This window comes from Tasmannia lanceolata, unplaced genomic scaffold, assembly GCF_043159265.1.
Source record: "Tasmannia lanceolata isolate RefF3 unplaced genomic scaffold, GAP_Taslan_0.1 ptg000015l, whole genome shotgun sequence".
In the NCBI taxonomy this organism is placed as follows: Eukaryota; Viridiplantae; Streptophyta; class Magnoliopsida; order Canellales; family Winteraceae; genus Tasmannia; species Tasmannia lanceolata.
Genome location: NW_027518692.1, coordinates 60,454,782 through 60,511,107, shown reverse-complemented (window position 1 = coordinate 60,511,107; position 56,326 = coordinate 60,454,782). Strand labels below are relative to the sequence as shown.

Below are 56,326 nucleotides of genomic sequence, written 5' to 3'. Positions count from 1 at the left end.
ATGAGAGTCCCCATCTTCATGACCGTCTATTCTCATGCATCGATTACGTGAAAAATATAGTAGAGAAATGACCGCACACCCTCTTTCTGATAATGGCACCCCTCACTTTTGTTAACAAATGTCTGATCCACATGGTTCAGGGAATAAGTTAGGGGTGCAAACCCTAGCCCAATCCGAGATAGCTCTCCCTCAACCCTGAACTGAACCAATCCTAGCCCTCTGGTCGAGACAGGTAAAACCTATCACAACCTTAACCCGACATGTCTAACCAGATTTTTCAAATCCAGTTTGAGTTCTGTTAAGCTTAGGGCATATGTTGAAAAAAATAAATATACAAGAAACATAATCGTAATATTTTGAAAATTACAATAAAATTTGAGGAGAGGGGTTGGGTTTTGATCGCGTAGCTTTGTCTAAGGACCCAGTGAAACAACCAAATATTCCAAAAGCTTAAGCTGTTAGTGTTGATGCTATTTAATCATTTATACTTCAAAACCTCCCCTAAGGTGTGGTCGCCTCTTTTGAGTTGGACATAAACGTGGATTTTTAATATGAAGGAGTTATTGGGTTTTTGAACTCAAGACTTGTTATGAGACAATAGCTCTGATACCATGTGAAGAAACCAATTACACCAAAATCTTAAGCTAAGTTGTTAGAGTTGCTGTTATTTTATCATTTATACCTCAACAGCCTCAACCCTAACCCAGCACAAAATTAAAAATGTCAACCCAACCCAAACCGAAATCGGTCACCCAATTTGCCCTCATTGAATAATTCACTAGGATAGGATCTCATTGTAATACAATGTGACCCACCATCTACAGCGTTGTGGATCCCGCCTTTGATCCATCCAATTGTAACATCAAATAATGTTTGTTTTCATGACAAAATAGGTTTCTCAAGTGGTGAGAGAGGAGGTAGGGCGAGTGGCCGGAGGGGAGATTTGAGAGGGTAAAATGACCGAGTAGAGGCCCTACCCATCCTTCACCACTTGAGAAACAAAATTTAGAATTAGATGGTTGGCATAGATTTTAGGTCATAGGAGATCCAAAGCAAGGCTTACCAAGTGACTGTGGGGTAGTCCCAGTGTATTGTATGAGACTATGAGTGCATCACATTATATTACAATAAGGTCACGCCCTAGTGAAGCATTCCTCTGGCAAGGTTTGTCTTGGTACCTAACCATATGCCAAAAGCCCAAGGATTGATGGAACTCGTTAGCTCATGCCCTTGAACCGCTTAGGATCGTAAGAGTTTGCTTGTTGGGAGTTAAAGGGCTATTTTTGGATCCTACATGAGTCTATGGTGGGTATCTATGTGAAATCAAGACCGTTGATTTTGTACCAATCATCTCACATGCTCTTGGTCTCATCACGAACCATCATTCCATGTATAGGATGAACGTTTGGCAAAATCATCGGTTTTTACTTTCCTTGGCAGAACCCTAAATCATCGGTTCCACTCTCTGTCCTTAACTTGGTTACCAATTTATCTTATCATTATTCTATTAATTCATATACACGCTCGTTTGCTTTCATAACATTAGAAGGGCGGCAAACGGAGAGGCGGATCATTTAGCTCGTGAAGGAGTGTCTAGAGAGTCATTAGAGATTTTTTATTTTAACTTCCATGAGGGTTTGTTCTCGTATTCTTCTCCTTTTTTGCTATGTTGCTCTTGATTCCATGACTGTCTTGGTCATGGTTTTTGTAAATAAATCAGCACCATTTTTTTTTTTAAAATTATTTGAATGCGGGAGTAATCCACGGGGTAAATTTTCGCGAAAGTTGTTGAATTATTAATGAAATCTGCATTTACTTCCATAAATTCAACAAGTTTTGATTTATTTGGAATATTTCAAGTATATGATTTTTTTTGGAATTTTGTAATTGTTAAGCCAGTTTTTTGGATAAAATCCCATTATCAGCCCTTAAGTAATGAATCTCTTCTATGTTCAATTTTGTAAACATAATTCGTAAAATACGGACTTTAACAATTTTCTTTTAATTATACAAAGAATTTTGTAACTACTGTTAAAATCAGATCATCATCACTTTAATGAGTTTTTATATGATGTCCGACCGTCAAAGTAACAAGGGCTAGGTGGTTTGCCACCTAGCCCTTGCAGATTTGACGGTCGGCCACCATATAATTTCTCCACTTTAATATTGAGTATCTGTACATAAGTGCAAGCACCTGGGAAATTGAAATTGAAGAATAACTTGTGAAATTCATGTTTAATTAAAAAAAATTGCCCATAATTTTGAGAAGCTTTGATTTATTTTGAGAGTTTTAATGTATAAACACGGCACAGAAAATTGGTATTTTTCAAGAAATTTCCAATTGCTTAGGCCATGTTTGGAAACCTATAAAAAATTTCATGATAAATTAGTATATCAAGTGGTGAGAGACGTAAGACGGGTGGGAGAAGGAGAGACTTGAGAGGGTATGAATGAGTTAAGGTTGAGAATTGAAGTGGGTAAAAAACAAGGAAAAACTTGTCATATTTCGAGTGGAGTTTTTTGTTTACTTAATTTTCAGGCTTTTCTTACCTCTCCTCGCTCAGTCCCTATCGTGCCTATCACTCTGCCCCACTCCCTCACCATTGGGTAAACATGCCCTTAAGAGAATTTTGTAAATGAAGTTCAAATACTAGTTTTGAGTCTCTTTATATAGTTTTTATGTGAAGTCAGTGCGCAAATCAGTATTAAAAAAAAGAGTATAGCAGGTCCCACCTTTTTCGAAGATGCAAACCATTTGTTTGGATTGGCACAATGTGAATAGGTTGGCCCCAAAATTCATTTCCAAAGCATGATCCTTACCCTTTGATCTCTAAAAGGGACGGCGCTGCCGCTATAGGATCATCCTTTGGAGATGATTTTTGGGGCCCAACCTATCTACATTGGGACAATCCAAATGAATGTTTTGGATATGGTAAGTGATATATCCACCCCTTTTTTTTACTTGTAGGAAGGATTCAACAAGCCTGATTGTTACGTACACTAAAGCTGGCTCTCATGTTAAAGTAAATGGGCGAATTTATCATTTCCCTTGAACAAGATGAACCTACTGTATAGTTCTCGAAGACATCATATAAAAGAGAAATTATATGATGCCTGACCGTCAAAATATAGGGCAGAGAGAGAGACAAAATCTCTCTCCCTTGATTTTTAATCCAAGGGAAAGCACCGTTGTTTACTTTTCCTTGGTTCAAAAATCAAGGCAGCAGTTTTTGTCTCCTTCCGCCCTTTGCATTTTGACGGTGAGGCATCATATAATTTCTCCATGTAAAATATCTGAAGTTCCGATTTCACTAAAAGAACATATTTTTTTATTTTTCTCTTCACGAAACATCATAATCACGAGTTCACGACTGAGGTGAACCAATCAAGAATTTGTATCTTTCGTGAGTTTTTATATGGTGCTTGTCTGCTTGAGACCCTACATTGATTGTATAGCATAGGGGGCTCTGCATAGGATACCATATGCTCTTGTTAGGCATATATATATATCTACGAGGGGCATTTGGTTAGCAACCAATGGCAATTAATTTTGTCTTTCTAGCCTTGCATCCTATTGATAAACTTTTTTATCAGCTGATACAACGATGGTTTATTTTCAATGATGTTCCCTCTGTTTCCACGTGTGTTGAAAATCTGATAAACGTGTTTAAAACCTTCGTAAAGTAGTATTCAAGATGACCTGCACGAGATAAATATTGTGGTTTTGGGGCGTTTTTAGTACTAGCTGCTGACATTTGGTGCAAGTTTTAGTGGTGGACTTTTGTGGCGGCCCCTTTGAATTTTGTGTTGGCCTGAGGTTTGTGGCTTTGGGAGGAAAACTTTGATGTGCATGCTTTGGGGTGGAATCAGCACCTCTTGGGGTTGGAAACAGATTCTACCGTAAATGTAAGCTAGAGGAGACAAAGAAGTTGGAGCCCACCTTCTGAAGATGATCCAAATCGTTCATTTGTTGGGCCATAACATAAATAGGATGTCCCCCGTAGATCATTTCCATAGGATGATCCTAACGCTCCGATATGTAGAGTAGTCTATTTAGGGGGTGGCCTAATAAATGAACGGTTTGGATCATCCTGTGAGGTGGGCCCTACTGTACCCTCAGAAAGAAATACTGGACTTCACGCCCACTCACCATATAAAATCTCCACATATTAGTTATGAGTTCTTATTGCATGCAATGATTGGAAATTTTATGGGAATCTTATTCTTGACTGCATTTGTCACTATCTAGTGTTTTTCTAACACTCAGCGAGTGAGAGACGGTTTAGACAACAAGAGAAACGACGATTTGCCGATAGTTTCTAGACAGAAAGAGAGAGACAAAGAGGGAGACAAAGAGAGTAAAATGGCGGAGTGGACAAGGTACCTCGAGAGTGGTGTGTTTTTCCATTCCCATCTCTCTCTCTCTCTCTCTCTCTCAACCAAAATCTTTCGATCAGTACGAAAGAGGTTTTTGGTGTTTTTTACAACCTCTTCCTCCTCCTAAAAACAGATGGCGGAAAACCACCACCAGGTTTGTTCCGATTTTCGTGCTCTCTGTATTAAGTGGTTTTGTCTAGCATGCGCCAGGGTGAGGAGCATAACTCCTCCCTCTGATTCTGTGCATCATGTTAGAGTTTGGTCGATATAATTAATTAGATATTTCCACCTTGCTTTGAGCCTGTTGGGGCCTCATGTTGCAGTAGTTCAAATTGTGACTCGGATGCAACTTCTCTCAATCTTTATTTTCCAAATCCTGTGTGTCAGGTTTTTCTTGCTGCTCTCCCTTTAAAATGCTACGTACCTTTCCAATACGCTAAAAGCTCCAAAGCTGATGGAGCAAATTAGGCTAGACCCTTTAAACCTGTGTAGGCCCCCACTCAAGACCGTAACATAATTGTTACGTACCTAGATCGGTTTGCAATGGATTTGATATTCTTAGAGGGAAGATCCTCTTGACCCACTTCGAGGGAAGGGTCGGCTCTCCTTTGTGCTCAAAACACAATTTTTGGGATAAAATTCTTCATTAATTTGAAAAAGATTATTTACATGTTATTTATAGAAAACCCACTTGACTACTTCATCTAAAACTCCTGTCAATCTAGAAACCCTAATCTTTATCTCTGAGACTACTACATATACCAAACAACTACAAAGCAAATCCTACAAATTGCTAAAATCTAAACTAATTTATTCCACCCCAAGTGGGACACATCTAGGCACGCAACAGAAACTTATTTGGAGATCTTTAAGAAGTCTGCCAGCTATATACTATCTTCTCACCCCTATGATCAAGTTCCGTCATAGATGACAATTGTGAATGCGCATAAAAAAACAGACGAAGTCAGTTTGAACCATAGTTTTTTTTTTTTTTTTTTTGGTATGGTAAGAGGATTATATTAAAAGCAGCATGTACAAGAAAAACAGCCCCTCAAACTTGAGGATCGGGAAAATGAAAGACCTCCAAGCGGGGCCTAGCCACCCCTGCCCAAGCAAACCTATCCGCCTCACTATTGGCCACCCTTCTAACATGCCGGAAAGAGACAGGAAATGCCCCCACGTGATCTTGAATCTCGTCCACTAGGTACGTAAATCTCCAAGGATAAGGGTGACTTCCCAACATCCATCTGATTGCATTGAAGGAATCTCTTTCTACTACCAAGGCTGATAGAACCCTATCATCAGCTAGCCTGAAGCCCCGAAGTACTGCTCTTAACTCCACTTCATTAGATTCTGCTATTCCAATTGGACAGACGAAAGCCCACTTTATGCCACCCCTATCATCCATAAGGAGACATCCAACTCTGGCCGACCCCGGATTACCCAAGCTACACCATCAAAGTTTAGCTTATGCATCCCTGGGTAAGGGGGGATCCATCTAGGGCGAGGAGTATCCCTCGGCTCCCCATTGAAACATATCTCTTTCCAATGACGCCAAAGATCTCATCTGGAAATGAATCTGAAGGAAGGGACAGACTTAGCCCAAAATATACAAGGAGATGTGATCTTTATGAACACGAACAATGGGCTTAGGAATCATAGTTACCATAATTACCAGGTTGGGAAATGAATTCGTGAAGTGAAACGAGAAACACAGAGAAAACAATAGAGGGGAAACGAAAAACGGAAAAACGATGGAAAATTATATGAGAAACACATTGACAAAAGTCTTAGGAAACGCATTAGAAACGTTTCAGAAATGACAGAGAAACGTCACTGGAAATGCATATGAAACACAAGGAAAGTATATGTTTTTGTAGATTTAAAATTTATTAATTTCAAATTTCTGCAAGATTCTATGCATAAATACATACATTTAGAATTTTTTTTCATAGTTTTTATTTAAGTTAGAGGCAGACATAGATGATTTGTGTATGTTCTTTATTATTTTATTTTTAGCATACATTTCTACATATTTTTATTTTTTATTACCATATATGCTATCATTTCCCTTTTTAATATCTATTCTACAATTTTTTAGTGTGTTTTTAACAAAAAAAATTTTGTAAGTTTCACACATGTTTCACGTAAGTTTTGCACACATTTCCCATACGCCTCTCACATGTTTCACGTAAGTTTTGCAGATGTTTCCCACTTGGTTGCTATATGTTTCCCATGCATTTCGGAAACGTTTCCCCCTTTTTTTTATCACGCTTTGGAAATGTTTACAAAATGTGTTTCCCCCGCCGTAGGATTTTCCGGATACTATGGTTTGAACTAGCAAGTCACTAAATAATAGTATTACAGTAAACAACAATCCACAATTGTAAACATGTAAGTTTTCTTTAAAATGACAGGATGAATTGACAAGAAAGTATTGTGAAAACCCCTTACTTGAAGCATAGAATAGATGAATTGACTCTTTCCAATAATGTTTGACATGATGACATGAATTATCTTTAGCTTACTATTAATCTTGTACTCTAGTAACATTGAGGTGCAATATCATCTTGACCAGGAGAAAGAGCTTGAGATGTTTATATAGACTTTTCATAGGCGTGTACGTCGAGGATGTTCGCTATCTGGTTTCATTAGGGAGTTTTGATTATGTCGAATAAGCAGTTAGGCAATCACAAGAATGGTTTCCATGAGACTGTTTTGGAAGTTGTTCCCAACTCACACCCATGCCTTTTTTAGGATCTATAGCTTATACCCACATAGCTTATTAGAGACATTGGTGTTTCTCAATCCACAGCCCTTGTTTTGCAGTTGGCTAGCTGAGGTTTTGTTGTGAACTCATCAATCTGCAGTTCGATGGAAACGAAAGCAAATAGAGAAATTAGGCAGAGAATGCAAGAGGTTTGTATGGTTCGCCACGTTGTGTGACTAAATCCAATGGTGGAGGCGCTCCAAGAGCTTCCACTATGGGTGAAGATTACAAAATACAAGATGCCCAAAAGGTTTACAACAAGTCTGAACCTTTACCTCACTACAACGGTTTTGTTGGGGGTTCTACGAGAAAGCAAACGTTCCCACATCGAAAAAGTGAATAGATGTGGAAGGGCTTATGTTGAGTTGGATGTATTGAATTCAAACCCGATTGGGGTCCGAAATATTGTGTGAGACCCGGATAAGGCATGTTTATCCGGCCCGTTTTATGTGTTTTTCGGCCCGATAAGACTAACTTATGGCCTGCTTTATATAAAGGGGCTTTTAGGGCTTATTTCGAAGGTAAGTCTTGTAAGGAGGGTGGAGAGCTCAAAAGAACGGGGAAAGGATGTGCTAGGGATTCTCGTGATTTTGGTGAGAGACATTGATCTTCTCTTGTAATCTCTTGATCTTCTAGTGGATTTTTCTCATCGCCTCTGCCGTGGAGTAGGCTTTGCCGAACCATGTAAATCTTTGTGTCTTTTGTGCTTTTGCCTGTGTTTGTTGTTTCGTTTTGCTTTGCCATTGAAATCACAAATCGTATAAGAAGAGGGGTTTTCACAACAGCTTATAAGGACTTGGACACCCTCCCCCTTAACGGCTAGATTTCAAGGGTGAGTTATACCTGGGTCCCAACAGGTTTCTCCCATTCACAGAACCTATGCATTTTTCACATGATGTAACTACCCTTATGTTATGCTTAGAGCCACATTGTAACCACAGGGAGGCATATGAATATACATGGACCGAATTTGAGACAAAAACCATAACCAATTTTTAAAACATTGGACATAACTTTGTATGGTCTACTTTGGCAGTTAAGCCAACTAACATAGTATGTTGGTTTGCAGGAGTCATCTGTTCATAAGCAAGAAAATCCTAACTTACATGGAGTGAGAAGTGATGATCCTACTTTGTTAGCTCGAAATCCAATATTCGACTTCTTGGGAAGTGTCAGCAGTGGGGACGTATCCCGTTCCACGTCTCGTTCTATGAAGAAAGAATCAGAAAACATCATTTCAGATGTTGCCGAAAAATTCTTACCAAAGTCTACAAAGAAATCAGCTTCAGATCTTGTTCTTCAAACTTATGGCTCTTTATCAGGGAGAAAGTCAGAGAATGGGTCAAGAGATTCATTTGAGTTCCCCTCAACACAGATGGATCTTGATTCAAGTCTTTTGCCTGATTCAGCCAATAAGTTGGGCAAATCAAGTGAAATAATTAATGAATCCATCTTGGCGGTCCGTGAAGTAAATGGAGGGTCTCAAGATGTTGTGGGTCCAACTGAACCTACAGTTAAAAATCCAACCCATCAAACAAAATTCAGAAAAACATATAGTGTGAGTAAAAAGAGCTCAGATCTTTCAAAAATTTCACTCCCGCAATCCGCGGCAACGTTCTACTGTGGAAGTTTGCTTCAAATGGAAGTTGTGGAAACATGTGAAAGCATCATTTGGCTAAATCAGTATTTGAGTTCCAGAAGGGCTGATCTCAGAGCTGGTGTCCCAGGAAAATTCTTGCATGCTGTAATTGGGCAAGAGGTTTCTGGTATTTCCCTATTATACTCCTTTTGTATGAGATTAATTTAAAAAATAATAATAATAAAACTTCAATCAATGTCTTTGGGTTCTTTGTGATGATGGAGGTATGCCCCATTATCCATCACATTTGAACTGTAAATTTTCTTTATAATTGCATGACAATATCTACTGTTGTACCTTTCATTTTTTTTTCTTTGTTTCTTTAGTTTTAAATCTTAGACTATCATAATGATTCAGCACTATTTAAAACCCCAAAAGGTACTTATTTCCATAAAAATATTTATTTCCCATTGTTATCTTTTTTCATTTGTCTTAAAAAATACTTACGTGGTGCGCCCACACATTCCTATCTTCTACTAATTTGATTTATCATTCTACTCATCTTTAAGGTTTCATGGTTTTTTTATTTTTTAAACCCAGAATTTATCTATGAACCCGGGGCGGCACCTTAAATGTTATTGATAGAAATAAAAATTACGAGAAGACATAGAACCTTGCCTTTGGTGTTGTACCTTGCTTTCTTGTGTATTGACCATCTCGGTCCCCCTACTTTTTTAATAAAATTGGCTGCCATTTTCGGAAAAAAGAAAAAGAAAAGAAAAGAGAACATAGAACCTTGCCTCTAACCCGTCATAATACAATAAAAATATAATAATTAAACCTCCTTTCCCAAAAATAAACATAAATATGTTAGAAACCATTCAAAAAAAAAAGATATGTTGGAAACTATTTTATTGATTCTAGTGGATTGGCAAGTCCACAGCTTGTACCATCTCATAATTCTAATGAATTACATTCTGATCATTTGGTATCTAAATCTTTATAGAAGTGGGATCCGTTGCTTCAGCTATTATGTATGCTTTCTACTTGGATGAAACACAGAAGAGCACTCAACTATGCACTATACCTATCATCAACATGAAAAGATCAGATTTGAACATGCATGCTGAGATAAAATGGTTGCTTGATTCTTGTCACATTGACCAATCATCCTTGGTTTTCATTGATGAGGTATGCACTATACCCAATTTCAGTTTCAACTGTAATCTTTGTTTGAATGGGACCCCAGTCTTTGTTGTCTGATCAAGTGACAATGTCTGGAAATGGCAGAGCAGATTGACCTTTCCTACTATGATCTATTTGGGAGTCTTAAACTAGTTCTTTTAGATGGACACAAGCTCCCAACAAAGCAAGAGGTAAGGTACCATCAAAGTTGTAGGACTGGTTATTTCTAAATATTGTCTGACCATTGTAAAATTATAGATGAGTTTTAAGAATCTCTCTGATACAGGCATTAAAGGAGGCATTGGTTGAAATCTTCAATTGCAAACAGGTCTTTTTATTTGACTCGATGTGGTTTACCTATTTATCTTATGATATGACAACTTTATGACATGAAGATTAATCTCACTGCCCCTTTTTGCATTGGTATATAGGTCAATTCTCTATATCCTTGGGTTGAAACTGTCACAGTGGGAGAGGTATGATATTTTTTGGTAGGAATTTAACATGACCACATGGCTAATTACTGGTTTCTTTTGTGAGTTTGACTAAATATTCTGGGATCTAAAGCAGCAATTTTTTATCCTGAATTGTTAGTGCTGATTTATCATGATCTATCAATATAATGGATTTTGAAGTTATAATGGCTATCAAGTCCAACTACACAAATCTGATTGTTTCTTTGTAAACCTTGAGCCATTTTGAGCCCTTTCCACATCCTAGGAGACACTCATTCTATGAAGCCCTCTTCCTCATTTGGCAAGGTTCCAGACCTAGGTTGCCTTTGTTTTTTTTTTTTTTTTGGTTTCAAATTCATGAGATTGAGAGCAGCAATAACAATGTATCATGATAAGCAGAGTACATACACCTCAGCTCCAACTCCATTTATTCTGAGTATACAGTGGACATAGAAGTTAATTGTCACTAGGTTTAAGAACAAATGGAAATGAGGAATATCAGTAAAGGGAGGGACTTAAGTTGTCTCTTTTTTTTTGAATGGCAAGAACTTAAGTTGTCTTTATGCAACGGAATGATTTTGCAAATTCTAGCTTGCGGAGAAGTGTTATAATGGATGAATATATTCTCTATAAGTCATACTTACACATGTATCCTATGATACTTGGATCCTTCGAAAACCTTGAATGTTTGAGTATCAGATAAAGCCATAAGGTTAAAGGATATGCCTTGATACTCCTGATTCGTATCCTATTTTCCTTCCCTTTTCCTTAACACTTGAGTAAGGCCATAAGATCGATTTGCACTTATGTCATTAGAATTCCAAACACCGTTAATCTATAATCAACATATCAACGTATAATTCAATAAATAAAAAAAATTTGAAGAGAAGAAAATTTTGGACCTGATGATTATCTCTTCAATTATCTTCATGGTTTTCAATCTGAAAGCATAGCAAACTATACAAAATGGTGAACAAACTGGTAATGAAGGCCTAAATTCATCTTTGAGAAAATTAGCTTATAAAATATTCAATATCTTGAAAAGCTATATTCCTAACGAAATCTGAGAATCCTCATTTCATTCATCATAGGTGTATGATATCCATTTAAATATATTTTTCTGCTAAACAGGATTGCTCATGCTGTACACTTATTGCTGAGAAATTTGCACTGACTTCACCAGAGATATTGGCTGGGCAAGGCTTCAGTCGACTCCTGGTATGTCATTTCTTCCACGCCGGTGACGCCCGTGCGATATTTTGATTTTGGTGACCCTTTCTAGTATTTTGCTGTTTTTCTACAACTGCCACCACAACCCTGGAAAACTAATCAAGGGTTTTGTCAAGAAATCAATGAATGTTTTGTTGGTTTCACTTGTTGTGGATACTGAACCTATCCTTCAGACTAAGATATGATTCCTTCTGATAATTCTTAAAATTGTGCAGCTATCAGGTATACTTTTAGATACTGAAAACCTAACAAATCCGCAATGTACTTCCAAAGATAAGTACATGGCAACATTACTGATTAATGGAGCTGGTCGATTTGGATGCAATGGCATTTACCAGATACGTATGTTCTTGAATTTTTTTTCCTGATCCACTGTTTTGAAGAGTTAATTTTATATGGTTTTTTTATGCTTCAAAATGGCAACCTCTAGCTCTAGACAAGAGCATATTGCTTCTAGTATGCACTTCTGTCATTTTTTTCCAAATAAGTTGCATAGATAACTTCAATAACATAAATATCACAGATGTATTTCTCGAATAGCACCTAAAGTGTACGCTTTAAAAGAAAAAATACATACTAATGTCTTGTCTGATCTTTATATTTGAAAGAATTATATTCGTTTGCTAGATTTCTTTCTTCATCATACACTTCAAATCGATCTAAACTCTTCTGACTGGGGTTGGTAAAAACTGAAAAATTAAAATATCTAACATTCGAACTTAAGAATAGGAAGTATTCATCCATTGTCTTCATTAAAATGTAAACACACAGAATTGGTTAGGCAGTGAATGTTACCAATGGGGTAATTTGTCTTTTTAAGTCTTTTTCTTTATTGTTAATAAATCCGTGTTACCTACCAAAATAAATAAATCTTCTAACCGAGGTGTGCAATTTTTTAAATTTGTCCTTTGCTGGTGTTTGTCAAGACTTTGGAAGGTAAGCCACTAAGCAGTGAATTGGATCGAACCTGCGACCTCAATCTTGTGAGACAGAGCACCACAGATTGAGAACTGGCACAACAACAATAACTTTCCAGATACTTTTCTTTGGTCGTATTTTCCTGAGACACTTGATGGAAAAACTAAAGAACCACGTAATTAAGTCTCATGCAAAGATAATAAGGAATTTTACTTAATTTTTACATAGATTATCTAATAGGATATTTCTTATTTCTGATTATTTAAGTGTATGAAATTTTCTGGTACTAATATTTTTCACAGTTACTTTTTATTTTATTGGCTGTCATGGGATGCATAACCAACATAATATCTACTGTTGCAGTGAAATATAAAAAATTCGACATATCAGAGCTCAAAGTAAGGGAAATTCTGCGTAAGGATTTCAAAAAGTGGACAAGAGTAGCAGGTTTATATCTCCAATACTTTTGATCCTATTGTCACATAAAAAATGTAGATAGATGAATTTCTTGGTTTTGCCAATAACAAGTTTTTGGACGAAACTGCCATTCAAAAAAAAAAAGTTTTTGGATGAAACTGTGTATGTATTGGATAGCTTATGCATTTTTCTCTTACCATCTTAATTAAGAACCAATACATATTGGATGATATTTAATTCCTTTCTTCAGAGTAAGGTGAACTGCACTTTCTCTTGTTGAATTGTTTTCTAGTTTAAGCCTATATTATCATTTGCATCATAATGTATATCTTTTATTCCATTGACACACTGTTTAACTATTGAAACTTGAGACCAGGTAATCCTGAGAGTTCTGGTTCTAGACTGACCGTCTCAAATATTGGGATGAGTTCCATTGGAATTTCAGTTGGGCAGCTTCTCACTCATGAGGCTTCTTCTGCAGAAGAGGTTGTTCTTTTCCAGCGTGAGTATTAAATAAGCTTTATGATTAATGTTATTTTTTCTTTTCTTTTTCTTTTTTTTTTTGAAATATTGTACTGTTATCTTCTTGTACCCATTTGTCAAAAAACGCCTTTATAAGTTATTCTCATGATTTCATGATGCCTAGTAATTTATTCCTCACTTCTCCAATCTATGTCACAAATATCTCCGATATATTCAAAATATAATGATTTATCGCGACATTTTGGTAAAACGACAAAATCCCGAAATAATCCTGAGAATTTAAAAAATGTATATAGCGATATTTTCATTTATCACGATAATATCACGAAATAATTTTTTGTGGTGTTTTTACGATATTTTTTAATTTTTCTTAATTTATAAGTTTTTAAATAATTTTATTTTTATCGTTTTTTCCTTATATGAACCTGAAAAAATCAAACAAATTTAATATATCCAGAGATATTCCCTTGCCGAGAAATTCTAGAGAACAATATTTGTGACATAGGCTTCAATAACTCCAAATCATTAAATGGACAATTTCTATCAAAGGGCTGCATGATTTGTCATGTAGCTTTCAGAGATGTTTTAATTACCTCATATGAGAAGATGTGAAAGTTCGGGGAATTTTTATTAACATCTGAATCACTTACTTTTTTTTTGTCATGAAATATCAGAATCGGAGAAACTTCGGCTACTCATGATTGTTTCGGGGTATTATGATGATGAGAAGAACTTCAAGGTGCACAGACAACTCTTCTCATCTTTCGTTAAAGTGTTGCAATTTAGTCATGTTTAGTTCTAACTGATTGTTGTGTTTCAGAGGGAGATCCTAGCCTCCGCCGATACTACAGATCTCATGAGGAATCTACTGCGTTTTTTCAATGCCAAAGCCTCCCAACTCCCACTCAAAGTGATCATTCAACCAGGTTAGCTATACGGCCCTTTGTAGCTCACACATTCAAGAACGTCAACACTAAATTAGCAGAATGGATTGAAATGGCAGTTTCCATAATACTGAATTTGCTTTGTGAACGTATCTAATTAAATATTTAGAGAATGTTTAAAACTCCCCAAGTCAATCATTAACTAGCCTGAGTTGAATCAGTTTTGGCCTACCCATACTAACTCATTTGGCTCACCAAATTTGACACAGTTTACCAGGGTAAGTTCTCGTTCGAGTAATGATTTAAACTCAATTGCATACTAAAACAACATGCTGAATAAACCCAAATATATCAAGACATGAGTTAATGCATCAACAGGGTAATCTGTTTCTTTAAAATGTAAAAGAAAATGAAAGATAACTACAGGAATTCAGAAAATCAGACTACATTTTTTGTTAATTAGCTGAACTCAGTTGAGTGTTCAAATGAGTTGCAATAGATCATTCCATGAGTGTGTAGAGTTTGGTTTAAGAACAATTAGGTAGTATTTGGGAAAGGCTTTGGAAAACTAATTCTGATTCTTAGAACTGCTAGAATCATATCTCTGAAAAATTAATGTTGGTTACTACTACTAAACTGGCATTTTGTAAGCTTGGTTAACTGCCTTTTTTGTAAATAGCAAATACAATTTCAAAATTAATTTTTTACCCAACAGAAATGCATTTGGATTGGAATTTTTTTTTTTTGAAAGGTTTGGTTTGCAAATTTGTGCTAATTAATTTTAGAGCATGTTTGGCTTCCTCGTTTGTTATGCAGCCCCAAAAAATGATACCTGCAAAGTTTGGGGACCCCTTGGCAAGTTTCACCAAGAAAAAGGCATTACCAGACCTTGGAAAAATGTTTTCCAAAAACTTTTCATGGTTTACAAACATGCCCTTGCATTATGAAAAAAACATGTACACAAGAACTCAACAAATGATTAAAAAAAATACAAAATAGGAGTAGTGAGTGGACATATCATTTTACGTCCTCGCGTAAAGATAATTTCCTTGATCATTCACTCTTGTCATGCAGGTCTTAGGGAAGAATTGAGAGCATTCGAGATTGATAACAAGATAACATCAAGGAAGACGATCGAACGCCTCCTCGAAGAATTTGGCGGAATGTCGAGACGTGGGGCCCAGCAGACAACCACACAATGAAGAAGAAAAACACAAGAATATTGTCAAGCAATTATTTCATCCCATGTATCCATACATAACCTTTGAATGTTGTGGAAATTCATTTCTCTTTGCTTGCAGAATTTGTAATCAAAATACTGTTTTCCCTGCTTTATCTACCGTTTATGAGAAAAGACAAATAAAACTGGGCAAAAATATCATTTCCTCATCTGTAAATATAGAATTGTCATGATGCCGAGAAGTTATGAGAAGAACTGACCTGAATTCAGTTGATGATCGAGTTCATGGGGGTAAATCAGATGGTTTAGAAAAGCTGAAAATCAGTAAAATGTCCGAGCAGCAAGCCTGTTCCCCATTTTCCGCCTTTTCTACCACTAAAATATGAGATTTTTTAGAGTCAGCTTCAAAAGATTCTTGTCAATCCATTTATGCCTGTTTGGTTGGGCAAGAATGAGAAGCCTCATGAACCTAATTGGAAAACATTTCTAAAAGGTCCCTATATTATAAATGTTTAACATACGAACACATAATATTTCAAAAAAAAAATGTATACATAATAGCATTTTTTTTACTTAAAACCCTTTGAGAACATGTTTTTTGCCCAAAAACGTTTTTATTTTAATATTCATATGAAAGATCACTTTAAGGGATTTGCCTGCCAATTTTGTGGAAAGCCAGTTTGCAGCTGACTTTTGCATGGAAAATTTATTAAAAAGTAACGAAATATAGGGAAATTTTATTAAAACTAAAATCAAAGTACATAAAAACTTTAGTAAAACTATCAAAATGCATGAAGAATTTAGTAAAAAACAATCAAAATAAATGTACAATTTACTTCTTTAAAGAAAACACATGAAAATTTAGTAAAAACTAAGAAAATAAGAAAAAAAAAAACTGATAAAATCATAAAATACATAGAAAATCTAGTAAACACTAATAACATATAAGGAAATTGAGGAATGATAGAATGAAGGGCGCCCTTGCAAGAATCAGCTCCAAGGGCGGAGCGCCGGCGCCCCTATTGGTGGATTTTTGCAAAGTCAACAAGTTTTCCACTTTTTTCGGCGCTTCACTTAGCAAAACTTCACCAATAGACCCTTGGAGCTGATTTATGCAAGCGCGCCCATCATGCTACCATTTCTCATGGAAATTTTAATACGAACTAAGAAAATATAGAAGAAATTAACTAAAAAGTACCAGAAAATATAAAAACTTTAGTAAAAAGTAATGAAATATTGGAAAATTTTAGCAAAACTAACATCAAAGTATGTAAAAACTTTACTTAAACTATAAAAATACATGAAGAAATTAGTAAAAAAACAATCAAAATACATGTAATATTTAGTTAAATCAAAGAAAATACATGGAAATTTAGTAAAAACTAACAAAATACGAAAAAATTGATAAAATACGTGCAAAATCTAGTAAAACTAATACCATATATGGAAATTGAAGAATGATAGAATGAAGGGCGCCCTTGCAAAAATCAGCTCCAAGGGCGCCCCCCTGGTGGAATTTTGAAAAGTCAACATGTTTTCCACTTTTTTAGGTGCATTTTCACTTTTTTAGGCACATCACTTTGAACAAACCCACCAATAGACCCTTGGAGCTGATTTTTGCAAGTGCACGGCGCAACCATCATATATCATTCCTCATGGAAATTTTAGTACCAACTAAGAAAATACAGAGGGAATTAACTAAAAAGTAATTGAAAACATCAAAACTTAAGTAAAAACTAACAAAATATTGGGAAATTCCAGCAAAACCTAACATACAAGGAAAATTTAATAAAAAGTAACAAAATATGGGGAAATGTTAGTAAAACTAACATCAAAGTACATAAAAACTTTAGTAAAACTATCGAAGTGCGTGAATTTAGTAAAAAAAATCAAAATACATGTAAAATTTACTTTTTTTAAAAAAATATATGGAAATTTAGTAAAAACTAAGAAAATAGGAAAAAAAACTGATAAAATGCATAGAAAATCTAGTAAAAACTAATAACATATGGAAATTGAGGAATGATAGAATGAATGGCGCCCTTGCAAAAATCAGGTCCAAGGGCGGTGCCCCTATTGGTGAATTTTTTGCAAAGTCAACACGTTTTCCACTTTTTAAGCGTCTTTCCACTTCTTTAGGCGCATTTCACTTTTTTCGGCGGTTCACTTTGCAAAAATCCACCAATAGACCCTTGGAGCTGATTTTCGCAAGCGCGCCCAGCATTCTACCATTTCTCATGGAAATTTTAGTACAAATGAAGAAAATACAAAAGAAATTAACTAAAAAGTAACCGAAAACATAAAAACTTTAGTAAAAAGTAACGAAATATTGGAAAATTTTAGGAAAACTAACATCAAAGTACGTAAAAACTTTAGTAAAACTATAAAAATACATGAAGAATTTAGTAAAAAACAATCAAAATACATGTAAAATTTTGTTAAATCAAAGAAAATACATGAAAAATTAGTAAAAACTAACAAAATACGAAAAAAACTGATAAAATACATGGAAAATCTAGTAAAACTAATACCATATATGAAAATAGAGGAATGATAGAATGAAGGGCGTCCTTGAAAAAATCAGCTCCAAGGACGCCCCCCCCCCCCCCCTCTCCCCCCCAATTGGTGGAATTTTGCAAAATCAACATGTTTTCCACCTTTTTGGGGCATTTTCACTTTTCAGGCAATCCACCAATAGGCACTTGGGGCTGATTTTTCCAAGCGCACCCTTCATTCTGTCATTCCTCATGGAAATTTTAGTACGAACTAAGAAAATACAGAGGGAATTAACTAAAAAGTAACCGAAAACATAGAAACTTTAGAAAAAACTAACAAAATATTGGAAAATTTTAGCAAACCTACCATACATCGAAAATTTAGTAAAAACTAACAAAATATGGGGAAATTTTTAGTAAAACTAACATCAAAGTACATAAAAAATTTAGTAAAACTATCGAAATACATAAAGAATTTAGTAAAAACCACTCAAAATACATGTAAATGTTACTTTTTAAAAATACATGGAAATTTAGTAAAAACTATGAAAATACAAAAAATAATAATAAAATAAATAAAAATTTAGTAAAAACTAATAACATGTATGGAAATTGAGGAATGATAGAATGAAGGGCGCCCTTGCAAAAATCAGCTCTAAGGACGCACCTATTGGTGAACTTTTGCAAAGTCAACACGTTTTCCACTTTTTTGGGCGCATTTCCACTTTTTTAGGCACATCACTTTCCAAAAATCCACCAATAGGCCCTTGGAGTTGATTTTTGCAAGTGTGCCCATCATTATATCATTCGTCATAGAAATTTTAGAACCAACTAAGAAAATACATAGGGAATTAACTAAAAAGTAACCGAAAACATAAAAACTTTAGTACAAACTAACGAAATACTGGGAAATTTTAGCAAAACCTAACATACATGGAAAATTTAGTAAAAAGAACGAAATATGGGGAAATTTTAGTAAAACTAACATCAAAGTACATAAAAACTTTAGTAAAACTATCAAAATGGATGAAGAATTTAGTAAAAAACAATCAAAACACATGTAAAATTTACTTTTTTAAAAGAAAACATATGGAAATTTAGTAAAAACTAAGAAAATAAGAAAAAAAAACTAATAAAATACATAGAAAATCTAGTAAAAACTAATAACATATATGGAAATTTAGGAATGATAGAATGAAGGGTGCCCTTGCAAGAACCAGGTCTAAGGACGCACCTACTGGTGGATTTTTGCAAAGTCAACACGTTTTCCACTTTTTTAGGCGCACTTCCTCTTTTATAGGCACATCACTTTGCAAAAATCCACCAATAGGCCCTTGGAGCTGTTTTTGCAAGTGCGCCCATCATTATATCATTCCTCATGAAAATTTTAGTACCAACTAAGAAAATACAAAGGGAATTAACTAAAACGTAACCGAAAACATAAAAACTTTAGTAAAAACTAACAAAATACTGGGAAATTTTAGTAAAACCTAACATACATGGAAATTTTAGTAAAACTAACATCAAAGTACATAAAAACTTTAGTAAAACTATCAAAATGCATGAAGAATTTAATAAAAAACAATCAAAATACATGTAAAATTTACTTTTTTTTTAAAGAAAATACATGGAAATTTAGTAAAAACCAATAAAATAAGAAAAAAACTGATAAAATACATAGAAAATCTAGTAAAAACTAATAACATATATGGAAATTGAGGAATGATAGAATGAAGGGCGCCCTTGCAAAAATCAGCTCCAAGGGCGGCGCCCCTATTGGTGGATTTTTGCAAAGTCAACACGTTTTCCACTTTTTAGGCGCATTCCACTTTTTTCAGCGCTTCACTTTGCAAAAATCCACCAATAGACCCTTAGACCTGATTTTTGCAAGCGTGCCCATCATTCTACTATTTCTCATGGAAATTTTAGTACAAACTAAGAAAATACCGAAGAAATTAACTAAAAAGTAACCGAAAACATAAAAACTTTACTAAAAAGTAACGAAATATTGAAATTTTTTAGCAAACTTAACATCAAAGTACGTAAAAACTTTAGTAAAACAATAAAAATACTTGAAGAATTTAGTAAAAAACAATCAAAATACATGTAAAATTTATACATGAAAATTTAGTAAAAACTAACAAAATACGGAAAAAATTGATAAATACATGCAAAATCGGGTAAAACTAATACATATATGAAAATTGAGGAATGATAGAATGAAGGACGCCCATGCAAAAACAGCCCAAAGGGCGCTCCTATTGGTGGATTTTTGCAAAATCAACATTTTTTCCACCTTTTTGGGCGCATTCCACTTTTTTCGGCGCTTCACTTTGACAAAATCCACCAATAGGCCCTTGGAGCTGATTTTTACAAGCACACCCTTCATTCTATCATTCCGCATGGAAATTTTAGTACGAACTAAGAAAATACAGAGGGAATTAACTAAAAAGTAAACGAAAACATAAAAACTTTAGAAAAAATATTGGAAAATTTTAGCAAAACCTAACATACAAGGAAATTCTAGTAAAAACTAACAAAATATGGGGAAATTTTAGTAAAACTAACATCAAAGTACATAAAAAATTTAGTAAAAAACAATCAAAATACATGTAAATTTTACATTTTAAAAAATAAATGGAAATTTTGTAAAAACCAAGAAAATACGAAAAAATTTTATAAAATACATGGAAAATCTAGTAAAAACTAATAACATATATGAAAATTGAGGAATGATAGAATGAAGGACGCTCTTGCAAAAATCAGCTTCAAGGACGCACCTATTGGTGGATTTTTGAAAAGTCAACACGTTTTCCACTTTTTTAGGCACATTTCCACTTTTTTAGGCACATCAACTTTGCAAAAATCCACCAATAGGCTCTTGGAGCTGATTTTTACAAGTGCGCCCATCATTGTATCATTCCTCATGGAAATTTTAGTACCAACTAAGAAAATACAGAGGAAGTTAACTAAAAAGTAATCGAAAACAAAAACTTTAGTAAAAACTAAGAAATATTGGGAAATTTTAGCAAAACCTAACATACATGGAAATTTTGGTAAAAGGTAACGAAATATGGGGAAATTTTAGCAAAACTAACATCAAAGTACATAAAAAGTTTAGTAAAACTATCAAAATACATGAAGAATTTAGTAAAAAAAACAATCAAAATACATGTAAATTTAGTAAAATCAAAGAAAATACATGGAAATTTAGTAAAAACTAACAAAATACGAAAAAAACTGATAAAATACATGAAAAATCTAGTAAAAATTATTAACCTATATGGAAATCGAGTAATGGTAGAATGAAGGGGACCCTTTCAAAAATCAGCTCCAAGGGCGCCCCCACATTACTATATTGGTGGATTTTTGCGAAGTCAACACTTTTTCCACTTTTTTCGGCTTCACTTTGCAGAAATCCACCAATAGGCCCTTGGAGCTGATTTTTGCAAGGGTGCCCTACATTACTATTATTCCTCGTGGAAATTTTAGTACCAACTAAGAAAATACAGAGGAAATTAACTAAAAAGTAACCGAACACATAAAAACTTTAGTAAAAACTAATGAAATATTGGGAAATTTTAGCAAAACCTAACATACATGGAAGATTTAGTAAAAAGTAACAAAATATGGGAAAATTTTAGCAAAACTAACATCAAAGTACAAGATACATGGAAAATTTAGTAAAAACTAAGGAAATAAAGAGAAAAATTAGTAAAAAGTAGCAAAAAACATAGCATATTTAGTAAAAACTAATGATATATAGGGAAATTCGAGTAAAAACTAAAATACAAGGAATGTTTTTTTTAAAAAGTAACAAAAACGTAGAAATTTATTAAAACTAACATAAAAGTACAAAAAAATTTAGTAAAAACCATCAAAATACATGGAAAATACAGTAAATGGTATCATCAAAATACATGAAAAATTAAGTAAAATCAAACAAAAATACATGAAAATTTTAGTAAATAGTATAACAAAAATGGAAATTTTAGTAAAATCAAACAAAATACATTGAAACTTAGTAAAAAGGGAAGTGATAAATCTGCCCCTTTTGATTACTTGGAACAACCAGCAGCAGTGTACGTTGCAATCAGCCCCATTGAATCCTTCTGACATGAAGTTTATTAGCCCCTCTGCAGCGGGTGTCCCAAGTAATCAAAGGGGGCAAATTATCACTTAGCTAGTAAAAATTGGCCAAATACATGGAAATTTAGTAAAAACTGACAAATACATGTAAAATTTGGTAAAAACTAACAATACATCTGGAAAAGTTAGTACAAACAAAGAAAATGCATGAAAAAATATAGTAAAAACTAAGTGGATACATGAAAATTTTCATAAAGACTAAGAAAATACGAAGAAAAATTACTAAAAATGTAACAAAAAACATTGAAAATTTAGTAAAAAGTAACGAAATATAGAGAAATTTTAGTAAAATTTAATATACGTGGAAAATTTAGTAAAAAATAAGAAAATATGTAGAAAAATTAGTAAAACTAACTTAAGTACATAAAAAGTTTAGTAAAACTATCAAAATACATGTAAAAATTAGTTAAAACTAACAAAATACAGGAAAAATGTAGTTAAATACAACAAAATACATGGAAAAATAGTAAAAACTAGCAAAATATGAAAAAACAGACAAAAGACATAAAAAAATTTAGTAAAAACTAAAAACTAACCACATATATGGAAAAGTTAGTACAAGCTAAGAAAAATGCATGTAAATTTTTAGTAAAAACTACACCATTCAGAAAAAAAGTAAAAAACTAAGATGGTAAATGAAAATTTTAGTAAAAACTAACAAAATACGTAGAAATTTTAGTAAAACTAATATAAAAGTACATAAAAACTTTAGTAAAAATATCAAAATACATGTAAAAATTAGTTAAAACTAACAAAATACAAGAAAAATGTAGTAAAATAAGGAAGGTGGAGTCAGATCAATTAATGGAGTAAAGGGAGTGATAAATTCGCCCTCTTTTCTTACTTGGGACAGCCCTCACTAGTGTATTTCAAGAGACGGGGTTGTCCCAAGGGGCAAATATTTTTCACAATTTCCTGAGGGTGGGAAAAGATAGGAACGCTATAAATTTCTACTTCCATTTTTTATATGCACACTCCTTCTTAATCTCTATACAACCTTACTCTGGAATCATCGGTTACGGTTAAGGAGAGGAGGTGTGTTTTATTGGTTCAGATTTCTTGTGCATGGTTTGAGTTGAGAAACAAAAATGGCTCTTCTGATAGGAGTCAGAGTTGTCATTCTCGGAACCGCCCCGTCACTCCTCTGTGTCTCTCCGCCTTCTTCAAATCCCATTTCTTCATCTTTCAGAGCTCGCCAATTTGAATCAGCAGCCCCTTTCGTTCCCTGTCTCTGCTCGAACCAACCAACCCATTTTTCCTCTTCTCTCTCCTTTTTTTCATTTTTGATGTTATTAGTGTTGTTGTTCTAGTTTGTTATTTTTCTACTATTTGGTTTCGTTGTTTCTATAACTGCTTTGTTTGTACAATTTCAAAAAAAAAAAAACTGCTTTGTTTGTGATTACAATTTCTCGAATTATATCAACAAAAAGGCAAACAAATGAGAGGAATGACATATCCATTTTGGATTTGGCTTTCATGTACTAGAAGGTGAGTACCAACTGCTCCAACGTTGTTATTCTAAAGAATTCCTATTATTCCTTGTGATTTTAATGAAGACATGGGCCAACTGGTCCATAAAGTAATAAGTAATACCTTCTCTATCAATTGGGTATCAACCCACCCCCACATTGTTACTTCATTGGAATTTTTATAATAGTCAGAAAGAATTGTATGTGTCCTTTCCTTGTCTGTAATTTAATTGAACAGGGATTTCTATCGTAGAAGGTTTGCGGGGCTCAGGATCGTAATTTGTCAAAGATTTCTTCTATGCGTCCTTCATTCGTCTTTAATTTGATAGAACAAGGATTTCTATTGAGGAAGGCTTGTGATGGGGAGTCTGGGATTGTAATTTGTTAGGCCCTGTGGAATCCAATATACCTTGTTGAAGGGAGCGCTTGTTGGTTCCATGGATGTTGTTTTCTGTCTTCAATATTTTGGAAATGGATTCAGGCCTCTTTGTATCCTCAAGCTCCACCCACTGAGTGACTTGCGTTTCCACACTAAACTGAAAGTTCTGGTTGAGTATGGCCTGGTTTCAATTACCTTGAGGATTGGATCGACATGGCATGGATAAATCGAGTCATTCTCTTCATTGGAGAAGGGATTGTTTGTTGTTTAGATTTCTAAAGAGGGGGTTGTTCTTGCTATTATAGTTCTTCTGGGCATTAGATAGGAGATGTCTTTTCCTTTCGGTGTGGGTGAAAAACTTTTAGGCCCTGTTTGGTTGCCAAAAACGTGGAAGAGGGCTGGGCATTTCCGGGAATATGGAACGCCAGATGTTGTTTGTTTGCCAAATTTGGTAATGACACTCCTACATTTTCCACATGGTTTGACGCCCAACCAAACACACTACTACTCTTCCCCTATTCTCCTCTAGACAATTGTACACATCTCCCATCCTTGTCACCTCCATGTTGACTACTACTTCCACTACTCTCCCAGCGAACCAAACAGGGGCCTTAGAAATGGGACCTGGACTCTTGTCAAGTTTTTTACATTAATGGGTTTTAAGGTGGGTATAGATCAATTGCTACCCTATTTGTGTTCTTTATTTGTTTGGATCAGTTACTACCCTATTAGTGAATCTCAATAATGAGTAAAAATAAACCTAATTTTTCAAACACCATGGATATTATGTCAGTGATGTATAACTTACATGTAATAAATTGAATGGACCCAATTATCTCATATAGGCTCAAGGCATGTAAGTTGAATAGACCCAACTTACATCTTGGTGCAAAGGAAAATAAGAAATAAAAACAGAGAAAAGGTCTACCCCTATCTTGTACTGAGTATTGCAAATCCTTGACCAATGCAAACACTAGGGGCTTTTTTGGATCTAGGTTGTTTCCTTTCCTGGAAAAAACTTTCTCTGGAAAATAATAAATCCAAGGTTTGGTAAAGTATTTTAATGGGGATTGTAAAATTCTCCTATTCTTTCCACTAAAAACAAGGAAAGAAGAAAACCCCCTTGTACCTGTTATTTCTTTTTCCATGAAAAGAAAGTTCTAATTTCTCGGGTATGAGATGACAGCCCCCAAATCCATTTTGTTTTTAAGGCTGCTCTTTTCTATCTGCAACTATAAACCCTAAACCCAACCTCTAAGAAAAAACATCAATGGAGCTAATGGCAGTGATGATCGAATCTGCAATGCCGATTCATCTTCTTTAGTGACCTAATCCTGGGTTGCCGGCGGCCGTGGGAACTGCTGCTTGATGGCTGGTTTTCAAGGTGATCTACTAGTCTTACAAGTGCTTGCGCAGAGTATGAATAGATCTGTTTTTTGGCGGTGAGAAGCCAATATGTTCTCTTAAAAGCCATAAATTCCGGTGAGATTTCAGGTCGAAACCCTCATCATTCATGTATGAAACCCTTTTTCAGTAAGTATTCTTCAACAAAACCCTCGTTCCCGCCTGGATTTCTTCTCTCCCAGATAAACCCCACATTGCAGCCTCATTCCTGGACGAAACCCCATTTCCGCCATGGATTGCGGTGAGATTTCTGATAGCAAAAATCTGTAAAAAAAACTATCTTATACGTGATTTTCTCCTAGTCGGCTTGTAAAAATTCCGATTGTATGTTGAACTGAGATTTTCCTATGAGGTAACAAGCAACGATGAAGATTTGCAGCACCAGTGAAATATAATATACTTATATACCAACAATTGTTGTAGAAGTTTACCGTGGAACCAAACCTCGGATCGGAACTAGTTATTCCAGAAAATCACCTAGTGTTAGCCAAACCTTAAATAAATAAATTCCAGAAAAGAAAAACCCAGAAAAAAATTTCTTGGAAAGTATGGTTTTCCATAATCTTCTTTTCCCTAGATCCAAACATGCCCTAGGGTTTTTACAAGAACGCATGTGGGTTTTCAACGATTCCTACACCCTGGTTAAAAACACATGAGTCTATTAATGGATCACTGGCCATAACTCAGTGAGAATGAAAATCAAAGGTTCAAATAAGCTCTATTCGTGGATTGCAATCATAATCAGGGAAAAGAAATCAGAGCTACAAATAAAAAACCAACTACCACAAGGGAATCAAACAGAGGGAAAAGAGATAAACAATGGATAAATACCAGAACCTTGAACAGAGAAGCAATCTCCTGCGCTTTCGAGATGGCATTCTGAACCACGCCCGACTCGGGTAGGGTTTCGGCGGACCCCACAATCATATGATCTCAGCAAACGTTGTCGTGCCATGATCGACGTGGGAGAGAATGCAAGTGTTTCGATTTTTCAGACACAATTCTGTCTTCCCATTTAAACTGAACAGGAAGCAAAACCCTAGGAAAATTTAAAAAAGAAAAATCAAGACTCAAAACGATAGGAAAAATAAAAATAAAAATTCAAAACTTAAAATTTGGAATTTGGAATTTCTGAATTCAATCCAAAACCCTAATTCAATGAAATCAAATTGGAGCAATTATACTATCAAACAAAATTCGAGCCGAAATAGTATTCCAACAGTTTAAAACCCTAAGAACCACAGAAATCCATAGACAGAAAAAAGCAACACAGTAAAACAAAAATGAAAGAAAAAAATGATAATTTCCAGGGCGAAAACTCACCGTCTCTGATAGCTGTAGAGTCCACAAGCTCAGTCCCAAGAAAATAAGCAAAGAAGAGAAGAAAAGGGAGAGAAGATTAAGAGGAATTTACTGAGGGAGATGGGTAATGATGCGGTGTTAGGGTTTGGGAAAACGTTGGATTGAGATCTTTTCTATGGCGAAAGAGCAAAGAAGCCTAGTGTTAAAAACTTTTCTTTTTAGGCATTTTATAGAGGGGCAATGATTTTTTTGCCCCACTATAGGGTTATGCGCCCCCTTGTTAACGTGAATTGTGGGCAGACTTTAACGCTTTTTACGTTACCAGTGGGGCGCATAATCCTAAAATGGGGCGAAAAAATCATCTCCCTTTTTGTAGATGTCTAATGCGCCTCAGTTGCCAGCTCAGCGTCCCAACGGTAAAATCTCTAAACGGTCAACCTAGGTTGCCAGGTCAGCCATGACGGTTGAATTTTAATCTGAAAATCGCCTTGTGTCCGTGGGATGTCTAGTGGGCCATACGATCAATGGTCTTTAGTACTCCGCGTTCATGATTGTGCCAGAAACTTTCCTTTCAATTAGAGAAGAACTGACACGGTCCCGTGGCAATCACAAACAACGGTCATGTTCATGGTCCCACTATAATCAGATGATCCCCATAAATTAACGGTGAGTTAAAGAAAAAAAGCATGCCTCTTAGATGGGCCCGCAGCAAAGATGGATCCTGGCCCTTAAATTAATGCGGAGAAAAGAAATGATTATTCCTCTTAGATGGCCCCACAACAAACATATCCATTCTCTCATGCCATTAATGAATGATTCCAAGAAAAAAAATGGCTCATAGCTGATACTTCAGGGGAAAGGGGACAGGGGTAGTATTGTCCAGTTCAAGTGACAGGGGTAGTTCCGTCAACGAAAATTTCTAGAAGGGCTATAATTTGAAAGCTATAAAATTTTAAAAATGAGTGCAACCACAACGTCAAGCGGGGATAGCTCAGTTGGGAGAGCGTCAGACTGAAGATCTGAAGGTCGCGTGTTCGATCCACGCTCACCGCAAGGATTTTTAATTTTTTTAAGGAAAACACTTTGTAAACGGGATTCCGTTTGGAAAATAAAAACGGGAGTGACATCACCGTTGATCAAAACTGAAATTCTAGAAATAAAAACCGTTCGGTTTAGGGTTTTGAACCCGACGTGAATCGAACACGCAACCTTCTGATCTGGAGTCAGACGCGCTACCATTGCGCCACGGATCCTCTGGCTGCTTTGAGCGATCTTTTTTTACTTAAAGCCATTTAAACTATCTCATCTGTTTCTGGAAAGTCTCTTCTCACATTTCCTTTTCCTGGAGGCTCTTGTTTACACGGTTAGGATTAGCCTATCACAACAATGGTTTGACCACATTTGATTTAGGCTAGTGATATTGGCACTGCCGTGGTTTGATAATGAGATGAACCTGTCTTTTCCTTTGAGGGAATTGTAATAGCTTTTTACATCTGGTTAAATAATGGTTAAATAATAAAAGACAAGGTGAGTCCCTCTCTTTATCAAGACTACAGTGTGCATTCTTTTGGCCTGCTTCAGTGTATGTGAAGAGGAACGAAAGTTTTAGAGCATGGAGATTATTTTGCTCGAACATGGTGAAAATAACTGGTAGAACTTGGTAGGGGTGAAAATAAGACGAACAATGCATGAGACTAGTTTTTTAGTTTAGAGTGTTGTAAACTCTGCTTCTTATTTGTTCTGGCCTAGTCCTTTTATGTGTAGCAGATGCGAGTCCTTTCTTTATTTTCCGAGGGAGGCAATTGCTATATAGTCCATTCGAAGCTACTACGGATTTGCCAATGATACATAGATCGTTACATGTCAATTATTATTTTTCTAGGAGTTGTCGGATATCTGTTAGAAATTTTGAAGTCAATAAGCACCTTTTGTGCTTAAAAGTTTGTAGGGAAGATTCAAAATTCAAATCTCCCTTTCGTTTTCAAAATACTCGTTTGTCATGATGTTGTTAGACTTTACCCCAAGATGTAGGGGTGTGTTCGGAGGGTTTCAACTCAAATGCAAAAACTTTAGTCCCACATTGGAAGTTTCTAGTAAGTTACATCTCTTAATAAGTGGTGGAGTGGGAGAAAAGGCTAGGGCCTTTCAAGGGGCTTTGGAATTTGTTAGGTGGCCCAGTTTTGGGTTCATATAAACACACGTGCGCGCACTAGGCCGAGGCTATGGCCCGAGGTCCGGGTCTGGGTTTGGGTCAATTAAAATAGCTTTTTGGTGCCAAAAACAAATTCATTTTTTTCAATAAATTCTTAAACAGTTTTAAATTTTTCTAATTGCAGTCATTATTGAGTGCCGCTTCATATCCTCCAAGAGTCACAAAAGTGAATTTGGGGAGAGAAATGTTTTGCTGTTTTAATGGCCGTTTATCCCCCAATGGTCACTTATTTTCTCCATAAAAAAGGGGAGAATGCAGCACTGTTTCGCGCACAGAAAGACACCGAATTGCAGAGTATGAAAGGATACTGTTTTGCCACAAAACAGCACTATTTTCATTATGAAAATAAAGATTTCTCTCCCTCCATATTTCATACCGTTCCATGTCTGAGCACAATTTTAAGGTGATTTAAAATGGACAAATTAGCGAGTACACATGGATCGGAGCCTGTTTGTGGCTGTTATATCTTGGAATGTCGATTCACAAATCCCGGCTGCACCATAGGAGGCGGATATGATTCTTAAGGAGAGTCACTGCGTGGCACGACTCAACCTTCCTACCTCCCCGCCTTCAACAATCTGATTTTTTGCAAAGGGTTTCTGTCAAAACCGATAATTGCAATTTTTATTTTACAAGTTCCATTTCAATTCTGGAAATTTTAACACTGCACAAATCTCGAGTTTGAGTTGCACCGATTTAGGGGTCGAGTAACCAATTTGAGTTCAAATAACCAATTTTGGGATCAAGTAACTAGTTTGGGTTCACCTTGCTTATTTTTTAGTCACTACCCTCTTTCATTATCCCTTCAACAATATCGAATGCTTATTATGTGGAATCCAAGAAAACCACTCATATAACATTAACCAACCAACCCACCCACGCACCCACAACTCTTGCAAGCAAATCCCAAATCTCAGCACATATAAAAAAAAAGTTATAACCACAACATAGAAGAATGACTAAAATCATAAACAACCCCAGGATATAAAAAAATTACCCAATAGTCATCAACATAAAAACCTTTACATAAAAAAAATAAGCACGTTTCCATGTGGAAATGCTTCCAAAGCATCAAGCCAGAACACAGGCTGATGTATTTAAAAAATTATAGAATAAAAAATCATTTGAGACCACGCCGGATTTGGAATAGAATACCGATTCCTACACCAATTTTAGGCAATCCAAACACACCTTGGAAGAAGTTAAAACAAATACACAAATTTGGAATATTTCCCCTCTTTTCAAGAGGATTTTTCATTCGCCCTTCACACCCATCTTCTCCGGTCTCTCATCTCTCATGTATCTTCACAACCGGTCCCGCAAATATTCTATGGATTTTTTTTTCATGGCTGCCAAGCATGCTCTAATTATGTAACACGTTATAAAACGCCTTTGCCTAAGTCACTCAAGTTTCCAAGAAATAACCTAAAAAGAGACAACGGGTTGGGCTGAGGCCAACCCCCGACCAACTCGGGATAGCATTTTCTCAACCTTAATCTGACCTAACTCAAGCCTCAGATCCAGAATGGTCAATCCTAACCCAACCCTCCTCTAAATCTCTCAAACCTAACCCGACTCGACTAATCCGTTTTGTTCCAAATCGGATCAGGTCGGGTAACGTAAGGAAAAGCATAAAAAATACAAAAAAAAGGGTAGCGATAAATCTGCCCCTTTTGATTACTTGGGACACTCAACAATAGTGTATCAATGACTGCAGAGGGGCTGATGTACTTCATGTCAGAAGGATTCAATGGGGCTGATTGCCACGTACACTACTGCTGGGTGTCCCAAGTAATCAAAGGGGGTGGATATATCACTTCCCCCAAAAAAAAAGCATATCGATCTAGCCCCTAAATTTTTTTGAGAATCATGATAAAATTACATTGAAGTTTTGTTCCAGTCGGGTAAAGTAGCCTTGGCATCAACCCTAAGACAACTTGAAATTAAATCGGTTGGAAAGCCAACCTAACCCTAGGAAATGCCAACCCAACCATAGCCGAAAATTGAGTCGAACCAGTTGGGTTCGTGTTGAGCTCGACCCAAAGTTGCGCCCCAGATTTGCATGGCCTAGTTCGATTCAAATGGGGGAAATGAGTAAAAGAGGAAGTCATAATTCATAAATACACTAGACGGGGCTGTCCCAAGTGAAAAAAGGGGCGAACATGTCACTTCCCTTCAAATCGTGCAACAATACTCGGTGTATAATTGCCCATGAATTGTACAATAAAAATCCGAACGATAATATTTTCACCCCCTGCAGTACGCATTCGCCCCACTGATAATGTGAACAGTGCGCAACTTTAACGCTTAATAGTTAATAACGTCAAATCACTTTAAAGGGGGGCGAATGCGTACCGCTCAGGGGGTGAAAGAAAGTATAATTATAATTGGCCCAGACCCCAGACTACAAAACGGCGTGCCCATATCCTTTATTCTGTCATTCTCGCGCTCGCGCAACACGAACCTCTGCCCCCAAAAACGAGCCTCTGAATTTTCTCATCTCCCCCCTTCCGTATCTTTTTCACTTGCGTGGAATGCGAGTAATTCAAATTTCAACGCCCTCCTTCCACAGCTTCTGTTCGCCTTTTTTTTTAGGTCATTAGGGTTACTCTCTCTGCAAGACCTGAAAACCCTAGAAAATCAAAAGTAGGAGCAGAGATATGGATCCCGAGCAGACCTTTCTCCGTGTCCACGCAAGGTTGTCTAGGATGCTGTTGCGTGTGCTCAAGCCCAGAATCCGAACGGCTTTGGAGTATATTCATCTCGTTGTAGCCATCGCCTTGTTCTGTTCTTTGGTCGTCATGCACACTAATTTTGTTCAACAGGTACTAAATCTCCATTATCTTCATCTCTGTGATGTTTTTTATTGTATCCTGTGATTTGATTAGCGTAAAATGATGTGAATTTTACATCTTTTAATGAATATGAAGTTTGTTCGTGTGTAATTTAGGGAATTATGTGTTGTAGATGCAAAATAACGTTGGTGGAGATGGCAAAGTTTGGGTTTCCTTGAATTCAAATCATTGGGAGAAATTAATAAATTACTCTGGATTTACGAATTCGTGATTAATCTCGAGAATCCCTAAGTTCAATTATGTAGGAATTTCACTTGGCGTCCTTAACTTGTTAGGACTTAGGAGTCAGCAGTTTGGTTCAAGATGGTTGTGGCATGGTGAGAGTGGCCATGTGGTCCACTTAGACGTTAAAGGCTATTGTGGTTGGTGTTGCCCTTTTATGGTCATCTAATAGGTTAAGGCAATTCTCCTTATAGCATCAAATGAGTGAATCATGAGGGTTGGCCATGGGATGTTAGTGGATGTTCTTGATGTGATTCTTGATACAAATGATTATTAATTCCTTCCATTATGTTCGTCAGGATAACCGAAATAGTGGTTTTCTTGAGTTATATGGAACATTTTCTCGAGTTATTTGGAACATTATCTAATCTTTAAACTCATTTGTTTCCTTATATTCTGTTCTATTTATCGAAAAGACGAGTACTTACCAGTAGAACTTATCGGGTTCTCTGATACATTACTAGTGTCAGTGTTTTCCTGTTTTTTATTTATTTGTATCATGTTCTCTGCTTATACATCAGATACTTCTATCTGTCAGAATCATCTTAATTGCGTTGAATTTTTGTGTTCCTTTCCTCTTTCTTTCAGAATTTTTTAATAAAGTTATCATGATTGCTTTTTCATGCGAAGCCGGGCTGTTCAAGCGAGTTTTCTGGGATTGAAATAACAGAAGCTGACCTTGTTCAAATCAAGGTACACAATAATTGATATAATTGCCTCTTATCCTCTCCTTGGTCCTCATCTCTCAGTTATTACATTATATCTGTAATTTATTATTTATCAGAAGGGCGGTCTCTTTATTTTGCTAATACTTTATATTCTTCTGATAGATGTAATTGAAATGTGTCTTAAACCTTGTCATGTATTGATTGCTCTACTATGCGCAGCACTATCCATATTTCTTTCTATATTTTTGTCAGCTGTCATCTGTAATTGACTTTCCTACTTTGAAGTTTTACATCCTATCAATTTTAGCATGCATGTTTGGAGCTGCCTCACGGAAACATCACAGATCCACAGAAAAGGAAACACATAAGACTGCAAAATGATGTATCTTTGGCTGGGTACTTATTCATTGTGATCTTGGAGGTTTCCTTTTTTCAATGTGGAGGAATACTGGAATGGTTTTTTTTTCCTTTTTTTTTTCTCTTTCCTTCCATCTTTGATTTCAAAATCCTGACTAGGAGTGCAGTTATTCTGTTGACCAGGGAGTCATGGTTTTATTACTTGGTTGAGTTAAATTTATTAAATATTAAAAGATATTGATGAATAATTGAGTATACAACACATTAAAATGACGACTGATGTAAAGAACAGAATCATCTAGGAAAATCAGGGAAAGTGGAAAGATAGATATGTAAATAGCATATATAAATGCTTGCATTTCTTTATATGTCAATAAACTGCGGTAATAGTCAAGATGCAATGTTAAAGATGGTTGATTTTCTTGTATGTGTGGCTTCCACCTTTGTAAGTGAGTTTACTCTCACATCATTGTCTCTTGTATCTCGATTTCTTTTCTTCTTTGCTTCTTAGTAGAGATGGAAAAAAGATAGCAAGACTGTTATGTGATGGAGCTCATTCCTGTTGGTAGCACACCCGCATACTTGTCCAGTTTAATTTCCCAATTAGTAACAGCCCAAAGAACCAAACCTTATCTCCAACTGCTCCTTCAAACTTATTCTTATAAAAGCAAAGTTTTATATAGTTTCTAATAGTAATATCAGCCAACTCACTAGTGGCTGATATTAGCTTAGCCATTGCTTACTTTATTGCCTTTTATCTATTTTAGTTTTTTGAAATTAGTTTCTTTATTTTTGCATGGACGACCAATTGTAGCTGTTTTCTATTATTCCTATTGCCTAGTGCTAAGGGAGCTGCTTTCAATTATTTATGTTTCCAAGTGTAAAGGGAGCCATTCCTATTTGTACACGTGTAATACAAGGAAAAAAGGGATTTGACATGTTTTGAGTGAATGAGAGTTTTGATGATTGAAGAACTATTATATTCTTCTACGCATTTGTATGGTTTGGATCACTTGGAGACAAAAATTACACAAATCTACATGTTCTTGGCCTTTCTTTCTTCTGTTTTTTTTTTTTTTTAATGGTAACTGATTATATTAAAAGGGAGGACCGAAAAAACCCTCCCGCGCCCCACTGGGCTGAACTTACAAACTGAAAGAAAAGAAAAAGAACGAAACAACAATAAGCAATTAGGGGGGAAGATAATCGAAAAGTTCCAGAGACTGCTTGACCACCCCCGCTTAAGCCAACCTATCAGCGATTTCAATATTTCATTGGCTGATCTCCTCACATGCAGGAAGTCTACCGAGCATCTGGCCGATAAGTCCTTTATTTCGTCAAAAATACGAAGAAATCTCCAAGGAGGAGAGACCGAACCCTTGAGCCACCTTATAACGTTGACAGAGTCTCCTTCCACCATGGTGTTTGCTAACCTCTCGCTTCATAGCATCAAGAATCCTTGATACGCAGCTCTGACTTCGGCTTCGGTAGAATCAGCGACTCCTATAGGCCCAGAAAAAGCCTTCACAACCTCCCCCTCTGAATTCCTTAATACGGCCCCGATCCCTGCTGGACCGGGGTTACCCAAGCTTGATCCGTCAAAATTCAGCTTAGAAAAACCTACAGGAGGTTTGACCCATTGCTGAGAGATTCTAGGAACGGAGACATGGCTGTTGCATACCACTTTCCAACCCGCCCACAAGTCGAAAGCCGAAATAAATTTGAACATCGGCAGCGCCACGGAAATAAATTTCTTTCTTCTGTTGCATTCAAGGTTTAAAATTTCTGGTTCGGTCGCCACAGAAATAGAAATGCTTCAGGTTTGGTTGAAAATTTCGGTGTAAATCTTGTAAAATCATAGAATCTTATGGAAATGTAAGACAGATGGAATAATTTTATGATGAAACTTCGGGAAATGCTAGAATAAGTACAGGTACACACTTACAAACCATGGCATAACTAAGACACTCATCCATAATGGTTTGGTATTATCTAACACCTAGTGAAATGCGTTGTCGCGCATGCCACATTTGACACGCAATTCATATAATTATAATTATGTAATACAATACTAATTTAGTATACCACTAATGCATTTATGATTGTGGTTTCGGTATGCATTTCGATTTCAATATCATTTTGGCGAGGATGGAAATCTAAAAGAGTTCAGTCATTTCGTGTTGGTTTCCATGGAAATTTAAAACTAAGGTTGTTTAAAACTATGGTTGCATGCAAGAGTAGGTTATTGTTGTAACCATTTACTGTGGCCTTAGATCCATTCTATATTCTCATTTGAGAGTGCTTGGGAAGGTGTCAATTCTTGTTCCTCTTTTCTGCCACCGCTAGATAATTAGCTATATGTTAATAACTTTGCATAAGACTTCCAATGTTTCTTTGTATTTTGATTCATGGTAATTCTACACCATTTTTTATTCCATCCATTGGTTTAAAACAATTATTTTTTGGTTGTAGCAGCTCTTAGCTAACATGGGCCTTATGGCATTTGTTTTAATGCAAGATCTATTAATCTATTTTTTAAGGTCTATGGTTTGCTGTACTTCAAGCTTGCAAATTTTTTGTTATGTATGTTTATTTAACTGTGTAGATTACCTTAACTTTTTGTCTATTCGTGTAGATAACCAGTGGTGGGCTGTGGTCTCAGAATGAAGCTGAGACTATTATAACGGAAACTTCTGAACGTGGAAGTTCAACTGGGAGTTTGAAAATTCCAGGAGTGGATGGAGATGGATTGACATTCATGTCTGCCAAATTTTGGTTAAATTGGGTTTCAGGTGCCAGAAGGAGCAAATTGAACAAATCCTCGAAGATTGATAAAGAACTCCTCGAACCTCAATCAGAAAGTAATGGAGCAGAAATTGGTGTTGATACGGAAGCACCATGGATAGGTTTTCCTTTATCTGCTACAGAGTCAATTAAAGCAGTGGTTATTCATTTCTACAGCAAGTGTCTCACACTTTTTTCTTCCTTATGGAGAAACACAACACATTTCTTATCCACTTTCAGCCAATTACGGGTGAGGAGCTTGAATGCAATACTCAATTTTGGTCCTTTAGTTTGATAGAAAGTTTTTATTGCCTTTTATTTCGGTCTTTTTAAAAAAAAAATCTTTCAGGTCAATTGGGGAAATTTGAGGCCTGAAAACTAAGGGTATGTTTGGAAACTCTTTTCAGGAGCGCTTCCGTGCTTTTCTGCTCCGAAAAACAGCTGGAGTGAAAAACTCACATTTGGCAAATCCGACCCACTCTTCAATTCCTGATTTTAGAGTGGAAAAAATAGCGGAATTGGCAAAGCAAAGCGACTGCTTTGTGCAGTTCTATTCTGCGCTATTTGTTCACTCTGGAACTCACAGAATCATAAGTTTTTCCAAACACATCCTAAAAATCTTGTTTTGGTTGTTAATAGCTTTTGTTTTTAATCTTTTGATTTGCATGACTGTTTTATCGTTTTAACTTTTAAGTAGTTTTTTTTTTTTTGAACGGTAGTAGTGACTTTAGTGGTATGGAAGTGCTAAGAGTTTAAATAATTTAAGTTAGATTTATATCATAGTTTCAGTGTAATCCTTAAGTTGTGTTTATTCTATGTTATTCAGATAGCGCCATCGTAGATGGCCTTAGTAGCGTAAGTTGTTGTTACTTGAACTTAAATATATGTAAAGACTAGAGGTCATGGGGTCTGCCTTCAACCACTACAAAATTCTTCTTTTCTCTGTTCTTGCTTCTCTTTCTCTCTCTCATCTTCCTTTCTTCTCTCGCCTCTCTCACCTTCCTTTCTTCTCTCTCCTCTCTCCTCTCTCATCTTCCTTTCTTCTCTCTCCTCTCTCATTTTCCTTTCTTCTTCTTCCATACAAATTGCTTGAGAGTGGATTGTTAAAAGCTTAACATGGTACATAGAAATAGTTGATCTTTGATATGATATAATAGGCATGCATAAATTTGAAACCCCAACTCTCTATCCTTTTGTCTTTAGGGGCCCCTTCTGACATTGGATATGAGGTCTTGGACTAACTCTTCTCTCTCTATCTTGTATTCTCTTCTCTTCCGGTTCTCCTTTCCACTATCGAATTTGAGACCTTAGACTTATTTACTCATCTTTAGGCTCTCCTTTTTGCTTTCAGATATGTGATTTTAGACTTATTGCCCAACTCTGCCATCAGAGTCATTGCATCATTACCAAACAATTTCAATCAATTTCTTTCTCACCTCTACCATCTTTTTCCGCACCATCTATTCAGATCACTAGTGTTTTCTATTCCTTTGTATATGAACGAACCCCATGGGGTGCTCTGTAGTGCTAATTCAAAGAGGATTAATTGAAGCTCTTTTCACAAAGACTGGACAATGGTTCCATGTTTCTTAAGATGCGCAAACTGTTGTCCTTTGGTGTGTTCTGTTGTGTTTTTCATGGTCTGTTAAGTATTGCGCGGACTAATTTCGTTTTGTTTGGCTTGTTGTCCTTTGATATGACTGCCATGGTCTTTCGATAGGCTTGTGACTTTATGTGAATCGCTATTCCGTTTTCTGAAGACTGTGGTGCTTTCCTTTGTTGGCTGTTGTGCCCTATGAGGACTGCTGTCGCTTCTCTTGGGTTGCTGATTCTGTTTGTGGATTGATGCATTGTTGTCAACTATTATGGTGTTGCTAGCCATTACCACTTACTTCCATTAAGTTCAATGGATCTAATTATCTTCGTTGGGCTCAATCAGTAAAGGGTAGCCCCTGGGTGGCAGTGGTAAACTAAATTTTTAAATTGAAGATGGACATGCTATATCGGATAGTAAGTATGGGGATCGACTCAAAGAAAATTATCAGATTATGACTTGACTTTCGAACTGAATAGAACTACATGTTAGTGCCAATTTGATGTTCATGGATATGAGTATACGACTAAGGAGATATCCGGTACCATGCATGAGACATTCTTTTGATGCTAATGTCTCACATGTATAGGAGTTGTTCGAGAATATATTCTTGTTTCAACAAGAAAACAAGAGTGTGGACACTGCAATTCTCTTCGCGGTGGTATGTGGGAGGAGTTGAGCGTATACGGTATATCTACCTCTCACATCTGATCTTGAACTCTTGAAGTGACAACTAGAGGAGTTTAAGGTGGCAAAATTCCTCTTTGGACTTATCCCAAAGAACCATAGTTTTAGAACTCCCCCGCATCATCGTGGACTTCCTTGAGTCGACTCCCTTTTCCCTTTGGCCGCGTTCCGTATTTGCCCTACAGAGTTAATAAAAACTCCTTTGAATCTCCTGAGTTATAACCGCGTCAACCGAGTACTCAGCCGTGTCACCAGAGTACTCGACTGCGTTGTGCTGAGTCGACTAGGATTTTCTTCGACCGCGTTTTGACCTCCATCCCGTTCTGAAACACTGCAAAGGACATTTGTGGGTGAATATTGGCTAGCATAGAGTTTCTATCTTTAAACAATCTTTACGACACCAATGCATTGGGCTATCTTCCACTTCATAACCAAATATTTGTGTGGAGCCAGCCTTGATTTTTTTGATTTGCTGAGATGGTGGCGTGGATGTTAGTTAGAAGAGGGAGGGGGGTCGTGGCGTTGATAGAAGACTTGTAAATTCACTCATTGTGGGAGATTGCTTCTCACCTCTGAAAAGTACTGTTATAGTTTGGGAACCACACTCGTGCGAATCAGGCTTCTTATACTGTTAATGGAGATCCTTCTCATCATGCGCCCTTAGAGACCACATCATGATACTCCGTCTTGTGATTCAGTGGTGTTCTCACGTGAGGATTATGTTATGACAAGCACACTCAATAGTACGCCTATTGTCAATCATCATCCTCTGCTATTTTGACACATGCAAGTAATACATCGCTTCTTGTTTCTCACCAGCTCTCTATTTGGGTCATTGATTCGAGTGCCTCCAACCACATGACAAGTGATTTGTTAGTTTTTATCTCATTTGATGAGTTTCCAGTTACTCTGGCTGATGGATCTCAAGCTTTTGTGACTGGTCAAGACAATGTCTCTATCAAATCTCTTTCACTGTCCTTGATCTTACATGTTCTTACCAAGTTTCCAAATTAAATTATTGCTTACCAGTAAATTTACTAAATCTCTTCATTGTTCCGTAACCTTTTATCCTTGTGTGTTTCAAGATCTAAAGACCAATAAGATGATTGGTGGTGGAATAGAATATGGTGGGCTCCACTATCTAAATCATGGTCTGTTCAGTGCAGCTTTACTACTACAAACTCACCACAACTATGACACCTGCTTCGACTTGCGTCACTTTTTAATCTATAGTTAAGAGTTCCCGATCTTGAGTCTGTAACTCAGTTTTGACTGTAAAGCATGTCAGATAGGTAAACATTAAAGGGTTTCCTTTTGCTATAGAGATGATAAGGGAAGTTAGTTTCTTTTTCAGTTGTTGATTCAGAATTTGGAGACCAACAAGAGTCGAGTCTGTCAGGTCAAATACTTTGTTATTTTTGTGGATGATTTATTATTCATGCATTGCTTGGTTTTATTTAATGAAGGCAAGGGCTTGATTACGTGGGTGATTCTTTTGTTTCGATTCTCTTTCCCTTTTGATTGATTATAAGCATTGATCTTGACATGTAAATAGTTCCAATAAAACTTGAATTTGTCTTGGGAAACATGACGCATTTCTTTTTCGGGTTTTAAAATTTGAACTACAGAGTAGTGCAGGATGGGGTATGCTGGACGTTCGAAAGTGGTCACCTATGTTCCACTTGGAAAGGCTTGGCTCTGTTATAGGTAATTACCATCTTTTCTTTACTGTTTCATTCATGATCATCAAACTGTCATATGCATAGTATCTTTTTAAATTCACAAGGTCTATAAATTATTATTTCCTTTTGGACTAAATGGGTTTTGTAACTTCATCCAAGAGCCGTTTTCCCTACGAAAAAAATGCTAATAAGCCTTGTGTGGTAATATTTCTTTTGGTTTTCGCTAAGCTTTGCTATCTGTTGTGACAGTGCAATGGCTCGATAAACGAAGCAAAGCATTTGAACCAACATACTTATACACTGTTGAGAAGGTAATTTTTTTCTACTCGCTCATGGGAGCTTAGCTTCCCGTTGTTCTCTGGATGTCACCCTTTCTATCACAATGTGGGTTGACCGCACTGTCCCCGGGTTCCCATGTCCAAAAGGCAACTATAGGATGCTTTTGGGTCGGGTCTTATTGTTCAGTCACATTTTTTTGTTATCTTTGTTTTCTTGTGATTATTGCCCACCCCCCACTATTCCCGAACTTTGCAGATGCCCACTACCATTGCCTCCCCTCAAGCAACTTACACATAAATGCACGGGCTTTAACATATATTTCTGCCCATGAGACGAACACTTGTTTCCAAAAGTTCTTCACCAGAGTAATAATTGTGCAGGGTTATTTCTTGCTTTCTGAAGGAGCTAAATCTCGGCATAATGTACGGATTGTTAACATTACCATATCTGCACAACATTCCTGCTTTGGAAACAGGTGAGGTCACCCTCTTTTTGATTAACATAATCTAGTTTAGCATGGGACTTGAGTTGTATGTATACCACCTTTGTGTCAATTACATTAATGTTTCTTTTCATGAGTTTATGAAATTCACACGGATTCGCGACAGTTCATTATTTTGGTCAAAATTTCGATCGAATTGAAAAAATCGCTTTGTGTCGGCCATTTCGACCGAAACAGTCGAAACACAACAAAAATCCTGTCTCAGAGTGCATGTTGATCATCATAAGGTTGATTTTTTTTTCTTCAGAAAAGACAAATCGATAATATTCCCTGAAAGTCTAAAAAACTCAAAAGAAATACTTGTGTGAGGAGAGTGATTTGTTGTCATTGTCTCGCCGTTAGGCACCAGTGTATCGTGAGTAGACCTGGCAAAATCGACCCGTGCCCGCGGGTCGACCAAACCCACCCGCAAATTTGCGGGTATGGGTTGGCATTTGAGTGACCCGTCAAAATTGACCTGCGGGTCACCCAACCCGCCAAAACATGGGTTGGGACCCCTGCGGTTACCCACATTTCGTTTTTTTTTTTTTTTTTTTTTTTGGGGTCTGAGTAGATACCGGCCGCATTTCCTAACTCGCAACAAAGGGCAGCTTTCAATAAAAAAGGGGATTTCTCTCTTTTGGAGGGTACTCCAGGCATTTTGTGTTACTTCATTGAGAAGAAATCCATACGAACCGTGAAATCAAAGAAAAAGAGAAATGGACCGTCTAGATTAAGAGGAAATGCAACCTAGTATGAAAGGGACAATGGTTCTTTTGCAATGGGCGTACTCCAGGCATTTTTCTAAGTCTCTTCTTCTCTTTTTGTTGCTATAATTTCCTTATTCACCCAAAAAAAAAAAAAAAAGAATTCTTTGGCAAAAAATTGCGGGTTACCCATGGGTTGGGTACGAGTCACCTAAGTGCTGACCCGTAGGGATGCGAGTCATTTTTGACCCAACCCGTTTGATCCGCACCAGCATGACCCACGGGTAACCCAACCTAACCCAACCGTTTGCCAGGTTTAATCGCGAGGAGGGCAAGGATTCGTCCTCCCTGCTGCTCCCGCGTGAGGAGGTGCCGCTGCTGCTTGCAATTTCTCTTGTCGTGTGCCACCTGAGAAGCCGAAGATGAGGGATTCGGGGAAAGATGCCGCGGCGGCCGCATGAGAAGGCGAAGAGAAGACGGTTTCAAGGGAAAAGTGAAATGAAATGGGTTCAGGCGAAAGATGAAAATGAAATGGGTTAGCTTAGCTTTCATATGAAAGTTTTTAAACCCCTAGGTCTAAAATGATATACTTCCCTTCCCTCTTCTCTGTCTTCTCTTGAAAAATGACTATACCAAGACCTGACTTAAATGAAGCGGGGCCACATTTTTGGATGATCCAAACCATTTAATTGCCAAGACCTGACTTAAATAGGCCTTGCCCCGAAAATCATTTCCATAGGATGATCCTAATGCTCTGATCTGTAGAGCTTTAAAATGTATGGCACGATATGGAAACTTGTACTGATTGGAGGTTTAGGATCATTATATGGAGATTTTTTTTGGGCATGGCCTATTTGAGTAAGGGCTCAACAAATGAATGGTCTGGATCATCCAATAATGTGGCCCCACTAGATATTTTGGGTGTACTTGCATGTAAGTACAAACAAATCCCCCCCCCCCCCCCCCCCTCTCCACACACACACACACACACACACACAAATAAAAAAGAAGAAGGAAAAGTACAAAAAACTACAAAATATACATCCCATGCCAAGTTCATGTACTAGCCCTCAAAATGTCAAAGGTCTCTCTGAAGATATGTCTAAATGTCTAAGGGGGTAGATTCCTTACGAAGTTATTGAATAGCATTGAGTGAATCTCTTTTGACCCACAACATAGAAACACTAATTAGGGGAATCCGCCTTACTCCATTCTATATTGAATAGCCTTTTGCATTGTCAAAATTACCACTAGGGCCTGTATAGACGAACTTGGGGTTAGATTAAAACCAAACTCTCTGATAAAAGTGAGTATAAAAAAGGCATATTGTAAGGATGTAAACACATTTTATAAATGTAAAGTTTCCATCAACTATCAAATCTCATATATCAAATACCTTACTTTTAAACATATCTTATACATGTAGATTTCTTCTTAACATTGTATCACCCCGTCTTTATGTTGTACATTTTTTTTGGAGTCAATGAATGATGCGGTTTCAAACAGTTGGATAGTTGAAATCATTATAGATGTCATTAGGTGTTCAATGTTGTTAAACCATTATGGATGGTTGTTTTGCTTATGTGATGGTTTTAAGTGTGTGTTTGTGCTTACTCTAGCATTTCTTGAACATTCATCCTAAAATTCTATCATTTGCATTCATTTGCATTCGGTTTTGTGTTTTACATGATTTTCACTGAAATTTTCAACTGAAACAGAAACATTTCCATTTTTGTGGCAACCGAAAATGAAAATGAAACCAAAATTTAAAGCCTTGGTGTTTGACCTTACAATCTGCATTCATAAAGATGTTAAATTTGATTAGCATGAGATATACATTCATAAATTTTTGAATGATGAGCTTTTAATAAATCGGAAACAGAGGGCACCACGACCGTGATGGTTGGGGTCACATCAGAAAAAAACAACAAATCAAAATAAACATGACAACAAAAACAATCAAGGAAGAAGTTGAAAATCTGTAGTTCGGGAAACACCAGAGTGAGCCATACAATCTGCTTCCTTGCTAGCCAATCTCTCATTGGAGACTACATCCTTGGTTCTTGGGAGGCGATTTCAACACCATACGCTTTAGGGAGGAAAAGTCAGGCCCTCCCAAATTTACAACTAACATAAACTCAACTAAGCCTTTGTCCCAAACTAGTTGGGGTCGGCTCGTGAATCCTTTAGAAAATTTTCATAAAGAAGGTGAAAGGATTTACCCGGCTCAAATTGACTAAGTCTAATCTTGACACTAGTTGGGTTCGTCTACATGGATCATTTTCTTCCATTCTCTCCTATCCAAGGTCATGTTCTCTGTTATGTTCTTAGCCCTCAACGTTCTTAGCCTTCAACGACTGCTTTATTATGTCATGCTTTCCTTTTAACGATTGTTTCATGGGATTTTAATTTCCAGTCTTTCTTATGTACTCTCCCAGTTTTTTGGTATGCCTTGAGCTGTCTGGCGTCCACTGATATTTACATTGCATTATCATTCAATTTTCTTAGGCTTCTTTTACAATGCTTTCATATGAACAAAGTACGAGATGAAGAAACAATTATCAATCTGCCTATTTTTTTTAAGTTGAAAATCGTGGATACCATTCAAAAAAAAAAGTTGAAAATCGTGGATATTATCAATTCGCATTACATTTTATTTTCTCAAATCATGCAGTCTCACCCACCCCTTTCTTTATGCCACCATAATTCGTGTCTGCATGCCTTGGAATATTTTTGTGGGGTTTTATATCTGAACTGATAATTATTCCTTCCAGGTGGCAGCAACTTCTCATAAACAGTTTTATTGGCTATGATACAATTCTAATGAATAGCTTACTGAGTTTTCCCGGTCAAGGTAACAACTCTTTCAATAGTTGCAAATCCTATGTTTCCCTGTGAATTCATGCGGTGCATGAGCTGAGCGTTGCAATTTCAGGCCTGATATAATAGTTCTTATTATATGTCTGTTTTGGTTATTGTTGTCTTGACATGTTTGATCCCCTTATCGTCGAACAAAATAAACACTTCCCCAACCCAACCACCCCCTTTCTTTTCTTTATTTGTGGAGGTTCTCATTTTATAAATAAAGAGAAAATAAAGTACATTAGGTCCCATAATGGGCGGTACTTAATGCCCGATCTGTTGGAGAACTTATTAGCCATGATATATCTAGACGGAAAGGGGTTGACAGGGAGGTTTATGAGCCAAGTGACCGAAACCTGGGATCTTGATGCAATGGAGTCTGAGAAGTAACAGGGATTGTTTGACTTGCATTGTCATCATCAGGTGACAACAGGACTGATAGATTTTTCTTGTCAATTTGCTTCAAGAATGTGCGAGATGGTTTTTGCTGGATGATTTCTTCACTTTACCATCCTAAGTCCTAACGACCCAAAACTGAGATCTGTTATGTGGACAGAAATGGAGGACATCTCTCATTGGGGACCTCATCCTTGGTGCTTGGGAGGCAATTTCAACACCATACGCTTTAGGGAGGAAAAGTCAGGCCCTCTCAAATCTACCACTAACATAAACTCAACTCAACTCAACTCAACTCAACTAAGCCTTTGTCCCAAACTAGTTGGGGTCGGCTAATGAATCCTTTAGAAAATTTTCATGAAGAAGGTGAAAGGATCTACCCGGCTCAAATTGACGACATAGAAATGGTAACTCCAACAATTTCTTTGTCCTCAACGCCCCCTATTTCCAGGAATTAGTCACTTCAACGGTCTTCGATGGTTAAACGGGTATCCAAAGTACGAACGAGATGGATGTTTGTCGTCCCAACCATTCTTGTTAGTACATGGAGCATTTTTTCCCATTCTCTCCTATCCAAGGTCATGTTCTCTGTTATGTTCCTAGCCCTCAAGTCTTTCTTCACTGTTTCTACCCAAGTTGTTTTTGGTTTGCCCCTACCTCTTTTTACTACATCAACTTGGCACGAGTCCCAAATTTACAACTAACATAAGAAAGTTTAATGGCCTCATCAACAAGCTAAGGTTAATTGTCATTCCTATGGAAGGTATGAAGTTCTCTTGGGCAAATAATTATTTTTTGAATGGTAATGAATATTGAATAAGAAGGAGAAAGTACAAGACTGATCGAGGAGGTCAGCATAGCTAGAAAAACAGATAAAATGAGAAAGAAAACGACATAAAATACAAGATAGAACAAAACCCCTTACGAGGGAGAAAATAAAAAAGCTCTAACTCCATTCTTGAAACTCCTTCGCTTGCGAATCTATCCGCCTCTGAGTTAGCCGATCTTTTCATATGAAGGAAGGAAATATCCGATCCCCATACCCAATCCAGTATCTCATCGATGTAGTTGAGAATCACCATGAATGTGATCAGCTCCCCTTTCACCATCCTCTTACATTAAGGGAGTCCCCTTCCACAATCACCTTTGCCATGTCGGAAGGCTCAATACACTGAATGCCTTGAAGAATCGCCCTGATTTCCTCTTCATTTGAGTCAACAATCCCTAGAGGACCCAAAAGGCCCATTTTGTATCTCTTGAACAAATAATTTACCATGGCTTGTCATGGCTCCTCTGAATTGGTTACTTTTTACTACAGATCATTTTCTTGTGATCGTAACTAGTGCCCTGAGTCATACCAGAGTCTACTTATCTGCTTAAAAATTGGGTCTATTTGGATGAGTTGTACTGACATGGACATTTTTTTATACTTTGTTATATATGGTCCATCTAGCTTGGAATATCATATTTATTTTGTTGTCTTTCCATAAATAGATGAGGTGCAAGGTGCATTTATTGGATTATCTAGTTTGCTAGTTTTGAATACGGTCATCAAGGATTAACCTTTGGAAGTTTGTTTATCTTTATAAGCACACCATGCTAAACTCTTATCGAAGTTAACTTACCATTTGCCTGTTGGTATCAATTGTTTTTTATTTTGTCAAAGTTTATGACAGTAGTCCATTTACATATTTTATTGCTACAAAGATAATCAGGTGATTAGATTTGATGTAGTATAAGTTTATGCAAAGTTCATGTTATCTTCATGTTCACAAGTATGGTCTTGGGACTTTATGCAGGTTATCTTTATAACTTCCAAACAAAGGAGTTTTATGATCTTAGTTATGCCCATGAACCAACAAAAGGTTCTCCAAGATATGAAGGTTTGTCTAATGAAACCTTTTCAAATCAAGCCTTTTCCTCAAAAGAAATGATTTATTCACATGTTATGAATGTTCTGGTTATGAATTGTCAACATAGTTGGACACATTTGAATGTTGAGTACATATTTTCTTGCCTTGCTACCTATATGGTGAGGTTGCTTAGCATATTGAATGGTATATTTGTGACGCCTTACAAAAATTCTCTAAATATTGATGCTACCAATAATTTATACTATGAGGAACATGCGATTGCTGTAAGATTGCTGAAGTTGCCTACAGACTGTTCTTTCCTTAAATTTTGCATGGTAAGCACCCCAAGGGTCTAGCACAAAGTTTTTTTTTTTTATGACATAGGGTATCTAGCACAAAGTTCTTACAGGAATATGGGTAGTTTGGGGACTAGTGCATGGGCTATTTTTAGAATGGGATGGTTGTGTCTATCAGGAGAATATTTTAAATAAGTTCCATCAAGTAAATTTCTATCTGGATGTTCCTGACAAGGAAATTTCATGGGTATCAGTGGGGAGTTCATTTTACCAGGAATATATTGGCAGAGTTAGGTTTTTGAGAAAATTTAATATTAATCCTAGGATACCAGGAAATTTCATGGGTATCAGTGGGGAGTTCGTTTTACCAGGAATATATTGGCAGAGTTAGGTTTTTGAGAAAATTTAATATTAATCCTAGGATACCGATATCAAGACATGGGCATGTCAGGATCATCCCAAACAGCCCTCCTAATATTGCCATGTATATCATGAGAGGGGTATATTTTCCTTTTTTTCAAGGAAATAAAAGAAAAAATATTCTTATTCATGCATTGTTGGGTAGGTGGCTTATTAGGCAGGGCTGTCAATGAGCTTCCTGCCACACACGTCTTCCTAGCAGCTTTTTTATCCTATATGCAATATAAACCAACTATTACTTTTCTATCAGATGGCCTATGTTTTAATTTTCTTTGAGATGCAGCTTTAATTTTGAATCTGGGAAATAGCAAGTTCCACTTCGTGTGTTTTAAGGTCGCATCAAATCACCATTACTTTATTTTGATTGGAGATTATACATTTTTAGAAGTTATATTACACAAGAAATCATTTTCTGCTAATCGCTGATTTTAATTGCATCTTATTTTATAATGATGTTTTTACTATTTCATAATACTTAATTGCTATTGACCATGGTTTTAAATCTCTCCTGACACACCGAAATTTTGGATGTCAGTCCAGACCAACACAGAAAGTACCAATTTCGGTGCCGGTCCAGATTTTGGTAGAAATTAGGAAAAATACAAAATTTTTCCTAAATTTTTTTTTTTCCAAAATTTCAGCCGAAATTACCTGAAATTTTGGCATATGACGATTTTTTTTCACCGAATTTTGGCCAAAATTTCGGTTCAGCCACAGCCGAAACCGAAACCAAAATTTCAAATCTTTGGTATTGAGTATTGACAACCGCTTCAATTCATTGCAACAAATTTATGGTAAATTGAATAACTTGTTGAAATTTGTTGCTATGGTTTATCTCATGGTATGGGATACTTGTACCCTATTCCCTTTTTGGAATGACGAGTCGTATTTCTGCTTCCTTAATGTCATTATCAATATCTGTATTTGCAGTATCATAGGAGACTACCCCAACTGTTTAGAAGATATAAAGCGCATAACAGTAGTTTAAAAAATTGGTGAATGTGCACTTGGCCAAATCGACACAATTTTTGGCCTTGTAGAGGCGCAATTTTTTTGGGAATGATACAGAGAATTCATTGAAGAGAATAGAAAGAAAAGAATGAAAGGATTGCTGAACAACTAACATGTTTCTTTAAACTCCATATCTGGCCCAAGGTGGTACCCGAAGAGCTGTCTTCAAAATTAAGCCTGATTGCGAGGGTCAGCTGCGGAATCTATTTCAAAAACTCTCCTTTGAAGGCCAACTGTGGATGAGTTCCTTCCATTACATTTCTGCTTGTAGAAACCTATTACAATCGTAGTAACAACACTTGGGATGCGCACACACACACACAAAGAAAAAAGAAAAAAAGAAAAGAACTGTATATAAAAGAATGAGCAAATTGAACTCACGAGTGAGTAAGTATCCAATTTCATGAGCTTCCTCCCTTCCTCTTTCCATCTATTCAAAACAGTTGAAGAATTGAGACTAACGTTTTCCACAGATATGATCTGATAGTGAGTTCCCTCTCAGGACCGGATGGCAGTCATATTCTATGTGGTCCAACAGTTATGAACCTACGGCATCAAACAGAAAATCAAATCATGCCGATCTTGGTTAAGTTGAAGAATGTCTTGGAGAGGGGTTGGGGAGAGGAAGTTGCTGTAGAGGGCAGGATTCAGAGTGAAAATTTGGGGCTTTTAGGGAAGGGAAGCAGGGTTTTAGGTTTGTGGTTCTTGATAGAGCTTCATCAAGCTCGAAATCCCTCGTTGGATTGAATCATTGTGGTAGTTTTTGACGACGTCTTTTTTCCCATCTGAATCCATTGTACCATTCAGGTCAAGTGATTCCGGAATCGGTTCGGGTAGAGGCCGACAACATGACCGGTGTTTCTTTTCAATTTGATAGGAGCTCTCATACCCGAGTGAAAATTTGGGGCTTTTAGGGAAGGGAAGCAGGGTTTTAGTTTGTGGTTCTTGACAGAGCTTCATCAAGCTCGAAATCCCTCGTTGGATTGAATCATTGTGGTAGTTTTTGACTACTTCTTTTTTCCCATCTGAATCCGTTGTACCATTCAGGTCAAGTGATTCCGGAATCAGTTCGGGTAGAGGCTGACAACATGACCGGTGTTTCTTTTCAATTTGATAGGAGCTCTCATACCCACATCATGACTAGTTATTTATAATTAAGGCGTGGGGTGTTGTCATAAAAAAATGAGGTGCTGATGGCAGCTCCTTATTCAAATTGGTAGTAAGATCTTTGTAAATTTGTTATGGATCTAGATTTCCATGTCCTGAGTTAGAATCCGTAGTTGTTTCTGATGCTCATATGGAATCCTTTTGTTTTGGTATTCTAAGAGGTTGAGGCTTAGAGGATCCCTTGCTTTACTCACTATAGTCAATGGCAAATCTTTTTACTTAGTTAACATAATTGGATACCATGCATAACTTAAGACTGGTAACATTCTACATATGTGTGCTTGTCAATATGGTGCAAGAGGGTATATGCCTTCATCCTCAACAAGATCCTCTCACATTTGGCCTCTTAGCCTACATATGTTGTTTTTTTTTTTTTGGGAAATGATATAAGCACAGCCATGTTTTGATAATTGCACTAACCCATCTTCAACCTGTCTTATTGTCCTCGTTAAGAGATACCCAAATAATGGGAACTACCAGTAGCATAATCCTGGGAATACGCCACATATTGAATATTGATGTCCCTTCAATTATGAACTATCATTGAGCTCATATATTCATGTGATTGTTGGTTGCAGAATCTCTCCTCAAAATAAGATTGATTGCCTAATGAATTCATACCATCCATCTACTTTAAAAGGGCAAATCTTGGGCAACTCTTCTCTGGCCAGAAATGAGCCGCTTTCCAAAAGTATAGCCTTGACTAAAAGCAGTCACCAACATAATCCTTACTGTGTGTGTACAATTTGCTCTCTTTTACTAGGGGTCCAAATATTGGAAAATTCGAGTAGCATACTTTACGGGAGAGGCCATGTGTTAAGTAGTGAAGTCAGCACATTGAGCTCTTAGACTGATGTGTTTCTTCTTAATAATGAAATCTTACCTTATCATAGGGATGTAGCTTCCTAACAAAATTGGTAATCCATTTACCTGAAATGGATTACCTTTGGTCATTCTTTTACACTTGACAATCCTTGATAGAAGCCGTAGATGATTTCAATAATTATTCTCAAAGTGACTTCTTAGGGGAAATCAGAAGCAGAAAAATGGAATCCCTTTGCAAAGACTGCCCGAAGAGGAATATTTTTTGGAGAGAACGGGGGACCTTTTGGACAGAACAGAAGGATCATGTGGAAACTTGTACCTTTTGCAATACAATGACCATTATAATTGGAATGGAACAATAGAATATTCTAGAGTAAAAGCAAGTCCATTTGTAAGATCATCGTGGACATAAATGGCATTCTCACTTGGTCAAAGGACAAAATCCTCGCCCCCCTCGCCACGCCCACCCCCAATGTTATAAATGTGAACTTTGACGGCTGCTCAAATAGTAAACCTGGTCTCATCGGCATTGGAGGAATCTTTAGCGACCACGGAGGTAGGACCCTCAAATGCTTTTATGGTCCTTGTGGCATAGTTGACTCTAATGAGGCGGAGGCTAGAGCACTTGTCACCAGTCTTAGCATTTTTAAGGGGTCTTTCACTGGTAGTTGCATTGTCAAAGGGGATTCAAAGTGGTTTTAGCATGGGCAGGAGTTACAGTGGGCCCCTTGAAGATGACACACGTTATCATGGAAATTACCTATCTTTGCAGAGTAATTAACCCACAATTCCAACATAGATGGAGGTCTGCTAATTCAGATGTGGATGCATTGGCAAAACAAGGCGCCAACCATAGCGAACTTTTATAGGGCTGATTTTCTGCTGTTTTTTTTGTCATGCTTTTGCTTCATTGAGCAAATTGCTCTCCCTTGTGGACATGTCATCCCGCTGTACTTTTGTAGTCTTGTTCTTTCTTTTCAATGGAATTATCTTTTTCAAAAAAGAAAAAAGAAAAAGAAAAGCCTACTAAAGAAGACCCGTACCATATTTAGCTTACTGCCTAGGCATGGAATATCCAAGTATTTTAATCAATATGCAATGGAATTTAGTGAATTTCTTATGCATTTTTCATGAATGGAATTTTTTCCGCATGCATGGGTTTTTATTTATGCAGAGAGGACATTTTTACTTTCCTCATACAATATCTACTCAAATGAGTATTTTACTATTTTGGCTGATTTAATCTATCTTTTGTCCACGCAGACTACCTGGTGACCAAGTGTGGTGTGCTTATTATGTCACTCTTTGTTTTCTTCACAACAACAATGTCAGTTTCATTTACTCTGAGAGAAACACAGTCTCGTATGCTTAAATTCACAGGTCCACATATTTGATTTTGTTTTACCTCCTGAGGATTTTCTACCATTAGTCAGCAAACTTTGCTTGTTTTAGATAAGCACATCCATTTTTTTTATTGAAACATTGCAGTGCAGCTCGAACACCATGCTCGATATCGGCTTCCCACGTTCCAGTTGATCTTTGTGCATGTAATTGAATCTCTCGTCTTTGTACCGGTAAGTGCATTTTTCTATTCATTAACAGATTTAATAGTAAGAACATTGAATGTGAGGCAATTCAAAGCAATAGAATATGATATTTCCATGGATATTATGTGAAATAACGTCTCTATTCAATTTTGGTGTACAGATTATGATCGGGATCTTATTTTTTCTTTTTGAGTTTTACAAAGATCAGCTGCTTGCTTTCATGGTCTTAGTTCTTGTCTGGTTGTGTGAACTATTTACGCTGATTAGGTTCTGTCTCTCTCATTCTGTTTTTTTTTAATGGTCTCTCTCTCTCTCTATTATACTGAATGTTTTCTCATATAATTGTGGTTTCCAATGACATGCAGTGTCCGGACGCCCGTTTCGATACAGTTTTTTCCTCGCTTCTTCCTGCTCTATTTCTTGGTGTTTCACATTTACTTCTTTTCGTATGCTTACGGTATTCATTCTCTCTATGGCCAATTGCTTTGTGTCCTCAGATTTTTGCTATATTTTCCTTTTAGTCAGTTCTTTCTTTCTGAAATAAACTTTGGGCATTTGAGGCACCAAAATGGTTGGCTTCATATTCTCTCCATATTTATGAAATTTCAAGCTTTACTAGTCTCCTTTGACCATTGACATTACTAGTAGCATGTCTTTTCTATTGCAGGTCATCTAATACATCTTTCTAGATCTTACTTTGATTCCCTTTCTTACCCAGGTTTTTCATATTTGGCCTTCGCTACAACAGCATCGTTCATGTATCACTTGATCCTATATTTTTGGAACCGATTCGAGGTAATTACTACCAATACTTACAATTTTACCTATATCCAATATGAAGTATTGGCAGCTGCATAAACTCGACAGTGGTTTTTAGTTTTGTACCATGTTACACGGATTCTTCTAAATGAGCGGAATACCTGTGTCGGACACGTGTCGGATTCCAATACTCCTAGATTCTATGTGACACTGCTAGATCTCGTTTATTGGTTTTGTTTTCTTAATAATACTACAACTTTACAATTATCATTTGTTTTGACTTTCATCCATCCTAATAAGTTTTTAGGGATTTGCTAGCGCCCATCGCAGAAGGCATTTCATGGATGGCCTGTTGTTGCATCTGAGAACAGCCATCTCATGAATGAAGACAAAATCTGCTGAAAAGTGAGTCCATGTGGTATCATTCCCACAGGTTGATCCCAACCCTCCGATCTGAATGTTAGAGTGTTTTTTTTTTTTGAAAATTGACAAATATATTCATACTAGCAAAATTTACAATGGGGGACCAGTAGTCCCACCAGATTTACATAGTATGAATTGCCCAGGAGCATTCTCCTTGGCCCAAAAGAAAAGCCCATTACCCCTCCCATTACCATTACCATTACCATTACCCAATTGCCTCAATTGTAACGAATCCAACAAAAAGTGCCATATTGTGGGGCCCACCAAGTCAAGATCGTGACCTGCCACGTCACACAGACTTCTCTACCACATTCCGAATTCGATTTTCAAAAATCCTGCTCGAAGTCCCAGAGCTATTGTGCGCCCCTAACCGTGCACGATAGCCGACCACCCAACAACACTGTCGGATCTCCGGCGGCCTCCATCTCGTACCACCCGCCAAAACCCGGTGGGTCATCCTCCCCGCCGATGACCACCCCCTTCTCCACAATCATCACCTTCAACCCCTTCTACGTCTCCTCCACAAAAGTCAACTCTGCCGGGGGAATCTTAGCCACCACCATCGTCATCAAGCTACAGCTGGCCTTCCACGGCTCCAGGTCCAGCACCCCACGGCCTTTCACGGTCTCCGATAAGCTCCACGGTTTTCCTCGGCTCCAGATCCAGCTTCACGGCCTTCATGGCTTCATATCCGGCCTCCTCGACTCTCAATCCAGCCTCCATGGCCTTAGATCCCGCCTCCACACCGCCCTTAGATCTAGCCACCATGGAAGAACCATGCTCCAGATCTGGCCTCCACGGTACCCGATTCGGCCTCCTCTGGCCATCACACCCGTCCTCAGGCCGCCACCACCTACGATCTTGATTCCGAAGACCACAGCCTCCTATGATCAAACCCAGCAACCCCATTCCTAAGTCCGTCGATCCACAGCCTCCCAGATCCCCCATGGCCTCCAGATCCGATAATCCACGGCCTCGCACCGCTGGCCTTCCACAGCTCCAGGTCCATCACTCCACGGCCTTCGGCAACCTCCACGGTTTTCCTCGGCTCTAGATCCAGCTTCATGGCCTCCATGGCTTCAGATCCGGCCTCCACGGCTCCCTATCCAGCCTCCACGGCCCCAGATCCTGCATCCACAGCCCTAGATCTAGCCACCACGGAAGAGCCATGCTCCAGATCTGGCCTCCATGGCTCATCTTTTGCCAATAATGGGAGAGATGAGAAATAAAGGGCGAGACTAAAAAAAACAGCAATGGGGAGAGACAAGACTCAAGAGGGCGAGAGAGAGAGAGAGAGAGAGAGAGAGAGAGAGAGAGAGAGAGAGAGAGACTGCCTCCTTCCCTAGGCGGAAGCCCTAGGGAGGGAGCTTTTTTTTTTTCATTACCCTTAATAGTGTTTATCCCAGATTAATAGAGTAGATAATGAGACCAGCACAAATAACCAAAACCATGCTTGTTTGTACACCCTTTGCAAGAACCAAAGCCATGCCTGTTTGTAGACCGGTACTGTTTGTGAGCTTTCAAGAGATGGTTCTTGGCGGGGACGTTCGGAGGGCTGGCGGGGATGTTCGGAGGGCGGGAAAGTATCCCCAGTGTTCGGATCTATCTTGGTGGTGCAGGATGCCCTCTTGAATGTTTGACATTTTTATTGTAGAGAAGGAGAGCTGCGGTGAAAAACCGATGCTAAGTTTTTACCATTTCACCTCTTATTTAGGGTTTTGCTAACGTGTTTTTACTCACGTTTTAATGTCTAAGCTGATGTCTTGCTACTTTTTTGCTTCGGACAACCACTCTGTATTTATAAAGGGAAATGTTATCAGGACTACTGTATTTTGATGAGGGCACTCCTCACTTTATTAAAAGTATGGTAAGGCCCGCAACATAGGATGATCCAAACCGTCCATTATATGGGCCACAGCCTAAATAGGTTGTGCCCCAAAAATTATTTCCATAGGTTAGGATATTTATATATTTTATATACTATCCTTTTTCTTATCCATCCATTCATCGTGCGTGGCCAATTCGTTTCCTTACATCTTCTCTTCCATCTCATGAATGAAGACAAAATCTGCTGAAAGTGAGCCCATGTGGCTGCTCTCAGATGCAACAACAGGCCATCCATGAAATGCCTTCTGCAATGGATGCTAGCAAATCCTGAGTTTTTATATAGAAATAAAACAATATATTTACTTAATCTATTACAAATTTCAATATAGTACTTGTTATAATCATATTATTATGTAAAAACTTAAAAATTAAAAAAATGGTTAAAATTAGTTTGGCGAATCCACAATTCCTTCTTTTTGAGTTTAGGCGATACCCGTACTTATGGAACATATAGTTCTGGTAAAGAAATTAATCATTGAATGCTGTCTCATCTCTTCTCTTTTGAGCTCATGTAAGGTACCAGCACTAGAGAGATTCATGCGAAGTCGATCTCAGTTGCAGCAGCCGCAGCAGCCAGGCATTCATATCACCTCGTCCATCCTCACCTCCGCTCTGAACATTGCGAGGGTAAACCCAGTTCCAGCTGACAATGAGCTCAGACCTGGATCTGGACCTGGGCCAAGACATGGACTTGATCAAGCTAGGCTAGGAAATGCCGAAGGTGTGGAAATCACTGGGGCCCAGGAACTGCCAGCGACCCACAATCCAGATACGGTTGGCAGTCCCCTCCAATTCCCGCCATCTGATTCGCAACAAACAGATATTCCTCCCAACTCCACTGCTCTTAACCCATTAGGTTCTATGCTTCTGGGGATTTTAGGAGACTCTCGTGACAACCGATACATGCGAGACGCAACCCAAGTATATGCAGAATCTCCCCAGCAAGAAAACCGCCCAGTGACGCAGAATTCTTGGTGGAGGAGAACCTGAGATTCAGAAGGTGTACATTCTGGTTCACAATCCAAATCTCTGAACATCTCGATCTATGATCAACGACAAAAAACCCACGGTACCAGCAGAAGCAAAAGAAGATTGAAGTGGTCCAGGGACATGTTCAAGCAATCTTGTTAAGCTTAACAGCTTCCAGTTACTGTTAAGTCAGGCGTTCATATGCAATATGATGTATGGTGTCCCTAATAAACATTTTATTTTCGCATCAGTAATAAATCCAGGTTAAAATGTTCTCTAAAAATCTTCTTGTAGTTGTAATATTCTTCCTGGAGATCTGTTAACGACACATTCTAGCTGAACATCTACTTGAACCTTGTGTATGACTCCCTTCGTTACCCAAAACTCAATGCCAAAGGAAATCAATTTGTCCTCGGGTATTGGATTCCGGGACTTAGGACATAACCGGTGAATGACAGTGAGGAGTTCCATTGTTAAAACAAGGAAATTTAGACATCATTCTCATGTTATTTATTTCTATGATTTTTATTAAATTAATCCTATGTATTAAATTAATCTTGACAAAGATGAAGTATGATACAAATCATCATTTTCAAGTGAAAATATATAAAAAAAGGTTATAGGAGGCTAATATAATATCTTAAGGTTATTATTAATACTTTACTATATATTATTTCAGCATTCTCATCTATTTATTGAATAAATTA

General features: G+C 37.1%; 2 protein-coding genes, 1 long non-coding RNA gene and 2 other non-coding genes across 11 annotated transcripts; 3 read left to right on the top strand and 2 right to left on the bottom strand.

Moving 5' to 3' along the window:
• Positions 1–5,028: 5,028 nt before the first annotated feature.
• On the bottom strand, positions 5,029–26,978 carry LOC143892796 (uncharacterized). 6 transcript variants are annotated; one of them, XR_013255623.1, is made up of 4 exons: positions 26,698–26,978; positions 26,206–26,413; positions 8,279–15,911; positions 5,029–5,956 (listed from the first exon to the last, which is right to left on the bottom strand). It is a non-coding gene; the product is annotated as an uncharacterized LOC143892796 (long non-coding RNA). The 6 variants fall into 6 exon arrangements; XR_013255622.1 differs by lacking the exon at positions 5,029–5,956 and having other exon boundaries at positions 8,096–11,683; positions 15,739–15,911; positions 26,698–26,896; XR_013255621.1 differs by lacking the exon at positions 5,029–5,956 and having other exon boundaries at positions 8,096–8,655; positions 15,739–15,911; positions 26,698–26,893.
• On the top strand, positions 8,092–15,957 carry LOC143892795 (uncharacterized). The gene is made up of 12 exons (XM_077397660.1): positions 8,092–8,913; positions 9,733–9,917; positions 10,022–10,102; positions 10,198–10,239; positions 10,343–10,387; positions 11,498–11,584; positions 11,812–11,938; positions 12,878–12,961; positions 13,308–13,433; positions 14,089–14,153; positions 14,235–14,340; positions 15,373–15,957. Exons 1-12 carry the CDS (start codon positions 8,358–8,360, stop codon positions 15,498–15,500), a joined length of 1,632 nt encoding a protein of 543 aa, XP_077253775.1. The 5' UTR covers positions 8,092–8,357; the 3' UTR covers positions 15,501–15,957.
• Positions 26,979–27,656: 678 nt separating the features above from the next.
• Positions 27,657–27,729, top strand: TRNAF-GAA (transfer RNA phenylalanine (anticodon GAA)). Its single transcript has one exon. It is a non-coding gene; the product is annotated as a tRNA-Phe (tRNA).
• A 128-nt stretch (positions 27,730–27,857) lies between these two features.
• TRNAW-CCA (transfer RNA tryptophan (anticodon CCA)) lies at positions 27,858–27,929 on the bottom strand. The gene has a single exon. It is a non-coding gene; the product is annotated as a tRNA-Trp (tRNA).
• A 3,386-nt stretch (positions 27,930–31,315) lies between these two features.
• LOC143892794 (S3 self-incompatibility locus-linked pollen protein) lies at positions 31,316–55,960 on the top strand. Of its 2 annotated transcripts, none has more exons than XM_077397658.1 (14): positions 31,316–31,713; positions 32,596–32,658; positions 35,626–36,024; positions 39,684–39,762; positions 39,987–40,048; positions 40,397–40,491; positions 43,979–44,058; positions 46,262–46,345; positions 51,298–51,414; positions 51,523–51,608; positions 51,742–51,848; positions 51,947–52,038; positions 52,300–52,376; positions 55,167–55,960. In XM_077397658.1, the coding sequence occupies exons 1-14, from the start codon at positions 31,549–31,551 to the stop codon at positions 55,638–55,640; spliced, it is 1,980 nt and encodes a 659-aa protein (XP_077253773.1). In that variant the 5' UTR covers positions 31,316–31,548; the 3' UTR covers positions 55,641–55,960. The 2 variants fall into 2 exon arrangements, with proteins under 2 accessions (XP_077253773.1, XP_077253774.1); XM_077397659.1 differs by having other exon boundaries at positions 31,592–31,713; positions 32,554–32,658.
• The last annotated feature ends 366 nt before the right edge of the window (positions 55,961–56,326 follow it).

Excerpts from the sequence above, each read along its gene's own strand:
- LOC143892795 (XM_077397660.1), top strand. The coding sequence starts at position 8,358 with ATGAAGAAAGAATCAGAAAACATCATTTCAGATGTTGCCGAAAAATTC. Across the intron at positions 12,962-13,307 it reads AAAGTGGACAAGAGTAGCAG|GTAATCCTGAGAGTTCTGGT; the intron begins GTTTATATCTCC and ends ACTTGAGACCAG. Across the intron at positions 13,434-14,088 it reads AGAGGTTGTTCTTTTCCAGC|AATCGGAGAAACTTCGGCTA; the intron begins GTGAGTATTAAA and ends ATGAAATATCAG.
- LOC143892794 (XM_077397658.1), top strand. The coding sequence starts at position 31,549 with ATGGATCCCGAGCAGACCTTTCTCCGTGTCCACGCAAGGTTGTCTAGG. Across the intron at positions 36,025-39,683 it reads CCACTTTCAGCCAATTACGG|AGTAGTGCAGGATGGGGTAT; the intron begins GTGAGGAGCTTG and ends TTTGAACTACAG. Across the intron at positions 46,346-51,297 it reads AGGTTCTCCAAGATATGAAG|ACTACCTGGTGACCAAGTGT; the intron begins GTTTGTCTAATG and ends TTGTCCACGCAG.